Here is a 66,202-nt window from a genome sequence, read left to right as displayed (position 1 = left end):
TGAGGATACGAGGTTCACATACACAGACAACTTACCTTGTTAAGGGAGAGACAGTTGCCTCTCGGGGAGGGGCGGACAGGGAATATGATATCCGCTCTATAACTCTTGGCACGTGAAGACCGCCACCCGTGCTTTCGGCTTTCTACCCCTCATCCTTCAAAAGTTGGGGGGGAGGGCGTACTTCCTTGGAGGGTTTTCTACTGGTCACCGACTCTTGGTCCCTTTTGTCTTAGGCCTAGACTTGCATCACAGCTCCCCATTTGGGGGGTGCCAAGTTGGCGCTGTTGTCTTGCAGTGGCGTCTGAAAGTAAGAGACCTCGGGGAGTAGACTATCCTAGGATAGGTGGGTGTGTGGTGAGGCTCTGGGTAGGGCCCCCAAGCTTGCATTCATTCAAATTCTCCGTACTGCTTCCCTCGTATGAGAGGAAAATGGCGGAATGGCCGTCGCGAATGACATTAATAATAGTTTAGCCTTAAAATAAAAGTGGAACAACTTTACATTATAAAAGTAAATTGTTGCATGTTATGCCTTTTCATTAGGCTATAACTTTGGCAAGTTATGAATTGTTTTGTGGCTATAAACTACTAGCGAGCTGCTGATAATAGTTTTGTTTTAAAAGCAATTCTCAAGTCTTACAACACTCAATTATAAAAGTAATTGTTTTACGTTAGGCATTTTTCATTAGGCCATAACCTAAGACAAGGGCATCTGTGCAGTGGCGGATTTAAGGGAGGGGCACTAGGTCATGTTCCTTCCTCGGAATGGCTATAATAATAGAACATTGTTTTCTTTCAATAAATCGTTCTTAGTAGCAAATTTGCTGAGGGTATGATTATTGTTCAACAATAATAACAAAAGCCACTGCATGTGTGTCTGAGTTTTTTGAGCCTTTGAAGGAAGTTACCTCTTTTGTTTCTTCTCTAGTTCACCCAAGAAGTTTTTTCAAGATTGGAACTGGGCTTTTATTTAAAGGTCAAGGCAAGTGATTTTTGTCTTTCCTCTCTCTAGGGTCTAGACATTTCTAGACCTTCTTGTTGAGATTTTGAAAACCCTAGTTGTCTCTCTTAGACAGTAGATGAAGGTCAAGAGGGAGATGATCCAGACTGTTCTTTCACCCATTCTCCAGGACAATTGGATAGGAGCTTGGATATGTGGGGAGTTTTCTTCCAGATCCTTGTCCAAACTCAAGAGTCTGTGCTTGGCCTCTCCGTAACACTTCAGGTTCCCAATTCCTAGCTTCCTGCATTTGTCTTCCCTTGTTGTCTGGGCATAATTTCAGTCTTTATGTATCAACTCACTTCATCATTACTTTCAAGAAAGGAGCTTGAAGGCTCTTGACAGTAAACCTTTCCGGGACAAGGAAACACAGTTGGATAACTCAATGTTGTTTCTTAGCCCAAGTGTTCCCAGTGTCAGCATCAACCATTGCTTGTTCCTGCTGACCCTTGACCATGAACCTCTACCAGTTGTAGTGGAGCAGATTACATATATAGTGTAGGTGAACAGATTATATAATGTAGTGGAAGGGATGTCAATCAATAGAGCGACTCAAGTTATGTAATTGCAGACTACTATTTATCTGCAGTGCTGTAGGAAGTTCTCACTGTCTGCAGTCAGAGGCAACAGAAAAGCCCTCTCACATGTGCTAGAATGCAAAGGCATTGAAATGAATGCTTTTAGGGAGTTCAGAGATTCCTTTACCATTTTTAGAAAGGCTTCCATATAGAACTATCAAGTTGCTTCATGGGACCTATCAAGTCCTTCAAAGCCTTCAGAGCCCCATTACAGTTGCTATTTTTACACCATTGGCAACTTGAGGCCTGTGTTGTGACAGATGGACAAGTCTTAGAAGAGGGAGATTTCTGTTATCTTAGGAACACAACTTTGAAGGAGTAGTTTAGAAAACAGTAAGAGAGAGTACCTCTGATTATGGACAAAACGGAGAGTGATAGTTAGATTTGGAGATTTCAAAATGGGTGACCAATAATATCATGACTTGAATATGGTGGGAAGATTTTACTATATTACAAGTGATGAATTAGGAGAGAGATGGTTATCAAGAGGCTGGTAAAAGATTGAGGTGGTTTGGATATACAATGAGAATGGATGGGGAATAGTTGGTCAGGAAAGTAGTGGATTTGGAAGTAGCAGAAAGACTGAGGAAGTCATGGAGCAAAGAGACAGATGAAGAAATTGACCTGATGGGAGTACAAGCAGGAAGAGCACAGGACAGAGAAGAATTGGGAGAACTCGAGTCTAAACTCTGTAATAGGAAGACTGGTTTAAAAATGCCACCCACAGTAGAATCTGTAATAGGAAGACTGGTTTAAAAATGCCACCCACAGTAGAATCTGTCAGGCATTCACTTACTCCTGAGGGTGGCCTTCAGCGACCACTGTTTAGTACCTATCTTATCACAAAGACACATGGCTAGTATTAAGATTGTACCACTACTCCACTTGCTATTCTGGCCTTGATGTTCCTTATTGCAGAAAGACCATCTTTTTGCCCAGTGAGAACCATCTGCCACCACGGAATTGGATACATTTCCTCTCATTTGTATATTAGCAGAGGAAGCAAGTCTCCAAGAGTACAGTACAGTGGTACCTCGTTTGTTAAAGTTTCCTATGTTGAACATTCCGTTTTTAACTGAAATTTTTAAAGAAATTTTGTTTGTCAAGCAAATACTCTTTTACTTCGAACTGACTGATTGTCTTGTTTATACTTGCACTCAGCGGCCTACCACATCCTACCTGTTTTTTCTTGTATTATATATAGTTTAATGATAACCATATTCAACAAAATAAATAAAAGAATAAAGCATTTCACTGGAAAATTTAGCATAAAAGTGAACAAAATCATGGAGGAAGCTTTCATATAGTGAGGAAAGAGGCAATAAAAACATTACTATGTACGTAAAAGTGTAATAACAATTCACACAAAAAAAGATAAAAGGGAATTTCACTGTTAATTTAACATTATGATAAAATATAAAAACAAGCAAATGCAATATGGTAACAATAAAAGATAAAAAAAAGTTTTATTAGAGCACTGGCTCTAGTAAGTTCAGTGCTCTGAGTGAGATGTTATATAGTTTAATGATAATCATATTCAACAAAATCAATAAAATAATAAAAGCATTTCACAATAAAATTCAGCATAAAAGGTGAACAAAATCATATATCACCACGGTTACGCACAGCTGACTTTAGGTAGAGGGAGGGAGCGTTCATATTATTGAGGAGAGAAGGGGAAGAGACAGCAAAAAGTAAAAATTTTACTTTATGTATTTAAAAGCAGTATTTAAAATTTTACTTTTATGTATTTAAAAGCACATCAAAAAGATATAAGAAAGGAATTTCACAATAGATTTAACATAATTATAAATTATAAAACAATCAAATGCAATATGTATAGTAAATAAAAATTAGAATCAGTCTTGCTTGAGCCAGTGGTTCAGTGCACTGAGTGAGACGAGAGGGAGGGGATGGTTGTGGTTATTGGGTGGGAGTGGGGGTCTGCTTCCCACTTGGGCTGGGTGATTATTCTCTTAAACATTTCTTCTGTTTCATTCACTTGCATGCAATTTGCCTGAATCACTTTTTTTTTTTTTTTTTTTTTTTTTTTTTTTTTTTTTTTTTTTTTTTTTTTTTTTTTTTTTTTTTTTTTTTTTTTACGGTAAATACCCATTGAGTGACACTTGCTGGTTTTTTACAATTGTTTTTAGCACTGTAAAATTAACTGTTCCATAAGATAAGATACATTGGGCGCCATGTTCAGGCTTTCTTGAGTTGCCTTGATCAAAAGTTATTTAATCTTTCTTTCCTTTTCTTTCGTGCACTCTATTCTTACTATACCTATTTATTTCCAAAATCCTGTTTATTTAAAGTTCTGCCATTTGCCAACACTAAGTTTATGTGTTGTGACATAATTAATCTCTTTCTTGCACTTTAGATTCAATTGTAAACACATCGACAATCTTCTTCTTTCCCACTGTTATCCCTACATAAAAGGGCCGGTTGCATGATGTGCCTTCTCCACTGCCTTCTACCAAAGGCATCATCCTCCACCAACCCTCTTCTCTATCTTCCATCACTTTATCTTGCCATCTAATTCTCTGTCTCCCTCTCGATCTTCTGCCTCTAATAGGTTCCTCCCAACTCCTCTTCACTCCCTCCTCAACACATGCCCATACCATCTCAATCGTGCCTCTCTTATCACCTTTGTAACCTTTACCAAGTCTGCCCTTCTTATTTTGGCATTTTCCAATCTCTCAAGCAACGATATTCCCATAATCCACCTCAGCATTTTCGTCTTTGTTCTTTCAATCTTTGCTTCCTCTTTTCTTCTTAGAGCCCATGTTTCTAATCCATACATTAACACTGATCTTATTACTGTGCTGTAGATCTTGACTTTTAGCTTGATTGACATTTTCTTATCGCATACTACTCCAGCTACCTCTCTCAACTTCCCCTCAGTCTCACATCCTCCCTCTTGACTTAAAGTAGATCCTAAGTATTGAAACTTTTTATACATTCAACTTCCCTGCCAGATATATACTTAGCTATAGACTCCGTCGTCTCCGACAGAATTTCAAATTTCGCGGCACACGCTACCGGTAGGTCAGGTGATCTACCGCCCCTCCCTGGGTGGCAGGACTAGGAATCATTCCCGTTTTCTAATCAGAATTCTTCTGTCGCCCGGACCATCAACATTGTTGTTGGTTCCTCTCGATTGGTTTTTCTTTTTTCACCGGCAATTGATCTTCTTGACCGAGCTTTTGGTGACGTATCTGGATTGTTGGATTGGCATACGCTTTTGTGGACTTGATTTTGGAATTTTCTTTAATAATGTCCTACTCTGGAATGGTTGTGAGACGTTGTGTGAATGTAGGCTGTAAGGTGAGGTTGCCGAAAGCTTCGGTAGACCCTCACACGGTATGCAAGGGTTGCAGGGAGTATGAATGTTCTTTTACTAATACTTGTAAGGAATGTGAGAACTTGAGTGAGAACGAATGGAAGAATCTAACTAATTATTTAAAAAAGTTAGAGAGAGAAAGAGTGAGGAAGGCTTCTTATAGAAGTTTAAGTAGTTCTAGATCTGAACTAATTCCAAGCTTGGGATCTTCCCCAAGGGTAAGTATTGCTACTTCTCCTTCCATTGCAGCCCCTTCTCCTATTGCAGAACCTGTAGATCCAGCAAAAGAACTTGCGGATCTAAAAGCAGCCTTCAAGTTGATGGAAAACAAAATGGCTGCCATACAAGGTAAGGCTAGTGATTTTTCAGTGGACAGTGATATGAGTAGTGAATATAGAGTCCCGTCCCCAGTGTAGTGGAGGGGGCATCTGGTCGGCTCAGCAACGCTCCTAGGTCTAGACCTCTTCCAAGCTCACATGCCCAGAGGAGAAGAATGTCGAAAACCGAAAGGAGGTTGTGGAGAATCCCACCGATCAGTGTCCCCTTCGGCGGTTTCTGTGACACCCCAGACTGCCAAGGATCGCTATGTAAAAGCGTCCTGCGTGAGTGTTTTTTCGTCGTCGGGATCTTCATCTCCGAGACGTGATTGGAGAGATCAGATCGATCTCGGCCTCTCAGAGGAGTGGAAGGCTCCGACTATTGATTCGAGCCCAGAAAACTTCCCTGAGGAGTCTCCCTCGGGAGTGAAGAAGGCAAGAAGAGCCATTCTTTCAACAGAGTGAGAAGGAGGGGCAGGAGGTGGAGGCTATGGACTCCTCCCCTCCTCCTTCCCCTCCTCCCGAAGAGGATAAAGAGGAGGCTACTAAGAGATTCATGATGGCGATGCAAGAACAGATTTCGTCTTTTGTAGGAGTTCTGTCAAAGGAGCCTCCTAGAAGGAAAGACTCTTCCCTTCCGATCAAAAGATCCTCCAGACGTATGGAGGTATCTGCCGCCAGGATCGATACTCCTACTCGAGGTGAGGTTTCCTGTACGAACCTGGATGAACCGTCAGACCCGTCTGGCACCGGCCAGGAGTGAGGAGTCACCCAGGAGGCAGGAGCCAGAGCCAGGGAGTGAGGAGTCACCCAGGAGGCAGGAGCCAGGACCCGGCCAAGAGGCAGGCGGTCCGGAGTCAGGAGCAGGAGTCCGGAGTCAGGAGGCAGGAGTCAGGAGGCAGGGAGTCAAGAGCCATGGAGGCTGGAGTCGGGGACTCGTTCCTGGAGGTTATGACTCTTCTCCAAATAGGAGCTCCTCTCCTTCAGAGCATAGGAGGTCTTGGAAGGACTCTCCCTCCAAACGTGAACTTTCTCCTTCGTCTGATCGAGGGTTTAGACGAGTTGTCTGATGACGAACCTCCTGCTAAGGTGAGGGCTATCTAGTTATAAAGTCTTAGCCTCATTATTACTTCAAGAATTTGGAGATTCTCTTTAGTCCGGCGGCTCCTCCTTCTCCTCGTTCTCTCTTTTCGAGCTCGGCTACGGCAATCTTCGGCCTTTTTGAAAATGAAGCCTGCGATATCTATGAAGAAGGCACTCCATTCTTTAGATTCTTGGATGGACAAGAAGAAGGAGTTAGGAAAGACGGTATTCTGCATGCCTCCTTCCAAATTACATGGAAAGAGAGGTATTTGGTATGGGACAGGAGAGACTATGGGTCTTTCTCTACCTGCCTCTGCAGATGCCGACTTTTCCAATTTAGTGGAGGCCTCTGAGACGTCACTCCTTAGGATCGGTCAGAGCGACGTGGAGCACTTCAGAGTTGAACCACTTTCTAAAGACTTTTTGTCACTTTAGGTGTTCAACTTTCTGGATTGGTCACTCGGAGTTCTGGCCAACAAATCTAAGGATCCGGAGTTTCTTAAAAACCCAGAGATTCTCCATAGCGTCCTGTCCTGCATGGACAAGGCAGTACAGGACGGTTCGGGTGAAGTGGCTTCCCTTTTTGGTGCTGGTCTCCTGAAAAAGAGATCAGTTTATGGATCCCTATTATCGAAAGGGGTTTCTCCGAGCCAGAGGACTGCTTTATTGTTCGCCCCTCTATCGGATCATCTGTTTCCTTCTCAGTTGGTGAAGGATATATCTCGCTCGCTAACTGAGAAGGCGACACAAGACCTACTAACGCAAACGTCCAAGAAAGGACGCCCTGTAGTGGTCGGCGATTAAGAAAGACTCTCGTCCTCCTCAGCAGCCCTTTCGTGGAGGTACAGCGGCTCGTCCCCCCCCCTGCCAGAAAGAAGAGCTCTGATAAGAGAGGAAGGTCTTCCTTTAGGCCCTTCAAGAAATCCAAGTGACTTGTTGCTCCTTCAAGCACCAGTGTGGGCGCCAGACTCCTGAACTTTGCAGGAGTATGGGCAAAAGGGGAGCCGACCCTTGGTCAGTGTCGGTCCTAAAGAAGGGATATGTAATTCCCCTTCGACAACAGCCCTCCCCTAACATCTACGCCTCGGGAACTGTCAGCGAGGTACAGAGACCCGGTAATGAGAAAGACTCTCCTTCAAATGGTGGAACAAATGTGGGAAAAAGAGGCCATCGAACTTGTGCAGGATCCACACTCCCCGGGATTTTACAATCGCCTTTTTCTAGTACCAAAGGCATCGGGGGGGTGGAGACCAGTTCTGGACGTAAGCGCTCTGAATCGCTTTGTTCAGAAAAAAGAAGTTTCGCATGGAAACGTCCGCCTCAGTAATGTCGGCTCTTCGTCCAGGAGATTGGATGGTCTCTCTGGACTTGCAAGACGCTATATTTCCACGTTCCCATTCACCATTTGTCAAAGAAATATCTTCGTTTTGTAATAGGAGACAAGATCTTTCAGTTCAGGGCTCTGTGCTTCGGTCTGTCTACAGCTCCGCAAGTATTCACCAACCTGATGGCGAATGTGGCAAGATGGCTTCACCTAGAGGGAATAAACATCTCCCTCTACTTGGACGACTGGCTGATCAGGGCCAAGTCGGAGATTCAGTGCTTGGAGGACTTATCAGTAACAAGGAACATGATAGATTCGCTAGGATTGCTCGTCAACCTCGAGAAGTCACAGCTGATCCCCAGCCAGAACTTGGTCTTATCTGGGGATTCAGATGGATTCTCGGGGTTTTCGAGTATATCCTTCGCGAGAAAGAATCACTCGAGGTTTGTGTCGAGAATCTCGAGCTTCTTAGAGAGAAAGAACAGCTCAGCGAGGGATTACCTGAGCCTTTTAGGGACCCTGTCCTCACTAGAAAAGTTCTTCTCATCTGGGGAGACTTCACCTTCGCCCTCTTCAGTTTTTTCCTCAAAGAGGTGTGGAGTTGGAAGACGGGACAACTCTCGGACATCTTCCAACTTCCACAAGAGGTAAAAGATCATTTGAAGTGGTGGATCCCTCCTCTCCAAAAGAACGAGGGCGTATCGCTTGCCCTGCAGAACCCAGACCAAGTGTTATTTTACCGACGCTTCGGAGTCGGGATGGGGAGCGACGCTAGGAGCAAGGGAGGGGGTGTCAGGCACCTGGACAAAGGAACAGGTGTCCTGGCACATCAATTGCAAGGAACTAGTGGCCATACACCTAGCCTTAAAGTTCTTCGAAGAGATAGTCAGAGACGGGGTGATACAGATAAACTCGGACAACACCACGGCTCTGGATTACATAACGCAAGCAAGGAGGCACACTCTTTCTCCCTCTATCAGTTAACAAGACACCTGTTAACCTGGACGGAAGAAAAGAGGCATAACTCTCCTCACAAGGTTTGTTCAAGGGATCAAGAATGTGAGAGCGGACAGACTGAGCAGGAGGAATCAGGTCCTTCCCACAGAATGGACTCTACACGAAGAAGTGTGTCGAAGTCTTTGGTCCCTGTGGGGGAGACCTCACATAGACCTGTTTGCGACGTTCCTTCTCCAAAAGAATAGAGATCTTTTGTTCTCTAGTGGAAGATCCGAGAGCCTTCGCAATAGACGCGTTTCTCCTGGATTGGTCGGGTGTGGACGCATACGCCTTTCCCCCGTTCAGATCCTGGGGGAAGTGCTCAGAAAGTTCGTAGCTTCGAAGAGCACGAAGTTGACGCTAATAGCCCCATTTTTGGCCAGCCCAGGAATGGTTCACGGAGGTACTGGAGTGGATAGTGGACTTCCCCAGATCGCTTCCCAAACAGACCAGATCTACTCAGACAACCCCACTTCGAGAGGTTTCATCACAACCTCCCAGGTCTCGCTCTGACTGCCTTTCGACTATCGAAAGACTTGTCAGAGCGAGGGGCTTTTCTCGCAAGCTGCGTCTCTATCGCTAGAGCCCGCAGAGCTTCGACGAGAAGAGGTATACCAATCAAAGTGGGAAGTCTTTAGGAGGATGGGTAAGGTGGGTCAGAAGCGGTCCTCCCCTCCAGTACTCGATAGTGAATATTACCGATTTCCTCCTCTTTCTGAGAGAGGAATCACACCTATCTGTCTCAACAATAAAGGGATACAGAAGCATGCTGTCTTCAGTATTTAGGAATCGGGCTAGACATTGCAAGCAAACAAAGATCTAACACGATCTAATTAGATCTTTTGAGACTTCAAAGGCAGCTACTCCTAGACACCTAGTTGGAATCTAGACGTGGTCCTGGAAATTCCTTTCATCGGATAAATTCGAGCCTTTACATCTGGCTTCCTTCTGCGACGTCACTAGGAAATGCTTGTTCCTGGTGGCTCTCGCTACAGCCAAGAGGACGAGCGAATTGCACGCTCTGGATTCCACGGTGGGGTTCAAAGGAGATGCTGCCATCTGTTTCTTTCCAGACAATGTTTCTGGCAAAGAACGAAAAACCAAAACCGTCAAAACCGTGGCCACCCAGAAGTTTTGAGGTAAAAGGCCATATCTAACCTTGTAGGCAGAGAGATAGAGAGGTCTCTCTGTCCAGTGAGAGCTCTTAAATATTATTTAGAGAGGAGAGACAGATGGGGAGCTTGTCAACAAGGTCTTTGGTGTGCGGTGAAGAACCCCAAAAGCCAAAAAGACTCATGTCCAAGAACGCCTTGGCTTTCTTTGTGAGAAGCGTTATTACGGACGCTCACAAGAACTGCTCGAGGAATCCTTCGGTCTTCTAAAGGTCAAGACACATGAAGTGAGGGCAGTAGCAACGTCTTTGGCGGTTCCAAAAGAATATGTCTCTAAAGAATATCATTGAGACTACATATTGGAGGTGCAATTCAGTGTTTGCATCTCATTATCTGAAGGATGTGAGAGTGACCTATGAGAAGTGCTTCTCGCTAGATCCTTTTGTATCAGCAGATACAGTACTGGGTCTTGGAGCAAAGACTGATCCTTAATTTTGTGTTTTATCGTACATAAACCCTCTTGTCAGATATGTGCTTGGTTTTCTATTAGCAAGCTCACTAATGTCGCACGGGAGCATAGTGTCATTGCTGGTAGGGGATCAAGGGTATGTATGGCTAGTAGGGGAGTACAAAAAAAAAAAAAAAAAAAAAAAAAAAAAAAAAAAAAAATTTGTATATTTTGTAATGAAAGTGTATTTATGTTTTCGCGTTTTTGGTTGTTTGTAAGGAGTTCGGGGATAACTCCTTACAATCTTAGAACTAACATGGATGTTAGGATCAGGTGATCGGGATCGGTTTTGTGCTCCTTGAACAAGGTGTATTGTCATGTTAGTGGAATAGCACCAATGACAAAAGGCCTTTAGGCTCTGCCGAGTAAGGGATAAGGACCCCATTGGCAGACCCACAAGACTCTTAGCCATAGATCAATATCTCGCTGAGGCTCTTGAGGCTAAGCAGACTCCAAGGCAGTAGCCGCGAAGTCTTCAGCCTAATAAGGTAGGAACCAAGGTTTTATTAATACCTACAACATATGTTGTTTACCTGTCTATTTCAGTAGTTAGCTGTCTCTTACCCACCACCAACTGGTGCTAATCAGCTAAGTATATATCTGGCAGGGAAGTTGAATGTATAAAAATGATATTTGTCATGTTACAATAAAGTTTTATTTTTACATACTTACCTGACAGATATATACGATTAATGGCCCACCCAGCCTCCCCGCAGGAGACAGGTGGAAGAGAAGAATTCTGATTAGAAAACGGGAATGGTTCCTAGTCCTGCCACCCAGGGCAGGGCGGTAGATCACCTGACCTACCGGTAGCGTGTGCCGCGAAATTTGAAATTCTGTCGGAGACGACGGAGTCTATAGCTAAGTATATATCTGTCAGGTAAGTATGTATAAAACTTTATTGTAACATGACAATATCATTTTCCACTTGTTTTATAATTGAGCCTCTTCTTTCTTGTATTGCTATTCTGCCTCTATCTTCCCTACTGCTCACCAAAACCTTGATGGATCAAACAAAACTGAGGGAAGGCATACACCTCCAGGTTGACCTATTCTATCCTATTGTTAAGACCAAAGGTTTGTAGCTATGAAAAATACAAATTGTCTTAGAAAATTTGTCATTTTATTTACATTCACCTTTAAGCCACCCCCTTTCTTAAAAACCTCACCAGCCACTCTCCAACTCTTCACTGTAGGTCTTCCTCATTATTGGCAGTACGTAATCACCAGATCATTGGCGTACAACTCTTACAGCTCTTCATTCCTGATCTCTTCACTTAACACATCCATGAACAGCACAAACAAAAATGGGTTTAATGCTGATTGCTACCTTGGTGTAATCCAAAACTAACTCTCTCTCTCTCTCTCTCTCTCTCTCCTCTCTCTCTCTCTCTCTCTCTCTCTCTCTCTCACACACACACACACACACCTACCTTTGACTATCCTTGCAAAATGTGAATCAACTTGATTTTTGTCAAACTTGGCCTACAGCGACCATTTTGGTTTCCTCGAGGGGTTCCCATCTATCCTCCCTCAGTCCCAGCTGGCCGCATGCCATTTTTGCCAAACAGTTCATAGATTGAACACAGAAACAAAATTTTTCAAAAATTTTACATTGTATAACATACTGTTTAATTACTTTACCTTCTTAATTTAAAATTAGAACACATTAATAATGAAAAAAATTTGGAAAGGGAGTTTTTTGGAGGGGGCTTGAACAAATTATCCTGATTCCTTTTTATTTCTTACAACAAATTGCATTTCGACCAGCCTTCTGGAACAAATTACGTTCAAACCTGAGGTACTGCTGTATCATTATGGCAGTGGGGACAGGTCATCTGTTAAGCATATGTGGAGATGTCTGAAAATGAGACTAGCCAGGGAAAATTGTGCCTGAGATGAGGACACACTCAATTGGCATTCAAGAGGAGCATGTAGATTAACAGTATCTTGCGTAGATTGTGTCAGTATCATTCAGTTTTACATTAGGACTTACCAAACAATTACATATAGCTTCAAGCTTCCTATCACAGCAGTCAAAAATTCAAATTTACCGGTGGTTCCACCATCACTAGTGTGAGTGAACAAGACTCACCCACTTTTGGGAACAATAGGTACAAAACTGCAGAGCACTACAATTCGTTTTCTGCTGGCACCTGAGTAACATTGGTGATTTTTTGGCAGTTGCTTTGTCATATTTTGGATATTTCCAGATTTTTGGTGGTGTATTCAATCAATTTTGTGGTGGTTGTTGCTTAATTAACCCTTAAGAGTGCGGCTGTCGCCCCAGAGTGATGACAGACACTTGTTATAGAAGGGCGAGCGTCGACACTGGTTTGCCACCATTGAAAAATGTTTACTCTTAAAATTACTGATCCATTTTCTTTGATTTACAATCAGAAAACCTGATGGCAATATCTAACACCATCTATTGGTGGCATCCCAAAACATAACAATAACAAAAGAACTCAATGGTTACACCCAGTTGAGTAAGAGATGACTTGTATTTTGTTGATTCGGTATATAAATTCGTTTGTTTTACGTATTAATGCATTTTTTGTGTTATGAATCAATGCTGGTAGAAAGTAATGTTTTGATAAGTTACCACAAGCTTATGTAATAGTAAAATGAAGCAAATATAATAGCCAGAATCTAAATGTTATTGTTTGGCCCTTTAACCAGCCATTTAAATTTTTTGCCTTTTAAGCGATTGTAAATGTACACAAATATATGAATGAGTAATCTATGTATATTTTTATGTTAGGACTTTGTTTGGGAAAGGAAAAAATGCATTTTAGAGGGCTAGTCTTCATGGACATTGTTTGGGAAATGATAAATGAGTACTGATTGATTTAGCCAGTTTATTTGGAAAGTGTTGAAAGTTAGTACTGACTGAGCAATGCAAGCTAAACTCATAACACCAGTCATTATTATTTTTTCTTGCATTTCCTGTCTTGCTTTTGCTTCACATGCAGAGTTGTGTAGGGTAGATTATTTTTGGTTTTCCGCTCTAGTTTTACATTTTGTTCATGAAACTTACCTGTCAGATATATATATAGCTGTATTTTCTGAAGTCCGACAGAATTTTAAAAACTTCCGACACACGCAGTGGTCGGCCAGGTGGTTAGTACCCATTCCCGCCGCTGGGAGGCGGGTATCAGGAACCATTCCCATTTTCTATTCATAATTTTTCTGTCGCCGGTGCTGGAAACACCTGTTTCCAGTACCTCCGTCTTAGATTTTGGAAACTTCATTGCCGCTAAGTATCCTAATTGTCTTTTAATTTATTTACTTGGATTTGTGGCTAGACATACGCTATCTTAAATTGATTTGAATTGGATTCATTTTTGCATAAGATATCTGAATCTAGTTAGGCTAGTTTCAGAGGGTGTTGTCTGCAAAGATAGGGTGTGGCTACCGAAAGCTTCGGTAGATCCGCACTTGGTATGCACGAGGGGTATGAGTCATTCCTTCTTTTGTCGATTTGATTTCATGTAAGGAGTGTGAGACTTTGTCTAATTCCGTAAGGAAGACGTATGATTCGTAGCTTAATCAGTAAAACATGTCTAATTCCGTAAGGAAAAACGTATCGTATGTACGCAATTAATCAGTAAAGACAAGTCAAGTCGTGAACCTGCTAACCTTCCTGTAGACTTTTTTTTGCCTAACCCTGTAGTATAGCCTACGGGTTATGAATATGTCTGCGAGAGGTGATCGCTCTCTTCATTGTTTGTGAAGAGTGCTACTTCTGTTATTGTTTCTCATAACCCTGTAATGTTGCCTCGGGAGGGCCCTAAACAGTGTCTGTAGAGGTTATTGCCCTTTCTCTAATACTCCTTCGATTCGTATCTTAGAATCGAAAGTGCTTGCTTTAGAGAGCAATATGAAGTGGCTAAGTGCAGTGACAGTGCCCCTTGTGTAGTGGAGGGTGCGTCAGATCGGCCTTATTTCGCCTCTAGGCCTGGACCTCTGCTTGACTCCCAGGACCCGGGGAGAGAGCTGTCGAAAGCCGAAGGAGGGTTACGAGGAAACCCCCACCGATCTGGCGTGCCTTCGGCAGTTTCTGATGAAAATCCCCAGACTGCCTTAGTGCGTGCACGTGCACGAATCCTGAAGGATTGCTTCTCGTCCTCCGAAGCGTCCTCGCCCCGCGAGAGGGGTTGGAGCTTTCGGAAGGACTCGCGCCCTCTAAATAGAAGCTTTATAGAAGAGGACGCTTCACGTCCTCTCTCTCTCGTTATGCGTTCCAGTGAGAAGTAAGAAGGCGAACGTCGCCTGATCACGTGTACGTCTTTCCACCGAGAAATATGAAAAAGAAGTCTTAGTAGCAGGACGCTTTTGAGAGCGGACGTCCGAGCTTTGTTACTGTGAGAATAAGAAGGCGTTCCCTCGCCAGTCGCCCCTCGTATTCTCACACGATCAACCCTTCTCCTGAGACTGTTTCGTGCAGTCGGATTTCTCTCCGAAATGTATCTCGCTTGTTTTGACGCCTGTCAGGAGCGTGACGCTTTTCTGCACGCTTCTTTTGACGCTCGGCTTGGACGGGACGTTCGGATGGACGCCAGGCCGCGCGGGTGCACGCCAAGCGCGCACCAGTGGACGCCGAGCGCAAGCCAGTGGACGCCGAGCGCGCTCGCTGCTCGCCAGTGGACGCCGAGCGCGCGCGCCAGCGCACGCCAGGTGTGTCGCCTGGCTGAACGTTTCTGTTGAACTCTTCTAGCTCTTGTTTACGATTTGGGCCTCAAGAATTTTTACCTCTACCTTCGGTGATACCTTATACCTCACATGCAAAGAATGTGAAGTAAGCAGTGCTTCGGAGGAAGCATAAGTGAACGACAACTTCGTTCTTCGAAACCCAGCAAGACCTCGGTTTCGTGAATTCAAGAGGTCTCTGTCAATATTATATTGCTTTTCGCAAAGGTGGATGGAGTTAAGGAAAGCTCAAGGGAAGATCTCGTTTTCTCTACCGCAGTCAAGACTTTGCGATAAGGCAGTTACGGGTTATGTAAAGGCTCGATGTCCTGCACGTCAGGACTCTCGGCAACGTCAGTAGGATTCTTGCAAAGGCACTCATCAAAAGAACGCTCTTCAGGAAAGCGCAAGACAGGACTTCCTTTGCCATACTGCCAATAAATTTTAAGCTTTAGCAGGCATTAGTTGTGATAAGGGAGAGGAAGCTGGTTGGAGAATTTCTTCCTCTTCCCAGGATAATTTTGCAAGCTTTTTAGCTCATCTGAAAGGGTTTTCAGATGATAGGTTTTGTTAGTTTCTAGTCGGGACTACGCTGCCGAATTGAACAGCGTCGTTCTACCTGCCGTAAGCCCAGTCGTCTTAACAGGATTCTTGCCCCTCCCTCGTTTGAGACGGGAATCGGAAAAATAAAATGCTCGACTTCCTGGATTACGTTTTGTCAATTCAGTGACTTTCCCCCATTGACAATATACTATCGTTTTGTCAAGTAAGTGGGTATCCCCTCATTGACAAAATATCTCTTTGTCCCGTAAATGGGTTTAGTTTTCTCATTGACAAACATCTCATTAACTTGATATTGCGTAAGCGAATAAGCTCTTATTGACAAGATTCGGAAGAGCTCTCATTCGTCATTCGCAGACTCGTACAAGAAATAGACTTGTAGACTACGTCAATGAACGCTTATGTCCAATAACATAAGAAGCTTGAGCTGACTGCTTCGATTCTCTTAAGTTTTGTTCATGAAAAACTTGCCTGTCAGATATGTATGTAGCTGTATTTCCGAATTCAGCTATATATATGTCTGCCAGGTAAGTATGAACAAACTTTATTGTGTATATATTTCATATTTTGCCTTGCGTTATTTTATTTCTGGTTGGTTCAAGTCATATACGCTTGCTGTAGTTACCTCTTCGGATGGCAACCGAGAGGTCTATTGTCTATTTTAAGGACATTTAATCGTTACTCCCTGCAGCCTTCCAGGAGTTTCCGATTTATCTTTTACCGTTGTATGGTAGTGTTCTGACGACACAAACGCATCTATATTTAGCGTTTTCTGTTTCGCTTAAATATACCAGCTTGAGAGTCTTTCTGCTAAAAAAAAATTAACGGACCTATTTCTTCGTAGAATAGGGTAGCTGGCAACCCAGACATAAGTTAAGAGACGACATTCGTAAGCTGCTGGCTGGCTGCTGTCACGCTGTGTCTGCAGTCTGTCCTCCAGACTCCAGTCCAAGGTGTCCAACCGATCCAGTAACAGATCGTGCGGCTGTCATGCGCGGTATGTTACGTCTCTCTCTCCTGCGTTGGGATTGACTGCTAATCGTATCTCTGTGCTGACGGTTACGCTCTTCCTGCGGATTGACTGACTAACTCTATCTCTGTCCTACAATCACGGACTTTAGCCTAAGATTGAAGGGGATTTCTTACGTGAATGAATAAACGTTGCATTCCTTTTGCCTTACTATGTTCAACCGAGTTATCTCTTAATCCTTTCGGTGCTCGTTACCGCACGGTATAGAACTACGAGTCTACCGCAACATTGCACTTTTATATGCTCTCCTGCTTAGGCAAAAGCGCAGCCTTATTAGGGAAGTAAGCATACTCGGGGGGGGGGAAGGGTGGGGAGGGAATGGATGAGCTTGCTGGGGACCATTTCCTTCCTGAAGAAGTTTGTTTGTTTCCCCGAATAGACTGCAATTCAGATCACAGTTTTTCCAACCGGGAAACTGAAATATTATTCAAGATCTAGGAATGATTCTGAACATCTCTCAGTGCGTCTATCACCTGAGGTGATAGAAAGAAGGTGCCGGACATCTGGATAGGGTTTCAGATGTCCTGGATCTTAATCTGAAAGAAGTAAAAAGCGATTCGGTAGTCCCTCCAGTCCTCGAAACGAGTTTTTGGGAACCAGTGGTCCAGATCAACTCTGATATTCCACAGCTCTCTCATATCTTAAGAAGTATCTTCTCTCGGTCCCTGTTCGAGTTTACGAGAAAAAAAGCCTATTATAACAACAGGCGTAGAATGTAACGATCCTCTAGAGGTTCGTTACAGGATTGCAAAAGTCCGTACGAATCGTCTCGATCGACGGCAGCAACTATTGACTTCCGAGTGGAATCTTTCTTTAGAAGTAAGTTGAGAGTTGTGGAGACTTTAGGGACGCCCTTTCATTCTTCTCTTCGATATGTTGAGGACGAAGAGGCTTCTTCTTCTCTGTCCCTTATTCTCGATCGGGATCGGTACCATTAAATGCCATCCTATGATAATGAACGGGGATGGATGTTTAGTCTCTTTTCCCTTTTTTTTTTCAATCGCTTAGGAAATGTAATAAGAGGATTTATGACGTCACAGGGAGCGACAAGGACGCTGATCGCCCCATGTTGGCCCTCAGGACCCCCTCAGGATCCTGGATTCACAGAGGTCACATACTTCCTAGTTCACTTTCCAAGGACCTTTTCCGAGAGAGTCCGTCTACTCTAACTCGAAAGGTACCTATAACCTATCTCCGCTCTGAGTCTGACTACGTTCAGGCTATCGAGATGTTGACAGGAATAAGATTACCGTCTGCCATTTCCGTCTGAAGAATGGGATAAGCTGGCAGTCACAACTATTAAAGAATACGCAAATATGTTGTGACGGCCTTTGGGCTCAGAGATTTGCGTCTGTCAAACAATAAAGCCCTTCACGATCTTTGAGTTCTGTGGAATCTCGAATCTCGCTCACCATCTACTTTTTGTCTCACCTGTTTTCTCGGAAGTCAGACACTCGTGCGAGATCAGGCGACATACAGTAGCCCTGAGTTTCTTGTTGACGAAGTCGGTTGCGTTTATACACCCCCGATGATCGTGTAACATGAGACCAGGTTGGACTGTCAGGCATTCTTCCTTCGGGACTGAATCGCCTTTTTGCTCCTCGCCTTTCTCTCTGGCACCAGAAGCTCGAGTCAGGAGTGATTCGCTGACGACGTTGGGTTGCGTTGATACACCCCCCAAGTTTGCTTAGATTGAATCGCCCAGGCAGTCCAGACACTCATCCTTCAGCAAAGAATAGTGCCTTATGGTCTTCAGGGTACAGCCTTGCTGTCCTTGATTCGTCTGACTGGTCAACTGGTCGGTCACCTGACTTTAGTACAGACGCGGACTGACTGTGCATGTCCAGATCGAAGCTTTCAATATGGAACTAGACGTATTAGTCTGAAGTTCTTGATGTCAAAGCATTCGAACCTATCTTACCTCGTTAACTTCTTGCATGTGATCAGGAAGGCTTCTTCTAACCACCCTAGATACGACAAAGAGGGTTAGTGAGATTTTAAGCCATCGTCACAAGTTTTGGCTTTGGGCGGAGAACACAAGGCGGTGTGCTCTCTAAGCCTTCTGTGTGGCCTAAGAATGGAAACCCGTTTTGTCCTTGGGCCAGGAGCTTGGAATCAAGGATGGGCACAAGTTAGTGGGCAGGAGCCAGAGAGAGTCCTGTGCCCTGTCGGGTCTCTCAAGTTTTATCTACATAAAACTCAGAAAGTCTAAGTCATTCGGGCAATCTGCAGTGTTCCGAAAAAGACCAGACTTGCCCATATCGAAGAACACCCTGGCTTTAGTGTTAAGGAGTTCTTTCAAAAAATGCTCCTTCATTGTGTTTGCACAAAGATTTGAAATCTTTTTATCTGAATGCTCACGAGGTGAGGGCGCGGCCTCGGAAGCATTTAAAACAGAGCATGGCACTCAGCAACATCCTGAGATACCATGTTTTAGCGAAGCAACTCTGTGTTCACTTCACACTCCCTGCGAGATGTGAAGAGGCATATGAGATCTGCTGCTCGCTAGGGCCATACGTGTCTGCAGACACAATCTTGGGGCAAGAAAGTACCACTCATCCTATCCTGTAGAAAATGGTTAGGAAGAGCTCTTAATTTAGTTGTTGAGTCGCCGACAACGGCGACTTCTTAACTCTTAAGCCTTAGTTAACACACCTTAACTTTGGCTAGGTTGGTCAGGTGGTGATATATATATTTATATATATATATTTATTTTACTTCTTAGCCCTCATGGTATGGTCAATATGGTCTAGTCACATTGTGGTCACGCCCACCCCCCGTTGACAGATCATCTGGAGTGCACCAGCTTTATAGGTCTCTACCTCGCTGGCAACTCTAGTAAAGCAGAAGCAGACTTGGGTGACAGTAATCACAAAGTCAGCTATGCTAACAGGTGGAACCAAGATGTAAATCATCTGCATGCATTTGTTTCCCAAAATCCTTCTATTCTGTCCCTTCCCACCTCCAAAGGTGGGATTCAGCTATATATATATCTGACAGGTAAGTTTCATGAACAAAATGATATTGTTATGATACAATAAAGTTTGTTCATACTTACCTGGCAGATATATATATAGCTGTATTTTCTGAAGTCCGACAGAATTTTAAAAACTTCCGACACACGCAGTGGTCGGCCAGGTGGTTAGTACCCATTCCCGCCGCTGGGAGGCGGGTATCAGGAACCATTCCCATTTTCTATTCATAATTTTTATTTCCACTGTCCCCTGAGGGGAGGTGGGTGGGTACTTGATTATATATATCTGCCAGGTAAGTATGAACAAACTTTATTGTATCATAACAATATCATTTTTATCTAAGATAGTGATTGTTTTATTTGTTTTTGTATCAATCACACAACTATGTAGCCTATGCTTGCTCTGTAGGTTAGCTTAGTTTTCAGCCTGGAAAATTTTGAATAAGAATTACCGTTTGATCAATGGTTAGTTACCACTGGTCAAGCAGTAACTCTGATCTGTACCAATTTACATGGTTTTGCAAATGGATTGTTGGAAGGTTATTCAAAAAGGCCACTGATTGGTAAGAGAAGACTGGAATCACCATTATCAAACAGACTCACAGGCAGGCATTTCATTACTCAATTTGTAAACAAAAATAGCATGCCTGATTGTATTGTTTGCATTATAAATACTGACTGCTGCTTGAAGAAAAAGGGGCAGTGCAAAAGGAGACAAAGGACATATCACTGTGAAACCTGTTCTAACAAACCACCTTTGTGCATTTTGCCATGCTTCAAAATGTACCATATTGTAAGCAAGTACAAAAAGACCTGTGAATGTAAAAAGCTATACAGAAACAGTGGATAGTGAAGTTTTGTTTTGAAAGTTTCCTAAATGAAAATACCCATTCCGTTTGAGAAGAGATTTTTTTCATATATAATGCACTAAATACTTTTCAATTTCATTCCTGTCTTTATATCATATATAAAAGGTTCTCTCTGTTATTTTCATATTATAAAAATTGAACTGTATAAAATAAAAGTTATATTGCAAATTCTTTTCCAGTTTCTTTCAACACTACAAAATCTCAAAAAAGCGATATGTAAAAGGTACCTATTTTACCAAGGAACAATGTTTTTGTACAGTTATTTATCAAGAAATGGTTGCAAATTCAATCCACATGCCCTTTCTTTAGTTTTAGCTCCCCAAACAAAATGCTGGGTCAAGAATTGTGTATAATGCACTCCAAAGGTTAAAAAAAAATATATATATATATTTGTATGATTTTAACTAATATCGGGTATATTAGTCGACCTATAAAATGTGAGGCCAACCGTACGCTCAAAATAAGCAGCAGGGTAAAACGTATATAAAATAACCTGAATGTAATTACGGTACATATGTTGCTCTACTTACCATAAGAAATACAGGAAATATACTCGGTATATTAACAAATCTGTGTAATATATAAAAGATGAATACCGGCAAATATGATTAGAAATGACGAAACGAAAGATACGTTACTCGAGTGTAATGTAAACAAACAAAGCGCTAACTAACGCTGCATAACAGCCTACGTATATATGTATGTACAAACTGCCACTCAAGTTAATATTTTGATTGGGTTGTTAAAACGACGTCCCGGTATTTTATTATGTTGGAAAATTCTTGACCATTGGTTCTTCTATGTCATAAACAGGCTCATTTGAGGGAAAACGAACCTGCAGTTGATTCACCAGATTTAAACTAGGATCCTTATGCTGAAACCGTGAATGATAATTTGTTTGATGAATTGTTTAATTCAAGAAAAGACGATGACTCAAGTAATTTGAAGGTATTTTAAATACATATTTACTATTACATACAAATTTGTATTTCATAAAGTGATAAATAAAGATTCATACCATAAGTGTTTTTGAACAAACTACCCCGGTAAATACAAAACTGTCAGAGTGAACCCATCCTTGTCAATTACTGTACTACAAATGGCTACGCAATGTTTACGCTTGCTGTGCGATTAGGGTTTCTTCAAGTTACTTAGATTTTTTTCATTTTATTTAAGGTAATGGATGTTCTAATGTATTATTATTGTCGTATTACAGTGTGAAAATGTTTTAATACTGGTATTTACATACATAGTTACCTCAACAAGGCTGTCATTGTTAATAGCCTACTGTAAAGCCTGGATTCCTGTACCGATATGCCAAAATAATAAAGATTCACTTTTTGTTACTGTTAGATAAGTCGACCCCCTAATTTTGGCATGATTTTTGGGTGCTAAAGGGTCGACTTATACGCCGAAATATACGGTATATACTTTTCAGGACTTTAATCACATTTTAAGAAAAAAATAATGCCAAATATGGAAAATATAGGTCCTATTCTTATAACAACAGGTATATGAAGGCAATTGGAGCAATTTCCTTTTTTTATGAAGTTTTTACGAACACGGGGGGGGGGGGGGGGGCGGGGGGGGGGGGGGGGGGGGGGGGGGGATTCCAAATGCATATTGACGCAATCTAAGGGTTAACTATTGGATTAGACATCATTGTCAGAATCCAGTTCATCTAGCATTAGGTACAGGCAGTCCCTGGTTGGTTGGGTGGTGTTTTGTTGTTGTGGTGTAGGTGATTTCTGTTGTTTTGTTTGGTCATTATTTAGTCAGTCTGTGGCCAGGACAGGGGCAACTGACTACTTGTATACTTTGTAGTCACGGGGTTCATCCATTGCTACAAAGCCCCACTGTTGTAGAGGTGAATTTGGCCAACTTGCCACACCTACATAGATAAGATAAGTGCTGACTAGAGTCAGTATCTACCTGCAGCAGTGCTCTTATCAGGTAAGGAACAAGAATGATTGTTTGTATGCTATTACGTATTTTCAATTCTCTAAGTCATTATCATTAATGATGTTTGAAGTAGAAACTAACCATATCCCACCTTCGGATCAATTTGGGATTCAGCAATGTTACATATATAAAAATGACATTTTTATATAAAACAACCTTTCATATATACTTGTCAAGTAATTACAAATCAGAGCCCTCCCTCCTCTCCTCATATGAGAAAAGGGAGGAAAAATAATTTAACACATTACTGAAATTGCTCCTCTTTACCCTGAAAGTGGGCGGGGTAGTAGTACCTACACTGACACTAGCGCTACCGTGATTTTCAAAATTTTTAAGCTACTGGCGAGTGAAACTGTGAATAATGCAATTACTCGGAAAGTACATATAAAATATTATTTTATCATAAAAATGTCATATTCATTACAAAACATAGTTCATACTAACCATCAATTTATACAAAACGCCCAACAACCATCCCAGTATTACACCATTCTACACAAAATAAGGATAACTTCTGCCTAATAATGGTCTAAGGCATTGCATGTTGTGAAACAGTTGCAAATAGCTACTTTGTTTCTTCTGTGTATAAGGCAGAATACACTTCAGGGAACATTTTGAAAACTCAAATGAGGACTATGTATGATTGATGAAAGAGGATGTTTCGTTTTATAAAAACTTCATATTTATGCAGTATTGTAGTGAGAACTGTAAATAAATACTACTGTATCCTATATAAATAAAAAATATGTTAAAAATACTTTTAGTATATTTTTTCTGGAGTGCCTTTCTTCAAGTCAAAAATACTTTTTGCTATTTTTTCTTGAGTGCCCCTCCTCAAATCTTATAGTGTACAATAATAGCTTTATTTTATGTATGTAATACATACATACACATATATATATATATATATATATATATATATATATATATATATATATATATATATATATATATATATAGATATATATATATATATATATATATATATATATACTTAAGAGTACTATTTCATTATTTTGTAAAATAACTTATACTTGAGATTAAAGAAACTGATGGTTTTATTTCTGTATTGTTTAATTTGTCATTGATATATTTTTATATTTGTTTAAATTTCACAAGCACATTCTACATCCATGAACAAAATATTCACTTGAGTACCAAGCCCAAGTGCACAGCTATGCTCAGAACTCATGCTACATGACTGCATAGGATTTCGTTCAAAATTCCCTAGCTGGCAACCTTACATGCTCCATATTTATCTTTATTTCATGCAAAATATGATTATTGCATACAATAAGGCCATAATATGTTTCATAAGAGTGAAATCTGTCATATATTTCAAAACTAAGAAAGTGTCACGTGTAGCCAAATTTCAGAAAAAAACACGAAACATTTTCAAAACTTTCGTTTACACATCGCTGAAGCATTTGACCAAAATGATGTCGTCATCAAACCTCAGTTCAAATGTTACATAAAAAAACAAAAAAAATTGTCTTAACACTAATATTGCTTCCAAAGCAAGCATAAAATTTGATAAAGTCCTATTCATTTGATTGCTTTTACACTTCAATGCTGAAAAAAATGTAAATATGTATTTACAAAAGTAGAATGGACCATTGATATCGATGCGTTGAGGGGACGTGTGTGTGTGACACAACCATTCAAGTGTCAGTGCAACATCAACTACCTGATGTAACATAGGTCTAAATTGAGTAGCGACAATGAAATTATCTTGAAAACATTTATTTCATATTTGTTTGAGGAACAATTGGATTTTCTTACAAAATTATTTGTTATATTTCTTAAATACTGCAAAAATAATGGCATACTAGCAAATATTTGCCTATGCAATTATTCTTTTGTCAAAGCCAAGATTTTGTTTCTAGGCCTAGGTGTATTAGATTTCTTTACTGTACACTTAGCATTCACATCTCTCTATTAACAATTTCAGGCCAAAAAGCAAATTAAGTTATCTACACATTCTTGCACTTGAAGTTTCCTTATGAAAGAAAAAATTATACACCAAAAGCGAGCAGAAGGACTTTTAAGAAAAAGATATTTTAAGCCAGTTGGAAAACAAGTGTTCCTTATGCCTTGATATTGATACTTGATATTTTGAATAGTAGCCGTCTTCTCTATATATATAATCAAAATCGTCATCTTTTTTTCCCTCAAAGAATAGGTAATCTCTACAAATAAATTCATTAGTAACAGATTACATCTCAGAAGACTTAGATTATTTTTTATGCCTATAAATCATTTTGCAATATTCAGGCAACTTGAACACATCCTAAAACTTCAACAGTCAAGGAAAACTTGTTGTAATTCCTATTCCTATTTTGAAAATGATTTTATGATGACTGTTGAGCTTATTAGGTCTACTGTTATAATGCTGCAGAGGTAGTTCTGAGGAGCATGTTTGAACTAAGCAGTGTGAAAAAGAAAAATCAGTTCAAGTCACATGGATTACGAATTATGCTGATGCATAAAAGGGATCATATTTATATAACCATAAGGAAAATAGCTGTGAATTCACTAACTTTCCAACATGTATGACATTAGAAATAAAAAAAAAAGTTTAACACTACTTGGCAATGTCATGTTGAGTCTGAGAATCTGGACGATACAAAAAGAAGCATGTCGCATGAGATTTGAGCATCAATGTACATCAACTCAACAATATTTTTGTTGTTGTTAACTTACAGCTACCAGAATATTTTTTCAGAACAATGTGTGGAAGGGAATATGAGAACTGGCATATTCCAGTAACTTACAGTTAACAGGATATTTTTCAGAATGATATTTTGGAAGGGAATATGAGAACTGTCATATTCCAGGTAACCTGACTTTTTAAGAATGATTGGTTTCATTATTAAGGAACATTTGTTTGTCTTTCAGCTCTGTTTGCAGTACCTAAAAATTACAAACTTGTTGCTGCCCGTTGTTCGAACTATATGATAATTCCCAAGGTTATGGGCCCATTATATCTTCCTTACCACAGGCATTATGCAGGCAAGTTTTTTTTTGTTACAGTGCTAATATATCATATTTTATTATATTATATTATATATATATATATATATATATATATATATATATATATATATATATATATATATATTTACAGATTCTGAGGTACAGTAGTTTCATTCTAATGCTTTTGGCAGAGGGAGTATCTTGAAAATTAACAAATTTATTTATATACCAGTACGTATATCTACAGGAAAAAGTTCATTATACAAATGTTGAAAGTAAACATCAAGTTCATTTGACTAATGATCTGCTATGTACTGGCTATTTACTTTTATTGGTCTGGTTAAATTACCTAATACATACCGGATATTTCCGCGTATAAAATGACCTTTAAATCCTAAAATTCACACCAAAATCCTGGTGGTTGTCTTTTACTACAATTCTAAAAATCAAACCTTGCATTCTAAGATGTTTATCGGTAGGCTAGCCTCGGCTTTGGTGCTATAGCCTAACCACCAACATTACATGAAGATTCACTATATGAAATAAAACTTATAGTAAAGATAATAAACCATTTTCATACAATCAACTTACCTGTCAGATATATACATAGCTAAGACTACCCGTCGTCCCCGACAGAAATTCAAATTTTCGCGCCACTCGCTAGGTAGGTCAGGTGATCTACCGGCCTGCCCTGGGCGGCAGACTAGGAACCACCCCGTTTCTATCATATTTCTCTGTCGCCGGTGGTATCAACATTGTTGTTATTACCTCCTGACTTAGATTCATTTTTCATCCTTTGATCATCGTTTTTTTCGGCTTTTTGGTGACGTATTTGGATCGTGTTTTGGCATTCGCTACAGTGGACTGTTTTTGGAATAACAACTCTTTTGGATTTTTCTCAGTATGTCTGATTCTAATGTGAGTGTGAGAATGTGTGTGAATGTAGGCTGCAGGGTGAGGATACCGAAAGCTTCGGTTGATCCTCACACTGTATGCCGTAAATGTAGGTGGTTTCAGTGTTCTGCTATTAATACTTGTAAGGAATGCGAGGGATTGAATGCAGAAGAGTGGAAGACTTTGACTTCTTATTTTGAAGAAGTTAGAGAGGGATAGAATTAGACGATTGAAAGGTGTGAGTTCAAGGCCTATTGAGCCTTTCACTGATAATTCTAATCCTACTGATGTAGATTCTCCCTATGTATCTCATTCTCAGAGTGCTTTTTCGGATTCGGCATCGGAAATCGCAATCTGAAAGATACAATTAGAGACATGAAGTCCAAGATGGCTGACTTCAAAGGTAAGGCTAGTGAATAAAGTGAGCATTACAGTGAAGTGAGTTCTCCCAGTGTTGTGGAGGGGCGTTTGATCGTCCCTGCGACGCTCCCAGGGCCTAGACCTCTTCCAAGCTCACAAGCCCAGAGGAGGAAGGAAAGTCGAAAGCCTTAAGGAGGTTGTGGGGAATCCCTCCCCAACGGTCAGACGTCCCTTCAGCTAGCTCTGCTTCGGGGCAGGCGGCGCAAGGGCGCTATAGAAAAAGCGTCCTTCGCGAGTGTTTCTCGTCCTCTCCCTCTCCCTCACCTAAACGAGGGTGGAAGGAATCGAACTTGTCGAGACCGCTGAAGCGTCATATGAAGCCTGACATAGATTCTAGTCCAGGAGCGTTTCTCAGATGACGCTCCGTCTTCTAGCAAGAAAGCGAAGGGGGCGTCAGCGTCACCTGAAGTGTACGCGGAAGTACCCTTTCCTTCTTCTCCCCCGAGTGATGACGAAAGACGTCATGCACTGGACGTGGGAGAAGCGTCAAGAAAGATCATTATGGCAGTTCAAGAGGAACTGTCATCTCTAGTGGGAGTTTTAGCGCCACGTCGGAAGGACGTGACGCTTCCAATTAAGAAGTCTCGTCCTCTCTCACCTGTTCAACGAGAAGCGTCATACAGACGGAAAACGGTCTAAACGTCTTACAGAAGCGTCTAGTTCGAGAGCGAGAACAGGTGCTTACGAGAGTTTCGTAACGCCAGAGAGACGTAAGACGTCTTTTAGACGCGAAGCGTCATTGGAAACCGAGGCATAGACATGACGCTCCGTCCAATATTATGACGCCAAGTAGGACGCCTTTGGAGAGCGGAGCGTCTTCCAAGCGCGAAGCGTCATCGAGACGTCAGCAAAAGACGTCATCCATGACGCTTGGCGAACGGGAAGCGTCATGTAAGCGTGAAGCGTCTTCTAAAATTCTAGAGAAGCCGAAGCTTATGACGCCTTCCAAGACTATTAGAGCGGAAAGAGGAAGGATTATCATTCCCTTAGCCCCCCTCTCCTATTAGGAGTTTATCTCCTCAAGAAGAAGAACGTTCGGAAAGGAAGAGCGGAGACGCATGTAGATCCCGAGTTAGAGGAAAACTCGGATGACGAATATAGTGGAAGAGAAGGTCTGTCTAACTATAAGGTGTTGACTACCCTACTTCTTGAGGAGTACGGAGACGAGTTGACGCCTGCCGCTCCTCCCTCTCCGCGCTCGCTCTTTTCCAGTGCTAAGACGAAGAAGCCTTCGTCTTTTCTCAAAAAATGAAACCCAAACCCACCTATCGATTGAAGAGGGCATTACATTCCTTAGACTCATGGATGAAGTCTAAGAAAGACTTAGTGAGGACAGTCTTCTGCATGCCTCCAGCAAGATTAGCTGGGAAAAGAGGCATTTGGTATCAGACGGGAGAGAATATGGGATTGCTCTCCCTTCTACAACCGAAACAGATTTTTCGACTTTGGTTGACGCTTCACGGCGTCAAAGTCTCAATTCTGCACGGATTACGTGGGAATTTTCGGAACTGGATCATCTCCTCAAGGGACTCTTTCGGGTATTGGAAGTTTTTTAACTTCTTAGATTGGTCCCGGTTGGGTGATGTCCAAGAAAGCCCATGATTCGGAAGGAATCGAACCTGAAGCCCTGTTATGCATATTGTCTTGTATTGACAAGGCGGTACAGGATGGATCTTTTGAAATCTCCCTCTTTGTTTGGGGGGTCAGGTCTTTTAAAGAAAAGGACTGTATATGGCGCCTTCTTAACAAAGGCAGTCTCACATGCTCAGAGAGCAGCACTTCTATATGCGCCTCTATCTGACTTTTTGTTCCCTTCTCAGTTAGTAAAGGACATTGCGCATTCTTTAACTGAGAAGGCAACTCAGGATCTGCTGACGCAGTCGCAAGAAAGAAGAAACCTGTTGCTTGTGCATCGGACAAGAAAGGACCCAGTACAACGGTGCAGCCCTTCGAGGTGGTCCGACCTCCAGACCTTCCACAAGGAAGGAGGCTCCAGAGAAGAGAGGTAGATCTGCTTTTCGTCCCTTTAAGAAGGGAAAATGAGATTCTCTCCTCCAAGCACCAGTAGGTGCCAGGCTCCTGGGATTTGTGGAAGCCTGGACACTGATAAATGCAGACGCGTCATCTTTGGCGATCTTAAGGAGGGGATATGTATCCCTTTCCTGAACACTCCTCCCCTAACGTCAATACCAAGGGAACTATCAGCCAAATACAAGGATCCTGTGCTGAGGGATACTCTTCGATCGATGGTGGAACAAATGTGGGACAAGAGAGCGATAGAATTGGTACGGGATCAACACTCCCCGGGGTTTTACAATCGCCTTTTTCTAGTGGCGAAAGCCTCGGGAGGCTGGAGACCAGTACTGGACGTCAGCTCTCTGAACAAATTTGTTCAGAAGGAGAAGTTCTCCATGGAGACTTCTGCTTCAGTCATGGCGTCATTACGACAGGGAGATTGGATGGTGTCTTTAGATCTCCAAGACGCCTACTTTCACGTCCCCGATCCACCCTTCATCGAAGAAGTACCTCCGTTTCATGACGGGGGGAAAGGATCTTCAGTTCAGAGCCTTGTGTTTCGGCCTGTCCACAGCTCCTCAGGTCTTCACAAGCCTGATGAAGAATGTGGCGAGGTTTCTTCACCTCAAAGGAGTGAAAATGTCTCTATGTATCTGGACTGGCTCATCAGGGCCAGATCGGAGAGAACAGTGCTTGGAGGACCTAAAGTTAACTCTGGATTTAATCAAAGCGTTGGGATTGCTTGTGAACCTCGAGAAGTCTCAGCTGACCCCCAGACAAGACCTAGTCTATCTGGGGATTCGGATGGATTCTCGGGGTTTTCGAGTTTTTCCTTCGCAAGAGAGAATCGCAAAAGGTTTGCGGATAGTCTCTCTTTCTTAGAGAAGCAACAAACGTCGGCGAGGGAAATGGTTGAGCCTTCTGGGGACGCTTTCCTCGCTAGACAACAATTCTTCCCTCTAGGAAGACTTCATATACGTCCGATTCAATTCTTCCTCAAGAGGTCTTGGAGCTGGAAAACCGGACAACTGTCGGACGTTTTTCCCATTCCAGGGCAGATAAAGTCACACTACAGTGGTGGTTGCTCCCTCTGGAAGAGAACAAAGGGATCTCTCTAAGAACACAGAACCCAGACCTAGTGTTGTTCTCCGACGCGTCGGAGAGAGGTTGGGGAGCGACATTAGGCTCAGAGGAAGTGTCAGGCACCTGGGAACCAGCACAGGTGTCTTGGCACATAAACTGCAAAGAGCTCTTCGCCGTACAGTCTGGCCTTGAAGAGCCTAGAACCTCTGGTGTCAAACAAGGTATGCAAGTAAACGTGGACAACACCACCGCACTTGCCTACATTCGGAAACAGGGAGGGACGCCACTCCTCGTTTCCTTTACGAGCTCACGAGAGACCTATTACTTTGGACGTCTCACAGGAACATCTCCCTGCTGACAAGGTTCGTACAGGAGTAAGGAATGTGAGGGCGGACAGGCTCAGCAGGAGGAACCAGGTCCTTCATACAGAATGGACACTACACGAGGAAGTGTGTCTCGATCTCTGGTCTCTGTGGGGTAACTCCTCATGTGGATCTCTTCGCAACATTCATTTCAAAAAGGCTCCCAGTTTTTTGCTCGGTCGTGGAAGATCCAAGAGCTCTTATGGTAGACGCCTTCCTGCTAAATTGGTCTCGAGTAGACGTATATGCTTTTCCCCCATTCAAAATCCTGGGGTTAGTAATGAGAAAGTTTGTGGCGTCAAAAGAGACGAGGATGACGTTAATAGCCCCCTTTTGGCCGGCCCAGGAATGGTTCACGGAGGTGGTATAGTGGATCGTAGATTTTCCAAGATCCCTACCAAGAAGGATGGATCTTCTCAGACAACCAACCACACTTCAAGATGGTACCACCAAAACCTCCCCGCTCTCGCTCTGACTTTTGCCTTTCGACTATCGAAAGACTTGTCAGAGCGAGAGGCTTTTCTCGCGAAGTGGCAAGCGCGATCGCGAGAGCACGTAGAACCTCCACTACGAAAGTATACCAATCAAAGTGGGAGGTATTTAGAAGGTGGTGTAGATCCAAGAAGTTGTCCTCCTCCACTACCTCTATAGCGGAAATTGCTGATTTCCTGCTATTCCTGAGAGAAAAAAATCTCATCTAGCCGTATCACAATAAAGGGATACAGAAGTATGCTCTCGGCTGTATTCAGGAACAGAGGTTTAGATCTGGCAGATAATAAAGATCTCCACGATCTCATAAGGTCTTTTGAGACTTCAAAGTCTAAGGAAACCAGTACCTCCGAACTGGAACCTAGACGTAGTCCTAAAGTATCTGTCATCGGAAAGATTCGAACCATCCTCATCGGGCATCGTTTAGAGACATTACCCGAAAATGCCTATTCCTATTATCTTTAGCTACGGCAAAGAGAATTAGTGAATTGCATGCTCTGCAGGATAAAGTAGGATTCAGGGAGACTCAGCGATTTGCTCGTTTAAGACCCTGTTTTTAGCGAAAAACGAGAATCCCTACGAATCCCTGGCCTAAGTCATTCGAAGTCAAAAGGCATGTCGAGTCTCGTATGCAGAGAAGCAGAGAGGTCTCTATGCCCTGTTAGAGCTCTGAAGTTCTACCTTCAGAGAAAGCATCAAATGGGAGGCTCTAGACAAAGGTCTTTGGTGCGCGGATAAAAAGACCCCCACAAGACTGATGTCCAAGAATGCGCTGGCATTCTTTGTAAGAAAACGTCATTACAGACGCTCATAAGGCCTGTCCTGACGAACAGTTACAACTGTTGAGAGTAAAAGCTCATGAAGTGAGAGCTATAGCGACGTCTCTCTCGTTTCATAAGAATATGTCGCTTAAAAACATCATAGATACGACATTTTGGAGATGCAACTCAGTATTTGCATCTCATTACTTGAAAGACGTGCGTGTGACATATGAGAAGTGTTTTTCTCTAGGTCCTTTCGTATCGGCGGATACGATTCTGGGTACGGGAGCCGACACCAATCCTTAAATGTATATACTTTTTCTTTCTTTTTGGATATGGTCGAGAGTCTCTTCGAACAATGGAGGACTTAGGCTAGCACGGGCGGCCGTCTATGTTGTTCAGTAAGAGAATTCTTGTCATATCCAATTAGTTGAGTATAATTTTTTTTTTGAAAATTATGTATGTGTGCGTAGTGGTTTTGAGTTACGGTTGTTGTGACGAGTTCGGGGATAACTCGTAACAATCCTTAGTTCTAACATATGGTTAGGATCAGGTGGTCGGGATTGGGTTGTGTTGCTCCTTCATAAGGTCTATTGTCATATAAGTGGATCAGCACCCATTGACAAAGTCCTTTTAGGCTCTGCCGAGTAAGCGGATAAGACCCCATCGGCAGACCCACAAGAACTCTTGGCCATAGATCATATATCTCGCTAAAGTTTCTTGAGGTGATGCAGACTACTGGGCAACACCCACGAAGTCTACCACCTATCAGGTAGGAACCAAGGTTTATTTATACCTACAACATATGTTGTTTACCTGTCTATTCCATATAGAAGCTGTCTCTTACCCTCCACCGAAGGGTGCCAATCAGCTATGTATATATCTGACAGGTAAGTTGATTGTATGAAAATGATATTGTTATGTTACAATAAGAAAGTTTCATACATACTTACCTGGCAGATATATACAATTAAAGGCCCACCCAGCCTCCCCGCAGGAGACAGGTGGAAGAGAGAAAATATGATAGAAAACGGGGATGGTTCCTAGTCCTGCCCGCCCAGGGCAGGGCGGTAGATCACCTGACCTACCTGTAGCGAGTGGCGCGAAATTTGAATTTCTGTCGGGGACGACGAGTCTTAGCTATGTATATATCTGCCAGGTAAGTATGTATGAAACTTTATTGTAACATAACAATATCATATTTACCTTATATATTATGTATTGGCATATCTTCATAACAAATAGCCTATTTGAGGAATAATTGAAAAAACTATGAAACAAACTTTTATCCATGCGGTACCAGCTGAGAAAATGTAAACATTGAGTTAAGGTTGCGCTCACAGCAACCTTTATCTTTCAGTAACCTTTTAGAAATTCAATGGTAGTGCAATTACGGTAGTAATAACATTTAGGATGACATAATATTCATTTTTCATTAAAAGTTTCTCATACACATCACAAGATTGATCACATGTGCCATCATGGAGTCAATTTTGGCTTCGTCGTCAGTATCATACAAATCATCTTCGGTACTGTCCATGGCATTTTTAAAATGATTTTATTACACTATTTTCACGTTCCCCATGCTTTTTTTTTTTCTTTATAAAACACAGCGAACATCAAGTGAGGCAGCACATAAAGCTCTTTGTAACTGTTTAACACAATTCAGTCATATGAACAATAATTATATATGATAATTGTTGTTCATTATTGTATTGTTATTAGTGGTTGTTTGAGAATTGCGATGAAACATAAACAAAACAATGGTTTCCCTTTCAGGCAATGTATGTATGAAAAACATGATATACAATTGGCTTTGTTAAACCCAGCTTTAATAATTTATGAAAGGAATGTATCTCTGAATTAAGTTCCATTTGGCAACTAAAGACGGTGATGATATTGGTAAAATGCAATCAGCTGATTATTTTAAGGCTCTAAACAAAACTAGAATGCAAATGGCGCATCATTACTCTGTTCATATATTGTAATACGATAACACATGCAATATGTTTACCATTTCATCAAACTGTTAATTACTAATGATACTCCTCTATCCTCCAATACCAAAAAAAAATTCTGGTTGTTTTAGGAAATTCTTTGGATGAAGCGATTTATTATAAACATGTATTGACATAAACAACCGAATTGAGAAACAGCTGATTGCTGATGTCGTTTACCGTAACTATCGAGCGTTTATTAAGGGCTCCGTGAAAATTGTCAAGTTGTTAAACCCTGCCAATTCTCAATGGTGGCTTTCATAAGTAAAATTAAAATACATATTTGTTTATCCCTCATCCAATGGAGATCCCAAGAAAGAATACTAGTGAATTAAAGCTGCAGGTAGTAGCCGAGGCTAAATAAAATGTATAACAGCCAGCAGGCCGAAGTGATGTTAGGAACTGGAGAAATTGCACCTAATGCTTATGCAATGAAGTAATATGTGGACGTTTTCAACCAAGCTTCTTTGATCTACAATAAAAGGTATCTCCGAATTATATCTTCTCTAACAAATAATGGCAATGAAGATATTGATAATACTCAAATCAGCTGCGATTTTTAGAATGTAACAATATCAAATGCAAATGAAGTACATGATGATGTTTATATTCTGTAATACAGTAACAATGATAGTACTTAGTAATATATACTGTAATTGGATACAAGCAAAAAAACCTTTATTTAAGTCATCATTATCATAAATAATATAGTTGAACTTTAATTTTTGTAAATAATCACTTTTCTATAAATAACATTTTGGTTTTATAATTTAGAAGTCGTCCTATACTACAAATATAAGATAAATTCATGAAAATTTGCCATGATTTATTACCCCTCTTATCCAAAGGTCCTCTTATACACAGAAATATACGGTACTTGGATCTCTATGGGAAATCCATATTGTGAATGAATCAACCTTGTTTACTTTTGAACTGTCTCTTCTTGTACAGTGTTGCAGTGCTACCCCACTTTGTCGCGGATTTTTGTGGGTCATATTTTTCATGTTTAAGTGGGAACTTACACCAATTCTTGAATTTGTCTATGGGCCATGTCTCTAAAATGATCACTAAATTGCTTTTTTCCATATTGAAAGAAACAGTGTACTATTAAAATAGGCAGTTATAAGCATTTTAGTTTTAAGGAGTATATGGTATTTGGTAGTTGTAAGCATTTTTAGAAGGGTTTTGCATTTCCACAGTGGGCCGTGGCACCTATCCCGACAATTCTCGATACAATGTGGTTCGGATCCCACAATAAGCTGTAGGTCCCGTTGCTAGGTAACCAATTAGTTCCTAGTCACGTAAAAATATCTAATCCTTCGGGCCAGCCCTAGGAGAGCTGTTATTCAGCTCAGTGGTCTGGTAAAACTAAGATATACTTAACCTATCCCCATGAAAAGAAGGGTAGCACTCTAATCCTTTGCTTGGTTATGTATTTTGTCTAACCAAAAGTAATAATTTACTGATCATATATTTATATTTAAATGCGATATATATTAATTATAGTATTGTTCTGTGTAAGAACAATATTTTAAGGGTAATAAATTCCACATTTAAACTCTGTCATCCAGCATGAGGTCAGGGTCTCTATTCATGTATCTAGCGTGAAAGCACTGTACCTTGGTCTTAGCTTTAAGAGTGTGTAATGGCCCAGTATAGTTAGGTTTTTTTTTTACCCTCATATATTACTGTTATTTCTTATGGTAGCATTATCATACTACCATTATCATAAAGTACAGTAGTCTGCTGTGATACATTTCTAGATATAGTACAGGCAGTCCCTGAGTTACGTCGGAGATCATTTCCTATGGTTTCTTGTAGGTTGGATTTTGATGTAAATCAGATCTTAATAATAATAATAGTAAGTATTCTTTATTTCAGTTCACACAATCTAGGTACACAAGATAAAATGATAAAAATGACAACACTACACACAATCAAGATATATAAGATAAAATGGTAATTGGCAGCAAATACAGTAGTACTCAACATTAAACAATTTATAAAAAATGACAAATTTTCTAAGACAATTTGTATTTTTAATAGCTACAACCCTGAGGTCTTAACAATAGGATAATTTTCTATGCCTGGTGGATCTGGTTAAACAATTGGAGATTGAAAAAGCAAGGAACCTGTGAGATCTGGCAATGCATGTGAATATCGAGCAAAAACTGGTTGAAGACCGCTCACCCACGCTGTCTCATTTAGTCTTTCCCAATCCAGGATGTCATGAGATGACAGAGGGGCAGCTAGAGGTGGGCAGTAAAACGTTAAGACCTCAGGTTTGTAGGTATGAAAAATACAAATTGTCTTAGAAAATTTGTCTTTTGTTCATATGCGAACAAACTTTTGGTCTTAACAATAGGATAGACTTATACTTGGTGGGAGGTACAGACATCCCAAACTGGCTGGGGCCCAACCCACCAGTCCAACTCCAAAAGAAATATGTAAGGAGAGGGACTAATGCCTGTGAGAAGCTAGATAAACTGATATCCAACAACTCAGCCAACTGGGTTACATACAATGATATATGGGAAGATTACCTTGGTCATCTGTATCAGACCAATCCAGTAAATGATGTGTCTATTCGTCAACCCGCCCATAGGAAGAAGGAAAGGAACAAGAAAAAGAAAGACACCAGTCAACTCACCCATTCTCTCTTCCACACAATCATCTCAAGTAGAATACAAACGTGCCCGGTTAAGGGCAACAATGAGTTTTACAATCTGTTAGGCAGCCACTATAGGACCCAAGGAAGAAGTGTCCATAGATCTGTGGGCAATATACTTAAGATAGAAAGAGGTGAATGTGGACTGGCATAACCAAGTACCAGCGTTCAAAACTATGAACAGCCGAATTCTTCTTGAAAGGCAGAGAGGGACCAATACCCATGACATCATGTGCTCTAGCTTGCACAGATGTGATCATCAAGAGTCAAATACGCCTGTGTGATAGCTTCACGAAACCACCTCTTTCTTAGAATGCCCCGTGCTGACTAAAAGCCTACGACAACCTGTCATGTCCTCTTAAGATAGCAATGCAAAGCCCTGACAGGACACAACAAGAGCTCTTGCAAATCACCACCCACAAAGTCATCCAGAGGTGGAATGGAAAAGGAAGCGAACCTGTCATCCTGCATCGAAGGATTCTGGGCCTTAGCCACAAATTCCAGGGCAAATTCGAAGGACACTGTCCGCCAACTCCTGGTGTGCTTCATATCATAGCTCAGTCCATGTAACTCCCCCACTCTCTTTGAAGAAGCCAAGGCCAGGAGGAAAACCATTTTGAGTGTCAAGTTCCTGTATGATGAACGAAGTAAAGGCTCATAAGGAGCTGAAGTGAAACTTCTCAGGACCAAGGAAACATCCGACATTGGAGGCTTAAGCTCCCTTGGAGAACACGACTGCTCAAACCCCTTAAACAGCAATGAGAGTTCCCAGGATGAGATGTCGTCATCTCTGAGACGTAACACTAAACTCAGGGCCGCCCTGTAGCCTTTAATGTTGAAAACGGACAAGCCTTTCTCATCCATGAAGAAGACTTAAAAAGTCTGCTATGAGCTGAATAGAGGTTCTGAGTGGAGAAAAACCCTGTTTATGACAGCAATTTCAGTAGATCATCCACTTACCTTGGTAAACGCCAGAGGTAGATTTCCTGAGATTGCTGGACATATGTCCTGTTGTCTTCTGAGAAAAGCCTCTTGCTTGGTGGAGGTACTTGATAGCCCCCAACTGTGAAGAAACAGGGATTTTACTGACTGGTGGAATCTTTCTACGTGTGGCTGACAAAGATGCCGCCACGGCAGAATCTCCCTCGGTACCTCCGACAACAACAGCAGCAGATCCGGAAACCATTCTGCCTGTGACCACAGAGGAGCTATTAATGTCATCCTGAGATTCTGCAAACTCATCGTCCTGTTCAGCACTTGGCGGATCAAACAAAATGGAGGGAAGGCATACACCTCCAGGTTGTCCCAGGGATATTGGAATGCGTCCTCTGCTAACGCCAGAAGATCCGGAACCACCGAACAGAAAACCTTTAGTTTTTTGTTGAACCGAGTCACAAAGAGGTCCAGCATAGGTCTCCCCCAAACCTGGAAAAGTCTGTCCACCATGACCTGAAGGGACCACTCTGTGCCAAGGACTTGATCTCGATGACTGAGGTTGTCCGCTACCACATTCCTTTTGCCTGGGATATACCTGGCTGAGAGCTCCACCGAATTGCTGACCGCCCACTGGTAAACCTCGAGCTGTCAGAGCGTGAAGTTGACGCAAAACCAGTCCTCCCTGCTTGTTCACATGAGTTACCACCGTGGTGTTGTCCAACATGAGAACAACAAAATGTCTCTCTACACTCCCCAAATCTTTCAGACCCAGAAAGGCTGCCTTTAACTCTTAAGACGTCAATATGCTGCCGTCTGTCCTCCAGACTCCAAGTGCCTGAAGTAACGAGGCCGCCTAAATGAGCGCCTCAACCTGCAAGGGAGGCATAAAAAAACAGAAGGAAGTCCAGTGGCAGAGAATGCAGAGGAACACCCTTCAAGAGATTCTGATTGTCCAACCACCAACAAAGATCTTCTTTAACTTCTAGGGATAGAGGTACCATTATCAGGGGTGAGTCCCCCTCCGGAGACCGGAAGTCCCGTAGAGTCCATTGCAGAGGCTGAAGATGAAGTCGCCTATGAGGGACCAGCTTCTCCAGAGAAGATAAATTCCCCAGAAGAATTTGCCACTGATGAGCTGACTGATCTGGTTGCGACAGGAAGTCGCGTGCTACTACTCACAATTTCTCCAACCTCTGATCCGACGGGAAAACCCTTGAGACTGCTGTGTCGACAACCATGCCTAGATAAAGAATCCTTTGATTGGGTATGATTCGATTTCTCTAGGTTCACCAAGATGCTGAGTTCCAGACAAAACTGAAGCAGGCGATCTCTGTCCTGCAGCAGCTTCTCTCTGGAACTCGCTAAGATCAACCAGTCGTCATGGTACCTCAGCAAATGGATCCCTTGAGCATGAGCCCAAGTGGAGACGAGAGAGAAGACTTGTGAACACTTGAGGGGACGTGGTCAACCCAAAGCATAGGACTTTGAACTTGAAAACCTTGTCTCCGAGAGAGAAGCGAAGGAATTTCGTGGACAACGGATGAATAGGGATTTGGAAATATGCATCCTTTAGATCTATCGACAGCATGAAGTCATTTTCGCCCCACAGCTGCCAACACCGATCGTGGGGTTTCGATCTTAAACTTCGTATTCCTGATGAAATTATTCAAGGTGGATAGGTCGATCACAGATCTCCAACCCCCTGTTGCCTTTGGCACCTAGATGTGACTGTAAAACCCCAGAGATGGACGCACCACTTCCTCTATCACACTTCTGTCCAGCATTTTCTGCACTTCCTCCTGGAGAGCTAAGAACTTCAGAGAATCTGGGGGATAAACTCGCCTGAGCAGAGGTCTGTCTGAGGGTTGGGGGGAGAAGTCGAACATTAGTAGATACCCCACCCGAAGGACATCTACTACTCACTTCTCTGCCCTATAACTACCAATTGGCCCACTGGCCTGCCAGGCACCCCCCCCCCCCCCACCTGTGGCAAAGGAGAGGGAGAGGTGCCCAACCTACTGACAACCCCCTTTATTTCTGTTTCTGGAGCCTCTCCTTGACCTGTAAGAGTAGGATTGAAAGGAACATTGGTCCTCTTACTTAGGCTGAGATGATGAATGAGAGGGCCCAGCCGAAACCGAACTCTTAGATGGCTTACCAGGCATCTCTGCATTTGCTGCTGAACAGGAGGAGGAGGAGGAGGGGGACGTCTCTAAGAATGAGACTCCGACTTGGACACAACCTGGTGCACCGACATGTCCTGTGTGTCAGCTCGCCGCTGGTTTATTGTGTCCTCCAGCTCAGTCCAAGGAAACAGGAACTGAAAATCCAATAGATCCCCGTTCCTGAGTGCCAACAAGGACTCAGGGTCAACGGATCTTGCCATCCTGGACACTGCCACATCTTTTCTGATCAGAAGATTAGCCTACAAATTGACACTAAGATGTGCAAGATACGAAAACGCCTTGCCCCTAGACTGCAACAAACTGGCAAGAGAAGAAGCACTCACCAACCCTTCTGCAGATCTGTCAGACGCAATCTGGCAATGGCCGTCGACCACAAGTCTATCTATAACACCGTCTGGAACATGGAGGCTGCCGTAGACTCCAAAGCCAAGGCATCCTGCGGAGACTAGGACAACACCAGCGACCTCACCTGCTCCAAAGTCAACCCTGGCTTGAAACTTATAATGTCTGTTTTAAGATGTCGAGGCGACAAGCAGATAGAGTTCGTAGCATAATACTTCCTATGCCTCGTGAGTGGTGGAGGAAGCAACTTTGAAGAACCCCTTGACCGAAGAGATCCATCCCGATCTGACACACAAGCGTTCACCTTTTGGAAGACCAACTGGACATGCCCCAATAAAGGAAGCTGAAACAACGATTTAGGATCTTGTGTAGCCCCCAGCAAAGGTTCCATGCAAGTAGGATTTAAAGACGACCGAGCCTGAGTCCTACTCTCCAGATTGGTGAACCCATGAATGAGATCAACAACCTAGGTAAAGGAAGACAAAAACTCTTGTGTCTCCTTACTCCTGCTCCGACAGTGGAGACCGATTATGAGAAGATACAGGCTTATCCAACACCTTCCTCCTGCAAACCAACTGCAGACCCAGCAGTCAAAGAACCTGAAGCTTTTCACAGGCGCCTCAAGATCCTTATGACGACGAATAAGCACCAGAGCAGAAGTAGCAGATAAATCACCAACATGTGCACGTACATGCGAGGTTGCAACAAGCTCGTGTCCCGAAGAAGAGGACGACGCAGGCACAGCAGATTGCACAGGGGACGAAACACTAACACTCTCAGGAACACGGACGTGCCGCTTCTTACTCAACGAAGAAAAGGCAAAGTCCTTAATCCTTCATATGATATACCGACGTGGCGGAGATGGGGGTGATGAATGGGAGGATGACATCACTCCAGCCTTACACACCCTCTTGGCAGGAAAGGGGTGAAGCAATGCAACACATTTGCTCCACTGCCTGGCATAAAGCCTCAGATGGATCCACAAGAGAGGATGCAGATGACACAGAAGGAAGAGGATACGTCTAGGATGGCAGCGATGATGACACAGAGGAGCGAGGTAGTGCTGCAGCCCCAACTGACAACGCTGACGTAGCAGGGAGAGATGACACTGAGGAAACGGGGACTGACATCACCAATGGAACTGGGAGTGACGTCACCAGCGGCGATGAGATAGACGTCACGGCCTCCCCTTGACCCGAGTTACCGGCAGGCCTCACTGGCGAAGGAATACAAAATGGCTGACCGTGGGTACCAGCATAGAGAAGGCCAGGGGGAGGAGGTAAAGCTGGGGATTGTACTTATAAGACTGGAGCCACATGTGCTGTGGATGCCTCCCTGATATTACTGCTCTCTTTTATGGGCATCATAATTTCCAGAAAGAGCTGTACCAACTTGGCTTGTTGAGGTTCTGAAGGCAAAGAGCCACAAGGTTCCATAGAATCCTCAATAATGCAAGAAGGTATACGTCATTCCTATAATAAAAACTAAGAGGACTTAACCCCTCGACCGAGAAAGACTTCTGGGAAGAAAAAGGGGTGACAAGACCAACCAGGTGCCAACTAGAAACGACGCCTTCTAAGAAACCACACACAATATTAAATACTGTCCAGACTATTAGGCACGTATAAGACTCAAAAAGACATCATGTTGTAACTTCTAAAACTTGCATGCCTGCTTCTGCAGTTATCTTAGGGATCTAGACATACTGAAGTATTCTGTATTATATTACCCTTAACTGTAACTAATCTTTGACATTGTTTATGCATATAACGCATTTAATTGGTGACAAGGATGGGATTAGATCAGGTTAATGTGATTTTTTTCCTTGATTTTTTTTTTGTCAGAGATTAGGCTAAACCATTCTTCCTAGGGTAAATAGAGCCCCATTTTATACTATTTACTATACTCTGTTTTTTCCATCTGTCCAACTGCCTGTGGTCCTCGCGCACAGCAACATTGCGTCCGTGACTTTAAATAGTTACACTGTGTGTAAGTTTTAGGTAAATAAAAGGGTATCTCTGGGTGTACATTTGCAACCAAAAAGTGTTTTAATAATTTACTGTATGCGAATTACACCATTAATATTCAAAATAGGATACTGTTATTGTTGTTGAATGTAAGCTACCTTTTTGGGGTGGCGAATGGAACAGCCAGACGCAGTGGCGGGAAAATTGCTTCTCTCACTGTTCGCTACTGCAAGATGTCAACTTTATTGGATCACACCTACTCTGCTACTAAGCTACGTGTTACTTCATTACACATAGGTATATCAGTATATACTATTAATTTTTATAAAGTGCATTTTAGCCAGGTATGATATGACATAACTTGGTTTAGCATCTGTTTAATGGAATTTGCGTCTGGCTGTTCCATTCACCACCCCGAAAAGGTAGCTTATATTCAACAATAATATTAACGGTGTAACTTGCATACAGTAAATTATTAAAACACTTTTCTGTTGCAAATGTACACCCAGATATCCCTTTATTTACCTAAAACTTACACATAGCGCAACTAATTAAAGCCAGGAACGCAGTGTTGCCACGCGCGAGGGCCACAGGCAGGTGGACAGATGGAAAAAACAGAGTATGGGTACAATAAGTTTGTACTATTTGTAGTTAACCTGTGTCATAGGCTAGGCTGTTTATTTTGTGGGCCGTAGGTTAGGCTATGTCTTGTAAACTAGGTTAGGCTAGTGTTTACTGCTATATTAATTGCTGTTGCCTTTGAGGCTTGGTTAGGTCTGTACTACTTTTGAAGATGGCAGGTATTATTGGTTCTATTAATCCATACAATGAAGCGGAAGAGGATTTTGACGCCTTTTGAAGTAAGGGTTAATATGCATTTCATAGCTAATGAATCTGCAGAAAGCTCAGTCAAAGAGCAATGTAAACTTCTCCACGGAGGGTAGTCCGTCTGATGAATCTGTGGGTGATCCATGCTATGATTATATCTATTCTGTTGCTGCAGTGAGGGCTAATCCTATAATTCTTGATATATTGCTTCATACAGTAAGTGTTCCAATGGAGGTAGACACTGGTGCTACCTGTACTCTTATCTCTAAAGGTCAGTATGAGCAGTTATGGCATGTAGCTTTGGAACGTCCAGTACTTAACCCATCTACTGTTAGTCTAAAGGTGTATGGTGGTGCTGCTCTTGAGGTGGTTAGTGAGACTGATGCCTCTGCTTAAACTTGAAAATGGTTCTGAAGTAAGCTCCGCTAGTGTCGTCGTTGTCAATAGTGAGGGTCCCTGTTTGTTAGGTAGGGATTAAATAATTGGGTGTTGGATAACATTCACAACATCTCTACTATAGACAATTCTATTAAGAATGAATTTTTCAGAAGGCTTGGGTTGCTTCAAGGGGCATAAATTTACTATTCATCTATCAATACCACCTAAGTTTGGTAAGGTACTTACAGTTCCATACACACCTGCAAGCTAAGATTGATCAGGAGCTTGACCAACTTCAGAAGGATATTATTTCTACTGTGAGAAATAGCCCATGGGCTGCAGCAATGGTTCAAGTGGTGAAGCCTAATAACAGAGTCACATTATGTGGGGACTATAAACTCTCAGTAAATCATGCTTGACTCAATATGAGTCAAGCATATGCTCACTTATGCCTTGATGAGGATTCGAAGAGGTATACTGAAATAAATATTCACAGGGTTGTTTCAGTATAACCGGTTAAGTTTTGAGATCTCAGCGGCTCCAAGAATTTTCCATCGGGCTGTGGAGTTGTTGAAGGATATCCCTAGTGTATTTTGCAATCAGGACAATATTCTAATTCAGGTGCTACTGAGATAGAAAATAATGAGTGTCTAGGGCGGATTTTAGCAGCACTAAAGACTGCTGGTCTAAGGTTAAGCTTAGAGAAGTGTATTACTATTGGTGTCATTAGTGTTTCATACTTAGGCAATATGATTGACCAGGAAGGTATCCATCCTACTAAAGAAAATGTCCCAAGCTATCACAGAAGCTCCTACCCCCCCTAATGTCACTCAGTTACGAGCTGGGCTTCTTAACTTCTAGTCTAGAGGAAGTTTTTACCTCAAGCATCTAGTATGTTGGAACCCTTGAATCTTCTCCTAAAAGTAAAAACTCATTGGGTATAGGGTAAAGTACAAGAATCTGCATCCTCAGATGGTAAGAAGACACTCGTGAATTCCAGCGCTCTCATGCATAGTTGTTGCAGACAGTAGCTCATATGGTATTGGAGCTGTTCTTTGTCATTTGGTGGATGGAGTGGAGAGACCTACGTATTTTGCTTCGTGCACGCTAACTTCATCAGAATGTACCTATTTCACGGTCGTGAAAGATCACAAACCCCTATTGGGAATCTTTTCACCTGATAAGAGTATTCCTCCTATCTTCAGTGTGGATTTAACATTGGGCTTTACTACTCCAGGCTTATAAATTCACACTCCGTCATCGGTCGGGTACGCTTTTAGGGTTGGGTATGCCTTTAGATACTGCAGATGCTCTAAGTCCTCTTCCCCTAATGTCTGCTACAGACTATACGCCAGTACCAGCTGACTGGATTAATTTAGTAGGTTTCCTGGAATCTTTACCTGTAACTGATGCAGACGTCAAGAAGCAAACTCGTTAGGATCCTACACTAGCTGGAGTTTTGTGCTTTTGTGAGCTAGAGTGAACTACAAATACCAAGACTTTAAATAATTCAGAACTTACTCCCTATGTCAGAAGGGATGAACTTTCTCTACAAAATGGTTCCATTTTATGAGGATCTCGGGTAGTCATTCCACTTAAGCTAAGAGCTAGTTTGTTAGCAGAATTACAAATGGGACATTTGGGTTCTACACGTAAGAAAGAGCTTGTACTTACTTATTTTTGGTGGCCTAAGCTAGATAATGACTTGGAAAGTTTGACAAACTCATGTCCTGAGCATTTTATCTCTAAGAGCAATGCTGCCTAAGACGTATATGTTTCATTATAGCTGTCAGTAACTCGGTATCTCCATTAGGTAAAGATAGAATAAAGAATAGAAATGAATGGTTATTATACTGTTTGGTAGTTTCATTACTTGAAGAGAGATACTAATGAAAATTGATGGCTTACTGTGTCCTACGAAAAGTGATTGCTTGGCGTTCGTTCGGTATTCGTAAGACGGTAAGAGCTGAATGTAAACAATCGATTGGAAGTTTTTTTGTTTGTTTGTTTGTGTATTATAGTTAATGATTAATTAATAATTATTTGAAATGAGTATATACTGATTATTTATACATTTTATTGGCATATTCTAAGCTTTTAGCTTCTTAGGTTTAGATGTCAGAATCATAGACTAGGCTACAGTAGCAACCGCTAACATAGGCTAGGCTTATTGCTAAGGGACATATGCTAAAGTCCTAATATATGCAGTAAAAATGGGGTTGAACATTACATGCAGTTGAATATTACTCAAGTATGTATACAGTATTTTGCCTTTTTGGAGTCATAATTGTTCCGTCGGATCGGCGTCGTAACCCTAGAACATGTGTTTTAGGCCTGGAAATATAATTTACTGGGGTGTTTTTGGAGGGCTTGGAACGGATTATCCATTTTACATGTAAAAGGTGGTCCAAGATACGAAAACCTCATGATACGAAGGGCGCCTCGGAACGGATTAATTTCGTATCTCGAGGTACTACTGTACTTACTTCATCATTACAGGTGGCTCATCCGAGGATGAGAGGGCTAAGTTCAGGAGGTTGCAGGTGTCAGAAGGGAAAGAGTGACCTTTCTCTCTTACCAGAGTGCTAATCTGTGGTCAAACTTTGTCTTCAAGTGCAAGATATAGTCTTTGTCTCATTTATCAAGGCAAGTTTGGCAAAAAATAGTCTACTCTTTGGAACACTTAGGTGCCATACTTGTTACTTTTTCCAAAGAGTAGCGTGGAGGCAGGAGTGGAGAGATATTCCGAGTCCCAAGATTTTCTAATACACCAGGCAATACCTTCAAATCCCTTGGGGTTTCAAGAGTAGCTGCAGCCGGCCTTCAGGTTCTGGGTTAGAGGAGGAAGTTTGTTCGTTCTAAACCCAAACTACAAACCCAATTGTCTTTCTCTAGGAAGCATGGGGAACCTTTCAGCTCTTTCAGCCTTCTCCTAAGAAAGGTTGATGCTGAGGCTGGCAATCATTCTCCTCAGCTGCCACTTGAGCCATTGGTCAGTGTGGCAGAGTTAGGGCCTAGAACCTTGGTTAGGTATAGTTCTTTGTAATGGGTACCAGATTCCCTTTAGGGTCTGTCATCCACTCTTTAACTCTTGGGACTTGCTGAAATCCTATCCGTGTGGGGGGGTGGGGGTGCGGAGATGCTTGATGAATGCACTCTAGAAGTTGTAGAGGACTGATGTCTAAGGTTGTAGAATCACTCCTTCAGGGTGGAAAAGGCAACTTTTGGTTGGAGACTGGTCTGACTTGTTTCAGCTTTGAAGCTGCATGGCCAGTGTTAGATTCCATCAGAGAGAGTGACTTCACGCTTAAGATAGACCAGAAGGATGCGTACTTGCAAGTGCCCATCATTTGGAAATCTAAGTGTCTCCCTTTGTGTCTGAAGTGGGACTGTCTACTAGTTTTAAGTTCTGTGCTTTGGACTGGCAACAGCCCTGTGTACTGACACATTTTCACCTTGGTGTCAGCCTGGGTTCACTTGCAAGTTATTTACTTGCTGAATTACTTGGATATTTGGTTTTGTTCTGCCATCCTCTTGCTTTGGAACAAAGACTGCTTCCTCTTATTATACCATGGACTGGAGACTGTGGTAAACTGGAAGAAGTCATAGCTCATCTGAGGCAAAGTACGTGGGCATTGTCATAGATGACAATTGTTAGTTTTTCCTTTCAACAATTGTGGGGGCAAGTTCAGGGAGATAAGATAATCAAGAGTTGTTCTTGCCATGTTGCCTACGATTAAAGTACCAAATCTCGAGGGTTGAGCTTGCTTCTTGGGCTGTTCCCACTCAGTATGCAATGGCCCTTCCATAAGAGTAATTTTTATGTGGGTCACTTCCAGGTGATGTCTTAGCATATCTAACACTCACTGAACTGCTTTTTTCATAATTGGTTTTGGTAGATGTTTATGCATGGATGTCTTTCCTTACTAAAATCATCCATAATTATCAAGGCTAAAGACATTTTAGACAGTTTATTATCTTAAAGATTATTCATTGTTCCTTTATTGTAATTAATATTTGATCATTAATGTGAAATGTAGGAAATTATTAGAATATTTTTGCAAACATTTAATTTTTAAAATAAAATATTAACAAGTATTTTTTCTTTAACAGGTTTAACTTCACTTACATGTAGAGCTTCATTGTGAGTATTTTTTCATAATGGAAAGACAGTTGAAGTAAAAATCTTTTGATGCACTGCAGATATTTTCATAGACAAAGATGCAAGTTTTCTCACGTACAATGGTATTTTACATGAACATGTGAGAAGTATGGATAATGAAAGTTGCAGTGAATTTATTAAGTCAAACCGAATGTGGTGTGTAAATGTTTTAATGATTATCTTGTCATCTTATCCAGTGTTCAAAACATTTACCTGTGTGACTTTTCACCTTGATGCTGAAATTTATATATTTTCATGATTAATTCAAGCCTTAGATTTTGACCTCATTTCAAGGAACCATTTTCATTTCATTGTTTTTCTGTGAACATAGAGTTATAAGAATTTCAATTCTTGTGCTGCTCGATATGTTTTTTTGTTGAAAGCTCGGGATACACCTTGGTTACTTTGTATACACTTAATTCTACATTTAATTACAATAATCCTATAAGCCTTCCACTGTATTTACTGGAAAGCATTTCAGAATTTCTCACTATTTTTCCTGTACTGGAAAGCATTTCAGAATTTCGCACTATTTTTCCTGTATTTGTACTAAATACATACAAAGAACCAGTACTGTAGATAGCAACATGAAGTAAGTAACAAGTGTATGAATTTGTGTGATATTGTACAAGGCAGTGTGAAAAATGCTTATGTTCACTTCCCAAACTCAGTGGATTGTGTGTTTTCAAAGATTTTGATAAATACTTCAGGAGTTCCAGTTCAAAAATGTATTTTGTACATTGTCTCCTAGTAAATGTAGTTACATTCAATAACCTCTTACATGGTCAGATTGCTATGTTGAATTATTTTGTGAGTATTATTTGTCATTCCACTTCTTAGTATAATGACGTGAAAATTAAGGTGTATGAAAGAGAATTAAAGTTTTTTAGGTGAAAAGCCTTTCATTTGTCCCCATTTTTATGTTTAAAAGTGTCCTGAACCAGCTTGGGAGAAGAGCATAAGCGACTACTCTCCAAGGTGGTCAAAGAAAGACTAGCATGTCACGAGGTTCTATGGCTGGTGGGTGACCAGCTTCACCTTGCATACGCATGAGTTGCCAGATGCCACAGAACCCTTGCTTTACAGTCTTTGATTGTTTTTAACCAGTTTCCTGCTGGCACAAGAAGATTATCCTATTGTTAAGACTGAGCGTTTGCTAGGTATGAAAAATGAAAAAAGGATTAAAATATTTGTCATATTTAAAAGTTTAAATACCATAAAACTAAAGGTTCCAGGAACTTATAAATTTCTCAGATATTTTCAAAAGGTTAAGTCAACTTTTCAGTGGGGATAATACTACCTGAGTGCTACTAAGCCTTTTTCTAGGCAGTTTATGTAACAAACTAGTCACTGCCCAAACTGAAGTGGAAAGATGTGATTTCTCAAAATTATGTATAAATACTCATCCCTTGAACTTGTGCTTTTACTGTATTCACATTTCAATTCAATAGCAAGATTCTGTTTTAACAGAAATACTAGCCAGTATCTAAATAACAGTATTATTTGTCAAAGATTAACACTATCTTGGCAGGGGGTTCTAAGACTTTATTCCTAAAACAAAAATGAATGTTGGAGTTTCAAAACTTCAAGACCATAACTTGTCCATCCAGGAGTAAGATATCTTGCAAATATCTCCATACATCTTGCCTGAGGTGTTATGCAGTCCTTTAAAATCTCTGGAAGAAGAAACTGAACTTATAACTGATATTTTATGTAAACTGTAGTAAACAATTTAAGAATATTTAAGTATGCATTGAAAAAAATACATTTTATTTATATTCTGCAGTGTTTGCATTAATATTAGTATTTGAGAATTAGTAAATAATTTTTTATAAAAAATGTAGTCATGAAAATACATAATCTGAAAATATGTTATTGTTATAATACAATTAAGTTTGTTCATACTTACCTGGCAGATATATATATAGCTGTATTCTCCGAAGTCCGACAGAATTTCAAAACTCGCGGCACACGCAGTGGGCGGCCAGGTGGTAGTACCCATTCCCGCCGCTGGGAGGCGGATATCAGGAACCATTCCCATTTTCTATTCATATTTTATCAGTGCCACTGTCTCCTGAGGGGAGGTGGGTGGGCACTTAATTATATATATCTGCCAGGTAAGTATGAACAAACTTAATTGTATTATAACAATAACATTTTGTTCATGAAACTTACTTGGCAGATATATATATAGCTGAATCCCACCTTCGGATGGTGGGAAGAGACAGACTAGGATTTGTAGGAAACTTAAATTAAGTAGATGATATACACCTTGGTTCCTCACCTGTTAGCAAAGTAGACTCTGTGATTACTGTCACTTCAGCCTGCTTGTGCTTAATCAGAGTTGCCAGCCAGGTGGAGACCTGTAGTGCTGGTGCGCTCTGGATGCTCTGTCAACGGGGACGTGACCTCAATGTGACAAGAGCATAGAGCCATACAAATGAGGGCAACGAAGCAACTGACCACCACCTGACCAACTATCCAAGACCCCCTGAACACTAGGCTAAGAGATGGGAGGTCTTCACCAAAACCTCACCACAACCAAAACCACAACAACAACTAACTAACCTAAACCTAACTAAGGGATAGGGAGAGAGCTACCTTCAGCCCCAAGACTGTGTCTGCAGAAACGTATGCCAAGAGAACAACAGTCCTCGTATATCGTTCTCACATCTCTCAAGTAGTGTGAGGCGAATACTGAATTGCTCCTCCAAAAGGTGGCGTCAAGGATGTCCTTGATCGACATGTTCCTTTGGAAGGCAAGCGAGGTTGCGACAGCTCTGACCTCGTGAGCTTTCACTCGCAAGAGGCTCAAATCGATCTGTGTGGAAGACGAATGAGCCTCTTTAATGACGTCCCTCAGAAAGAACGCCAATGCGTTCTTAGATAATGGTATATCGGGTCGTTTAACCGAACACCAGAGATTATCTGAGGAACCTCGTACTTCTTTAGTCTTGTGGACATAAAACTTTAGAGACCCTGACAGGGCACAGGACTCTCAGGTTCTTGGCCCACAAGGCTTGTCATACCCTTGATTTCAAAGCTCCTTGGCCAAGGGTTCGACGGGTTTCATTCTTTGCTAAGAAAGTGGACTCAAAGAGCAGACAGCATTGTCCCCTTTGAAGCCCACTCTCTTACAAATGGCCTGAATTTCGCTAACTCTCTTCGCCGTCGCCAGAGCAGTTAGGAAAAGAGCCTTCTTCGTCAAGTTCCTAAGAGACGCTTCATGTAGAGGTTCGAAAGGACTCGACATTAACAGTCTAAGGACTAAATCAAGTTCCAAGAAGGAGGCCTCGCCTGAGGTATCTTGGATGTCTCAAATGATCTCAGGAGATCGTGAAGATCCCTGTTATCAGACAGGTCTAGTCCTCTGTGACGGAAGACTGCCGACAGCATACTCTTATATCCCTTGATGGTCGGGACAGCTAGCTTCTGTACATTCCTCCAAAAATAGCAGGAAATCAGCTATCTGGCTCACAGAGGTAGTGGAAGAGGAAATTCCCTCCTTTCTACACCATGCCCTGAAGGAAGCCCACTTCGACTGGTAAACAGCTCTCGAGGACGTTCTCCTAGCATTGGCGATTGCCTTTGCAGCTGCTTTAGAAAAACCTCTCGCTCTGGCAGCTTTTCGATAGTCTGAACGCAGTCAGACCCAGAGCGGAGAGGTTTCGGTGATATCTTGCGAAGTGGGGCTGTCTGAGTAGATCTTTCCTCCAGGGCAACGTCCTCGGAAAGTCTATGATGAATGACATTACCTCTGTGAACCATTCCTTCGCGGGCCACATCGGGGCGATCAGGGTCAACCTCGTCCCCTCCGATGCCGCGAACTTCCTTACTACTTCCCCCATGATCTTGAATGGCGGGAAGGCATACAAGTCAAGCGGTTCGTCCAGTCCCAGAGCAGAGCGTCTATCGCGACTGCTCCCGGATCCAGCACAGGGGAGCAATAAAGAGGCAACCTCTTTGTTCTCGACGTCGCAAATAGGTCGACTAACGGACACCCCCACAGTCTCCAGAGCTCTCGACAGACGTCCTGGTGCAAAGTCCATTCCGTCGGCAGGATCTGATCTTGTCGGCTGAGAAGGTCTGCTCTGACGTTCTGGACTCCTGCGATAAATCTCGTCAGGATCCTTATCCGTCTCGCATCTGCCCACAGCAGAATCTCCCTCGCTAAATAAAAAAGAGGACGGGAGTGTGTACCTCCCTGCTTCTTTAGGTACGCAAGGGCTGTGGTGTTGTCCGAGTTGACTTGGACTACTTTCTCTGCAACCTTTTGTTGGAAGAACTGTAGCGCCAGAAAAACCGCTGCTAGTTCCTTTACATTGATGTGCCAGGACTGTTCCCCCTCCAGGTGCCTGACACTTCCTCCCCTCCCAGTGTTGCTCCCCATCCCGACACCGAGGCGTCGGAAAACAACACTAGGTCTGGGCTCAGAAGCTTTAGGGACAACCCCTCTCGAAACTTCCGAGGATCTAGCCACCATCTTAGATGGTTCTTCACCGATTTGGTGATGAAAAGGGTCGCATTCAGATCCTCTCTGACTCTCCATTCGTCTGCTAAGAAAAACTGGAGAGGTCTGAGGTGTAGTCTTCCCAGGGAAACAAACTTTTCCAGCGAGGAAATGGTTCCCAGCAGACTCATCCATTCCCTCGCCGAGCAAGCTTCCTTCCCCAGGAAGGCCGAAACTCTCTCTAAGCCTTGCTGCTGTCGTTCCTGGGACGGAAACGCTCGAAAAGCCACTGAATCCATCCGAATCCCCAGATACACGATGGACTGTGTTGGGGTCAGATGCGACTTTTCGAGGTTGACCAGAAGTCCCAGGGACTTCGCCAAGGCCAAAGTGAAGTGAAGGTCCTTCAGACACCTTTCTTCTGACGATGCTCTGATCAGCCAATCGTCGAGATACAGGGACACTCTTATTCCTGCAGAATGTAACCATCTCACTACGTTTTTCATGAGCATGGTAAAAACCATCGGAGCCGTGCTTAAACCGAAACAAAGGGCTCGGAATTGCCAAACTTTGTCCCTTAGCATAAACCTCAGAAACTTTCTTGAAAGAGGGTGGATAGGCACGTGAAAGTATGCGTCCTGTAGGTCCAAGGACACCATCCAGTCGCCCGGTCTTAAGGCTCCTAGAACCGACTGAGGTGTTTCCATCTTGAATTTTTTCTTTTCTACGAAAAGATTCAGGCTGCTTACGTCCAAGACTGGACGCCACCCCGACGACTGCTTTGGTACCAGGAAAAGTCTGTTGTAGTATCCTGGTGACCCCAGGTCTAAGACCTGCTCCACCGCTCTTTCATGATCATTTGATCTAAAAAGATCTAAAAGAACCTGATGTTTCTCCCCTTGATACGACGGGGAAAGATCTCTGGGAGTCTAGAAAGAGGAGGAGGGTCCACAAAGGGGATCTTGTACCCCTGTTCCACTATCTTGAGGGACCACGCATCTGTATCTCTCTCTCTCCACGCACCCGCAAAGAACTTTAGCCTGGCTCCGACAGGCATCTGAAGGACTTTCTTCTCACTTAGAGGATTTAGGTTTGAAGGAACCTCTTCCTCTTGCAAGTCCTCTCCCTCGAGGAGCAGCTCTCGAGGGAGGCGCGCTACGAAAGGGTTTAACCTTCCTAGGAGGTCGTCCAGACGACGACATGGTAGGGACTGCGGGAACGTCTTGACTGGGCCAAGAGATCCTGGGTAGCCTTCTCTTGTAGGCTCACTGCCAGGTCCCTTACCATAGCCTGGGGGAAGAGATGGCTCAAAAGAGGTGCAAAGAGAAGCTCTGCTTTCTGCGATGCAGAAACAGACCTCGCTGTAAAATTGCAGAAAAGCGCTCTCTTCTTGAGGAAAGCAGTGCCGAAATGAGACACTAACTCTTCCGAGAACCATCCCTGACGGCCTTGTCCATGCATGACAACACATTGGACAGCTCCCCCAGACTCAAAGAATCAGGACTCCTAGATTGAAGATCCAGGACTCCTAGGCACCAGTCTAGGAAGTTAAAGACTTCCAGTCTTTAACAGACCTTTCATGTGATGGTCGATCTCCGTTGGTGTCCATGAAATCTTAGCGGACGATAAAAGGGATCTCTTCTGGGCGTCTACCAGACTAGCAAAGTCCCCTTGGGAAGAAGACGGGATCTTAACCCTTATACTTCAGCTTTGGTCTCATACCAAATGCCGCCTTTCCCACTGAGTCTTGAAGGAGGAAGGGCGAAAGTCGACTTGCCCTGATCCTTCCGACGTCCCATCCAATCCTGCAATTTCTTGAATGCTCTCTTAGTGGACAAGGAAGTCTTCATCTCTACCACTTCCGAAACCTTGCCCGACTTCGAAGACGAAAACTGAGAGGAGGAGACTTAGGAGCTGCAGGCTGGAACTTCTCACCAAACAAAGAACGTAAAAGACGAACCAGCACCTTGTAGTCGGAAACCGACGAAAACTGACGGCTGTTCTTCCTCCACTGAGTCCGCCGGACTACTAAGCTCTCCTTCCTCCCGAAGAGGCAAAGGAGATTGAACCTCTGGAGAGGGCGTGCGCCCAACGGGTCTAGCCTTCAACAAAGGCTTTCGAGGAAGACTAAAATCAGCCTCTTCAAAGCGACCGACCTTCTGTCGATCTTTAGAGCTCGAACCACGAAGAGCGTCCTGACCGCGCTGCGCGTCAAGAGAGGTTACTCTTAGTCTCTCTCGAGGAGCGTCCTTACGTTTCACGCTCAAGCGTCCAGCTTTCGCTTTCAAAGCGTCCTTCTGAGCGCTCTCGAAAGCCTTCTCCACAGGCAAAGCGTCAAGCAAAACATCCCGACGATAGTCTTCCAAAGCGTCCTGCCGAGCGTCTTCAAAAGCGTCCTCCAAGGCGTCCTGTCGAGCGTCCTCAAAGGCGTCCTGACGTGCGGGCGGAGACAGAGACGAACGAGGAGACGGAGAAGGAGACTGCCTCGTCCTCTTGACAGGCAGTCTAGCGTCCTTCCTACGTTTAGGCTCAACTGCTGCTGGGCGAGTCTTCCGAGCCATTAAGGCCGACAATTGGTCTTGAAGCGACGCAAGAATACTCTTCGTAGGTGAAGAACCGAGAGGAGGTGAAGGGCTGCGCCTGCGAGAAGACGAGGAGCGGGGGACGCCTCCTTCCTTCTCAAAGGAACAGCAACCTGCCTCTCCGAGGCGCGAGAGAAGCGCTTCTCAGCGTCGTCCTCGGACGACGTCCTACCTCTCTTCTGAGGAGGAAACGCGTCATACGACGCAGGCGAAGACCGCAACGAGAGCGGAGAGAGAGGACGTTAAAGCGTCCTCCTAGGAAAAGTCCTTTTCAACGGACGCGAGTCACTCCGAGCGCTCCACCCCTTGCGCGGGGAGGGCGCCTCGGAGACGAAAAACAGTCCTTAAGGATGCGAGCCTGAGCACGCTCCTTGGCAGCCTGGGAAGTAGCAACAGGTCCTGCCGAAGGGACGCCAGATCGGTGGGGAGCCCCCGTAACCCTCTTGCGGCTTTCGACATGCCCACTCCCTGAGTTCTGGGAGTCCGACAGAGGTCTAGACCTAGAGGCATTATGGGGCCGATCTGACGCCCCCTCCACAACACTAGGGGCACGATCACACACTTTACTCGAGCCGTTTTCAAGGGCCAACACTTTGGACTCTAGAGTGCGTAATGACTCTTAGAATCAGAGAAAGGGCATTACCTTCTCCAGACACAGAACTAGGGCCCTCAGGCAACAACACAGGATTAGGTGAAGCAAATTCTACTGGTGTTAGAATAGGAGAAATGTTACTTCCCTTACCTTTCGTAGAACCGCTCTTGGAGGAAGCCCTCCTGATCCTATCGCGCTCCAACTTACGGCGATAGGATTCATACACCTTCCATTCATCCTCAGTCAAACTTTTGCATTCAATTGCAACGATCTAAACCAGCAAAACAAACATGCCCCCTACACCCCATACATACTGTGTGGGGGTCTACCGATGATTTCGGTAGCCTCACCTTGCAATCACTTCTCACACACACTCTGAAGCTCACTGAACTTGATCCCGACATCACGTTCATAGAAAAGCCAATCCAAAAACCAAAAACAGTCCACTATCGCGTATGCCAATCCAACAATCCAGAGTCAAAACCAAAAGTCAATCCAGATACTTATAACGAGTCAAAATCCAAAAATCCTGGGCGGAGGTCTGTAAACAGGTGTTTACCGACCGGCGACAGAAAAAAATAAAATATGAATAGAAAATGGGAATGGTTCCTGATATCCGCCTCCCAGCGGCGGGAATGGGTACTACCACCTGGCCGCCCACTGCGTGTGCCGCGAGTTTTGAAATTCTGTCGGACTTCGGAGAATACAGCTATATATATATCTGCCAAGTAAGTTTCATGAACAAAACAGTAATTAGTGAATACTGCTCTATGGAAAGATTGGCTAATTACAGAATTTAATGAGATTTATTGAAAAATGCGTTCCTAAGGAAAACCTGCAAATATAACTGATGCCACAATATACCAGGGGTCCACTATACAAAAATTACTTACATCATAGCTGAGACAGAAAAGAGAAATTAAGCTAATCAGTATTGTAACAGGAAAATGCAAAAACATTTACTGAGTACGCAAACCACACCAAGAAGAATTAGGTATGGGTTAAAAATTTACCACACGCAGTTCACTGTATGCAATTCAACACTGGCACTGCATACAGAAAAGAATGACCAGACCTTGGAAATTTCTGAAATTTACAGAAAAACACTTTAAACTTACTGCAATAGCACTAAAAATAGAAAAGGGAGTAGCATTCACAGTAATTTGCAAGGGAAAGATAATAAAACTCTCACTAAATATTGGGGATTAAGCTACAGTGAATAAAAGTGAACAGAAGTGAATAAAAGCAAGCCTGGTCGGTGACCAGCATCCACCTCATATACGCATGAGTTGCCAGATGCCACAGATATGACAAATTTTCTAAGACAATTTGTATTTTTCATAGCTACAAACCCGAGGTCTTAACAATAGAATAAATCTAGCACCTAGCTGGATCCGCTTAAAAACAGATGAAAGCAAGGAATCTTGTGATATCTGGCAACGCATGCATAGATCGGGTGAAGATTGGTCAAGGACCACTCACCTACGCCACCGCGTCAAGTCTTTCCTTACTCAGAATGTCTTAACACACAGAGGGGGCAGCTAGAGGCGGGCAGTATAATGTCAAGACCTCAGGTTTGTAGCTATGAAAAATAAAAATTGTCTTAGAAAATTTGTAATTTGTTCATATGCGAACAAACCTTCGGTCTTAACAATAGGATAGACTCATACTTGGAGGGAGGTACAAGACATCCTAAACCAGTTGGGGCCTACCCACCAGTCCAGCTTCCAGAAGAAATTACTTCTGGAGAGGGACTGAAGCCCTTTGAGAAGCTAGATAAATTGATATCTAACGACTCGGAACCTGAGTGACGTACAATGATATATGGGAGAACCATTGTATAGGGAACCAAAGAGAAACTTCGACTGTCCAATAGCAAACCAATACACCAGGGTTTGTACTACTCCCAACTCCTCCTCGCCAAGGAGTGGAGCATATGCTAGCGAATAGGGGGTTTGATATTTGTATATAAAGCGACCACACTATCTGTATGACTACCTTGCTCACCTGTATCAGACCAGTCCAACGAATGACATGTCTATTCCTTAACCTGCCCGAAGGAAGAAGAAAAGGTGCAAGAGAAAGGAGATCACTAACTCATTCTCTCATCCACACAATCATCTTAGGTAAGATACAAAAGTGCCCTGTTAAAGGCAACTACGAGTTACATAACCTGTTGGGCAGCCACCAAAGGATCCAGGGAAAATGCGTCCGCAGATCTGTGGGCAACATCCTTAAGATAGAAAGAGATGAGCGTGGACTGGCGTAACCGAGTACCAGCGCTCTGCACTCTAATGTACAGCCAAGTTCTTTTTGAAAGCCAGAGAGGGACCAATCCCCCTAATGTCATGCACTCTAGCCTGCACAGATGTGGTGGTGGAATCATTAAGAGTCAAGTATGCCTGTCTGATGGCTTCCCTTATCCAAAAAGAGATAAAGTCTGCGGCAACCTGGTCTTCTAAGGTGCCGAGTCTTTTTAAGATAGCAACGCAGGGCCCAGACAGGGCACAAGAAAAGCTCTTGAGCGTCACCACCCACAAAGTCATTCAGTGATGGAATGGAAAACGAAGTGAACCTGTCATCGTGCACAGAGGGATTTTGGGTCTTGGCCAAGAATTCCAGGACAAATTTGAAGGACACCGACCCCCAACCGCTGGTGTGCTTCACCTCATAGTTCAGACCGTGGAGCTCTCCTACCCTCTTGGAAGGAAAACTGTCTTGAGCGTCAAGTTCTTGTCAGATGAGCGATGCAAGGGCTCAGTGGACTCTTAGTGAAGCTCTTGAGAACCGAGGAAACATCCCACGTCAGAGGCTTGAGCTCTCTAGGAGAACTCGACCGCTCAAACCCCCTAACTAGCAAGGATAGTTCCCAGGAAGAGATGTCAATACCTCTAAGGCATAACATCAAACTCGGGGCCGCCCTGTAGCCTCTAAAGGCAGAAATGGACAAACGTTTCTTGTCTCTGAGGAAGGTTAAAAAGTCTGCTATTCGCTGAATAGAGGTTGCGAGTGGAGAAAAACCCAGTTTACGACACCAATCAAAGTAGCTTGCCCATTTGCCTTGGTAAACCGCGGAGGTTGACTTCCTGAGACAGCTAGACATATGCCCTGCTTTTCTCTGAGAAAAGCCTCTCCCTTGGATTAGATACTTGATAGCCTCCAACCATGATGAGACAGGGATTCTACTGACTGGTGGAACCTTTCCACATGGCTGACACAGATGTCACCAAGGGTGAATCTCCCTCGGAACCTCTGACAATGACGACAGCAGATCTGGGAACCATTCTGCCTGAGGCCACAGAGGGGCTACCAAAGTCATCCTGAGACCCTGTGGACTCATTAGCCTGTTCAGAACTTGAGGGATCAAACAAAACGGAGGGAAGGCATACACCTCCAGGTTGGCCAGGGATGTTGGAATGTGTCCTCTGCTAATGCTAAAGGATCTGGGACCACTGAACAGAATATCTCCAGCTTCCTGTTGAAGTGAGTTGCAAAAAGGTCCAGCATGGGTCTCCCCCAAACCTGGAAAGCTTGTCTGCTACCACTTGATAAAGGGACCATTCTGTGCCTAGGATCTGATCCCGACGACTGAGTTTGTCTGCGACCACATTCCATTTGCCTGGGATATACCTGGCTGAGAGCTCTACCGAATTGCCGACTGCCCACTGGTGAACCTCTACGGTCAAGGCGTGAAGACGGGAAACCAGGCCTCCCTGTTTGTTCACATAAGCTACCACCGTGGTATTGTCCAACATGAGAATGACAGAATGACCTTCTACCTTCTCCCGTAACTCCTTCAGACCCAGAAAGGCTGCCTTCAACTAAGACGTTTATATGTTGCTGCTTGTCCTCCAAACTCCAAACACCTGAAGCAATGAAACCACCTAAGTGAGCTCCCCAACCTGCGAGGGAGGCGTCTGAGAACAGAAGGAAGTCCGGTGGAAGAGAACGCAGAGGGACACTCTTCAAAAGATTCTGGTTGTCCAACCACCAACAAAGGTTTTCTCTCACTTCCAGAGACAGAGGAACCTTTAAGGGTATCGGCGGCCTGTAATTTTGGTGATATTGGCTCAAATTCGTGAAAATGAGTTATTGTCATATTTCCACAGTTCTGGGTCCCGGCCATTGCCATGCGTAAGATAATATTGATACGAAGCCTTTTAAATGGTTTAAAGGCCACACCCAAGTTGAGAATTATAGGTCTGGTGAGGGGTGGTTTTACTATTTCTATTTGCATTCATTCTTCAAGTATTTTATTTCTTTTCATTGCATTTTGTTTCGTATGCCATACAATATGTTTTCTTGATAGAGATGGCAACTCTTCCCATGACTGAGTAATGCGAGCCGGTTGTCCCGAGAGAGAATTTTTATATTTGTTTTATATAACTGTGTATTTGTTATTTTCAATAGATTGCAACACTTCCCTCGGACCTTTGGACATCAATTGTGTATTATATATATTACCAACATGCCGAAAAAGAAGTTTAGTAAGCGAAGGGAAGCAAGCTCTCGCAATATCAAAACTTACCTTGAAGCTAAAAGTATAGACAGAGCTAATGTTATGGCTTCTCATATGTTGCCACCAACCACGTGTGCTGAGGAGATGCCAAGTACTTCCTATTACGAAGCTTCGAGTGAAATCTATTATTCCCTTGTACAAATAGTATATCAAGATGATGATGATGATGATGATGATGGCACTGACGACTTTGTTTTGACGTTATCTGATGATGAGGAGGGGGAGGAGGAAGAGGATGAGCATTTTCAAGATGTAATTGCTGCCCCTGACGTAGCAGGTGATGTCTGTGTTTTATCAGGAGCCTTCAGATGAATGCAAAAGAAGCAAAGAACATCAAAGGGAGGATATGAAGGAGGGGCTCATTAGCTTCCTAAAAACCTGGCAGCACAAGAGTAGGATGGCATTCTATGATAACCCCCAAAAATAATATACGTAAACTATTTTTTTTAAGTGATAAATATATATATTTTTTTAGAGGGAATAATATCTCTTATAATTATAAAAGAGAGGGGAACAGGTGCCATGTAGGCTTTTCCAAGAAACTTTATATGCTTTTAAAAGCAAAATAAATGGTTAGCAAAACTTTAACTGCATTTTTTTTTTTTTTCTCAAAAAAACACTTTTTCTACATTCAAATTCCCAAAACTCCCTTATTTATGAAAGGATTTTAATAATCTAAAAAGCAATTTGAATAAAGATAGTGAGAGAACACATCAACAAATTTATTTTTCTTTTTTCTCAAAAAAAAAGTTTTTTTTTTTTACCAAGATTTAATATATAATTTTATGGTATCTTTTTTTTTATTTTTTTTTTTTTTTTTGCATTTTTAAAAATATATTTTTTAAATAGCATACATCACATATTGGGTTTTTGAGCTTGCCATTTTATTTGATAAGAATTAAACTTTCTGCTATTACTTTTTTTTTAATTGAACGATAAATAAAAGGTGTACTAAGTAATATTTAAAGAAAAATATTTGTTAAAAAAAAAAAAAAAAAAAGTTTTCATCCAATTCACCTGAAATCTTGTGTGCATCTTTGGTCAAACTAGAGGTAACACCTGTGGTAGTTTGAAAACCGTCATTCAAAATTAATCTCCGACCCCGCCAATACCCTTAACAGGGGGTGAGTCCCTTGCCGGAGACCAAAATTCTCCCAGTCTCCATTGCAGAGACCGAAGATGAAGACGCCCATGAGGGACCAGCTTCTCCAGGGAAGATAGCACTCCCAGAAGAACCTGCCACTGATGAGCTGATTGATGTGGTTCCGACAGGAAGTCGCGCGCCACCACCCGCAACTTCTCTAATCTCTGATCCGACGGGAAGACTTTTGTGATGTCGTATCAATGACCATGCCCAGGTAGAGAATCCTTTGACTGAGTACAAGGTTCGACTTTTTTTGGTTGACTACGATGCCCAGTTCCAGACAGAACCGAAGTAGACGATCCCTGTCCTGCAGCAGCTTTTCCCTGGAAACTGCCAAGACCAACCAATCATCGAGGTACCTCGGCAAACAGATTCCCTGAGCATGGGCCCAACTTGACATGAGAGAGAAGACCCTTGTGAACACTTGAGGGGCTGTTGTCAGCCCGAAGCATAGGACTTAACTCAAAGATCTTGTCCCCAAGAGAGAAGCGAAGGAACTTCCTGGACGTCAGATGAACAGGGATTTGGAAGTATGCGTCCCTCAAGTAATCGACAGCATGAAGTCGCCTTCCCTCACGGCTGCCAACACTGAACGCAGGGTCTCCATCTTGAACCGTGTTTTCCTGAAGAAGTGATTCAAGGTGGATAAGTCGATCACGGGTTTCCATCCTCCCGACTCCTTAGGCACCAAGAAGATGTGACTGTAAAACCCCGGAGATGGACACACTACTTCCTCTATTGCATCCTTGTCCAGCATCTTCTGCACTTCCTCCCAAAGAGCCTAGAACTTCAGAGAATCTGGAGGATATGCCTTCCTGAGCTGCTGCTTGTCCGACAGGGGAGGAGAGAAGCCAAATGGCAGTAGTTACCCCACTCGAAGGACATCTACCACCCACTTCTCCGCCCCATAAGTCTGCCACTTGGTCCAATGGCCTGCCAGGCAAACCCCCAACCGTATTGCAGGAGAGGGAGAGGCGCCTAACCTACCGACGGTCCCCTTTACCTCTACCCTTTGGGCCCCTTCTTGGCTTAAAGGAACAAGAGGGAAAGGAACGTTGATCCTCTGACCTAGGTTGAGTCAAATGGGAAGGCCCTGCCGAACTCGAATTCCTTGACGGCCTACCAGGCGACGATCTTCTTGACTGCTGCTGGACAGGGGGAGGAGGAGGAGGAGAAGCAAGACATCTCCGAGGACGAGACTCCAACTTAGACACGGCCTGGTACACCAGTCTGTCTTTGGTGTTAGCCTGGCGCCGTTCTATCGCATTCTCGAGCTCTGTCCGAGGAAACAAATATTGGGACTCTAACAGATCTCCTTTCCTCAATGCCAGCAAGGACTCCTTGTCAACTGATCTCTCCAGCCTAGACAAAGCCACGTCTCTTCTAATTAGAAGAAGGTTAGCCATATATGAAAGCGCCTTGCCTTCGGACTGCAACAGACTGGCAAGCAAGGATTCACTCACCAACAAATCTGGGGACCTGTCAAAAGCTATCTTGGCAATGGCCACAGACCAGAAGTCCAACCAAGAAACTGTCTGCAACATGGAGGCTGCCATAGATTCTAATGCTGAGGCATCTTGTGGAGACAAGGATGGAGCCACCAACCTCACCTGCTCCAAAGTCAATCCCGGCTTCAGGTGAATGACATCTGGGTTAAGATGGTGCGACATAAAAAATGCAGAGTTCGTAGCATAGTACTTCCTATGTCTCGTGAGAGGCGGGGGTAGTAGCTTGGCAAAGCCCCTAAAGTGAAGCGAACTGTCCTGGTTCGAAACAGAGGCGTTAACCTTATGCAAGACCAACTGGACGTGCCCCGACAAGGGAGGCTAAATTGATGATTTGGGATCCTGCGTAGCTCCCACCAGGGCTTCCAAGCAAGAAGGAGTGTAAGACGACCGAGCCCGAGTCCTACTTTCCAAATTGTTGAACCCACGAATGAGATCAACAACTTCCAAAAAGGAAGACAAAAACTCTTGCGCGTCTCCCTCCTGCTCCGGCAACCCAATATAACACTAGGAACATCACTACGTACTATTCCAACAGATGACTCATTAACATGTCCGTGAATGGTCAAGGGCATGGCAGACGTACGAACGTGAGTTGGAGAGAAATCCTGAACACTCGAGATCGAAGGAGAATCCCCCAGTCAAACTCTTGGAAGCACAGTGAGAGGGGCAGGAAAAACACTCCAGCTGCACCAACTCTGCGCTCACCACCTTTGACCTCTTGACAGGCGCCTTGAGATCCTTAAGGCGATGAATAGGCCTTGGGGAAGAAGGAGCACTTGCATCATGTGCACGGACAGGGGAGGTTGCAACACGCTCGTGATAGTGAACACGGACGGGGGAGGTTGCAACACGCCTGCAATTCGATGCAGAGGACAAAGCAGCCATTGCAGATTGCACAAGGGAAGATACATTAACACTCTCCGAAACACCAACACTCTCAAGAACACGTCCACGTTGTTCCTCCCTTGTAGGCGAAGAAAGAGCTAAGTCCTTAGCCTTCCAACACTTGATACGCCGACGTGGCGTAGAGGGGGAAGAGGGAGAGGAAGGCAGCACTGGTTTCTTATGTGATCTCTTCACAGGAGGCAGGGACGAAGCAACACGTTTCCTTCCAGTCCTCCCAATCGACAAGGTAGCCAACTTATCATCCAAAACAAAGTCCAACCTCTTAAGCACTGCCTGGCATATAATCTCAGACTGATCTGCAAGAGAAGGCTCCGATGACACGGAAGGGAAATGTAGTGAACTGGGCAGCAGAGATGACGTCACGGCTGAGAGAGGCAGTCTCTAGCGGAGCCATACAAGATGGCTGACCTCGGCTACCCACAAAGACGAGGCTGGGAGGAAGGGGGATGGCCTGGCCAGCCTGAGGAGGGGGGTAGTGAAGCCTCCATAAAGTGCGCTAGCAACCCTTCAAGGACGGGGGACCCCCTAGCCCGAGCATCTTCCAAATTGCCGCCATCTTGGACGCCTACGACTCTGGAATAAATGAGAATGATGAAAATGCCTCCCCCTTCCAGGGAATCAAATCAACTCCCGAAGAAGAAGGGGCAACATTACAAACATTAGCCTGGTGGCCCCCCGATACTTCCAGCGACAAATCAATGGAAGAAAAGGAAGGGGAGACAGGAACAACGCTTCTATGGGGGGTGAATACTGCAGGAGACGAAGCATCGGGAATAGGTGAAAAACCTTCCCATGAAGGAAGTCGAAACCCTCCGATGCTCTCTCTTGCTATAAAACGACTTCCACTGCTCTTTAGGCCATGCCCAGCATTTGGTGCAAATATTCGCTATAGTAAAAAAATTAGAACGGCACCTGCTACATGTAATGTGGGGATCGGTCGCCGCTGAAGCCAAAAAATGAGAACACGGAAAACCTGGAAATCCGGGGCACACACATTGATGAGGCTGAGAAGGAGCAGAAGAAGCCATAATATAAGCCAAACACACATACACATTAAACACGAGCAAAACGGGCAACGAACTGGGTAAAGGCCAAGAGATTAACCACGACTCTCGCCCAGGCCGTTAAAGAAAAGACTGACGTGGTGGCTTAGGTGAGTGGTCCTTGACCACTCTTCACCTGATCTACGCATGTTGCCAGATATCACAAGATTCCTTGCTTTCATCTGTTTTTTAACCAGATCCAGCTGGGCGCTAGAAATTATCCTATTGTTAAGACCGAAGGTTTGTTCACGTATGAACAATCTTTGTTTAACTCTTTTTAACCCGTTTCTATCTGATGCTAGAAAATTATGCTATTGTTGAGATTGAAGGTTTGTTAGCTTTGAAAAATACAAATTGATTACAAATTTGTCAAGTTATGTATGAATGGCTTGGCACAAAAACAGTGACAAGCACGGGTTTGGTTCTGTGAATCCAAACAACATTGCCCCAGTGAAATGTACAGAAGGATGAGCAGCATTGCCTTATGACCAGTTCATCTAAATCTCTTAAGCTGGTGAGTCTCGGTCAATTTTGCACAAAAGTCCATTCATGATTAATGAGTTTACAATGACATAAGAAAGACTTCTCCAGAGTTCTATAGGAAATGTAACAATACAGGGAGTCCTTGAGTTACAGTGTTTCGAGGTAAAATATTTTGAAGTTACGATGAAAATAAGTTATATTATTTTTGATGTTACAATGACAATACTGATGTAATAAATACTACATATTTTAAACCTTGTGCAATGGGCTCTAGCAGCAGCATATGACATGATACGTTACCTTGAGAAGCTGGGATGTGCAAATCTCTTTCCCGTGATTAACTGATTCCGTGATTGCTGATCCGCGACTAAGTGAGGCCCCTATATATATATATATATATATATATATATATATATATATATATATATATATATATATATATATATATATATACAGTGGTCCCCCCGTATTCGCGGGGGATGCGTACCAGACCCCCCCGCGAATAGTTAGAATCCGCGAATGTTTGGAACCCCTATAAAAATGCTAAAACAGCCTATTTTGTTAATTAAAACTTAAGAAAAACCACTAAAAATTTTCATACTTGGTTTTTTTAATAATTTTATCACAAAAAGTGCATTTTATGATGAAATTGATAACAAAAACCAGGAATTTGTGGATATTTCTCATAGAAAAATACCGCGAATGCGCGAATTTTCCGCGAATAATGCAGGGAAACATTCCAGAGAGAAATCCGCGAATGAGTGCCATCAATTGCTCATGAAATTTCCACCCCCCCCTCTCTCTCTCTCTCTTACTGAGATGAGAGATTTTTATGGTACATATATGCGTAATATGTTTATTAATATTTTCAAATAATAATAATAATAATAATAATAACGGTAATTACAAAAATCATATGTGAAAGTATTTTACAAATACGTACTACGATAATCTCTCTCTCTCTCTCTTAAAGCAATGTATATTTTTTGGATGATGATTTACTAATTTTCAAATATCAATATTAATGTAAACAGCAATAATATAAATTCATTAAAGAAAATACTAAAGTGAATTAGCAAGATTTTAGTTTATAAATAAAAAGAATTATGTAAGAATAAAAGAAAATGCATTTAACCCCGTGTCTTGTAACGTAGCCAGCTTGGTCGGCTGGGTTCCAACTGTCAAATCCAGTGTTGCCATCTACGGATCATTGAAATTCTCTCTCTTCTCCTCTTTTGCTGATATGAGATAATTTCTATGGTACATGTGTATGTTTATTAATATTTTTGCATAATAATAATAATAATAATAATAATAATAATAATATAACTAATCTCAAAATTCACATGTGATAGTATTTTAAAGAAGTACAATAATCTATCCATTTCACTCTTAAATAAGGTAACCCTCTCTCTCTCTCTCTCGCCACACGAGATACTAGCACGCGCTAGTGGTAACTCTCGCCCTCTGTTTGGGCTGGAAGTGTATGTATAAGTATATCTTTAAGGACATTACTACATTTTATGGTAAAATAATAATATACAGTACTAGTTTACAAATAATATTACGTTTAATGAGATTAAACAGTAACAATAACATTCTCTCTCTCTCTCACGTATGTTTATTTGTTTTGTAGTGTAAATAAATGATTTACCTTATAACTAAATTTCAAATATTAATAAGATTAATTAAAAATAGCCATTCCCAGTCTTTTTATCCACTTGGAAGAACATGGGTGGGGGAGTAAATGAGTTTGATATACGAATTGATGGAGGGGAGGAAGCTGAGTCTAGGAGTTATTCTCTCTCTCTCTCTCTCTCTCTCTCTCTCTCTCTCTCTCTCTCTCTCCATTATTATTCTCTCTGTCTCAGAAATAATTCATAATTTCACTCTTGAGGGTCAAATATATGATGTTGCCATTCATTGGTCTCTCTCTCTCTCTCTCTGTTATTTGCTTTAGGTATATATTTTTAATGGTAAAATGTTTAAGATGACTTTAAAATGATATTAATATATAACCTCAAAGATTAATGTAGTAATAGGTTAGTAATTTTAGGGATATTTGAAGTAGGATGTTATTAAAGGTATACATTTGGCATCTGAACTTTCAAGATAGGCAGTTATAAGCATTTTTAGTGGTGGTTTTAACTATTCGCGGGTTTCA

At 42.6% G+C, this 66,202-nt stretch overlaps 1 long non-coding RNA gene across 1 annotated transcript; it reads left to right on the top strand.

Annotated features, from left to right (window-relative positions):
- Positions 1-25,242: 25,242 nt before the first annotated feature.
- Positions 25,243-47,708, top strand: LOC135219766 (uncharacterized). Its single transcript, XR_010315504.1, has 2 exons — positions 25,243-25,358; positions 46,763-47,708. It is a non-coding gene; the product is annotated as an uncharacterized LOC135219766 (long non-coding RNA).
- The last annotated feature ends 18,494 nt before the right edge of the window (positions 47,709-66,202 follow it).

Source organism: Macrobrachium nipponense, chromosome 1, assembly GCF_015104395.2.
Source record: "Macrobrachium nipponense isolate FS-2020 chromosome 1, ASM1510439v2, whole genome shotgun sequence".
NCBI classification, from domain to species: domain Eukaryota; kingdom Metazoa; phylum Arthropoda; class Malacostraca; order Decapoda; family Palaemonidae; genus Macrobrachium; species Macrobrachium nipponense.
This window is presented reverse-complemented; position numbering and strand designations above follow the sequence as displayed.